The sequence below is a fragment of the Wolffia australiana genome, chromosome 11 (genome assembly GCF_029677425.1).
Source record: "Wolffia australiana isolate 7733 chromosome 11, ASM2967742v1".
Lineage (NCBI taxonomy): Eukaryota > Viridiplantae > Streptophyta > Magnoliopsida > Alismatales > Araceae > Wolffia > Wolffia australiana.
The window spans coordinates 14,068,634-14,138,315 of NC_135845.1; the positions used below are offsets into that span (position 1 = coordinate 14,068,634).

The 69,682-nt window shown below is 39.9% G+C and overlaps 6 protein-coding genes and 1 long non-coding RNA gene across 11 annotated transcripts; 4 read left to right on the top strand and 3 right to left on the bottom strand.

Moving 5' to 3' along the window:
- Positions 1-9,859: 9,859 nt before the first annotated feature.
- On the top strand, positions 9,860-11,922 carry LOC144709545 (uncharacterized). Its single transcript, XR_013583057.1, has 2 exons — positions 9,860-10,424; positions 11,634-11,922. It is a non-coding gene; the product is annotated as an uncharacterized LOC144709545 (long non-coding RNA).
- Positions 11,923-20,565: 8,643 nt separating this feature from the next.
- On the bottom strand, positions 20,566-23,828 carry PSAH2 (photosystem I subunit H2). Its single transcript, XM_078582726.1, has 3 exons — positions 23,641-23,828; positions 21,677-21,803; positions 20,566-20,912 (listed from the first exon to the last, which is right to left on the bottom strand). The coding sequence occupies exons 1-3, from the start codon at positions 23,769-23,771 to the stop codon at positions 20,733-20,735; spliced, it is 438 nt and encodes a 145-aa protein (XP_078438852.1). The 5' UTR covers positions 23,772-23,828; the 3' UTR covers positions 20,566-20,732.
- A 2,275-nt stretch (positions 23,829-26,103) lies between these two features.
- Positions 26,104-28,520, top strand: ADCL (D-aminoacid aminotransferase-like PLP-dependent enzymes superfamily protein). The gene is made up of 5 exons (XM_078582723.1): positions 26,104-26,290; positions 26,423-26,478; positions 26,787-26,959; positions 27,560-28,239; positions 28,344-28,520. Exons 1-5 carry the CDS (start codon positions 26,143-26,145, stop codon positions 28,439-28,441), a joined length of 1,155 nt encoding a protein of 384 aa, XP_078438849.1. The 5' UTR covers positions 26,104-26,142; the 3' UTR covers positions 28,442-28,520.
- On the bottom strand, positions 28,489-32,614 carry LOC144709242 (uncharacterized). Of its 2 annotated transcripts, none has more exons than XM_078582722.1 (7): positions 31,260-32,614; positions 29,763-29,852; positions 29,442-29,623; positions 29,245-29,365; positions 29,098-29,169; positions 28,889-28,988; positions 28,489-28,811 (listed from the first exon to the last, which is right to left on the bottom strand). In XM_078582722.1, the coding sequence occupies exons 1-7, from the start codon at positions 32,568-32,570 to the stop codon at positions 28,630-28,632; spliced, it is 2,058 nt and encodes a 685-aa protein (XP_078438848.1). In that variant the 5' UTR covers positions 32,571-32,614; the 3' UTR covers positions 28,489-28,629. The 2 variants fall into 2 exon arrangements, with proteins under 2 accessions (XP_078438848.1, XP_078438847.1); XM_078582721.1 differs by having other exon boundaries at positions 28,489-28,814.
- A 14-nt stretch (positions 32,615-32,628) lies between these two features.
- Positions 32,629-34,666, top strand: LOC144709244 (CURVATURE THYLAKOID protein). Of its 2 annotated transcripts, none has more exons than XM_078582725.1 (7): positions 32,629-32,887; positions 33,048-33,165; positions 33,709-33,800; positions 33,952-34,038; positions 34,184-34,246; positions 34,323-34,360; positions 34,480-34,666. In XM_078582725.1, exons 2-7 carry the CDS (start codon positions 33,048-33,050, stop codon positions 34,532-34,534), a joined length of 453 nt encoding a protein of 150 aa, XP_078438851.1. In that variant the 5' UTR covers positions 32,629-32,887; the 3' UTR covers positions 34,535-34,666. The 2 variants fall into 2 exon arrangements, with proteins under 2 accessions (XP_078438851.1, XP_078438850.1); XM_078582724.1 differs by having other exon boundaries at positions 32,639-32,956.
- Positions 34,667-46,406: 11,740 nt separating this feature from the next.
- LOC144709191 (uncharacterized) lies at positions 46,407-49,332 on the top strand. Of its 3 annotated transcripts, none has more exons than XM_078582638.1 (13): positions 46,407-46,620; positions 46,714-46,784; positions 46,850-46,930; positions 47,164-47,301; positions 47,392-47,478; positions 47,567-47,620; positions 47,739-47,829; positions 47,907-47,977; positions 48,072-48,141; positions 48,292-48,344; positions 48,445-48,569; positions 48,681-48,778; positions 49,091-49,332. In XM_078582638.1, the coding sequence occupies exons 1-12, from the start codon at positions 46,554-46,556 to the stop codon at positions 48,739-48,741; spliced, it is 969 nt and encodes a 322-aa protein (XP_078438764.1). In that variant the 5' UTR covers positions 46,407-46,553; the 3' UTR covers positions 48,742-48,778; positions 49,091-49,332. The 3 variants fall into 3 exon arrangements, with proteins under 3 accessions (XP_078438764.1, XP_078438763.1, XP_078438765.1); XM_078582637.1 differs by having other exon boundaries at positions 48,445-48,538; XM_078582639.1 differs by lacking the exon at positions 49,091-49,332 and having other exon boundaries at positions 48,445-48,603.
- A 457-nt stretch (positions 49,333-49,789) lies between these two features.
- Positions 49,790-57,106, bottom strand: AIM1 (Enoyl-CoA hydratase/isomerase family). The gene is made up of 18 exons (XM_078582636.1): positions 56,959-57,106; positions 56,490-56,561; positions 56,116-56,178; positions 55,971-56,027; positions 55,741-55,808; positions 55,558-55,639; positions 55,419-55,474; positions 54,705-55,007; positions 54,094-54,180; positions 53,747-53,921; positions 53,301-53,422; positions 52,339-52,502; positions 51,768-52,022; positions 51,362-51,483; positions 51,151-51,272; positions 50,430-50,578; positions 50,146-50,284; positions 49,790-50,037 (listed from the first exon to the last, which is right to left on the bottom strand). The coding sequence occupies exons 1-18, from the start codon at positions 57,050-57,052 to the stop codon at positions 49,987-49,989; spliced, it is 2,181 nt and encodes a 726-aa protein (XP_078438762.1). The 5' UTR covers positions 57,053-57,106; the 3' UTR covers positions 49,790-49,986.
- Between the last annotated feature and the right edge of the window lie 12,576 nt (positions 57,107-69,682).

The window sequence follows — 69,682 nt, forward strand, 5'->3', positions numbered from 1 at the left end:
AGGTTCACCCCTTGACGGTCAAAAACTACGGATGAAAACACGACGAAACACAACGAAAATGACACGAACTAAAACACGCGAGAGAAGGCGGTACGAACGGAACGATGGTGGGTGTTGACGTCGAGGGCGCGCGCGGTGCGGTTGATGCCGATGACGATAGTTGATGGCGTGCGCCATCATTAGTTATAGTCTACAACAACAGGGGTTGCTACTTAACCATGTCCTTGTGACACAATAAGGATAAGGCATGGTTTATCATCAAAAATCAAAAATTAAAAATGCCTATAGAGGGAGAGTTAAGGCTCCACCTTGTTGCATCAGAGCTATTTGTTGGAGGTCAACTTCTACAATCACAAATTGTCCTTTGTCCTCACAAGACCATCAACTCGCATTTTGTTTAGGAAAGGTGGATTTCACTCTAATATCAGAATTAATAATCATGATTCAAAATATACTTACGTGTACATTCCATGCTAGATGATTTATCCACTGGCTGGCAAAATTTTTGCAAGCATTCCATATTTTATCAAATCAAATTTAAAATATGTATTATAGTAGGAAAGGGTCATTGTTTCATCATGGACATGTCTTCACTGAGTCTGGTCTGAAATAGCGTGTCTCTATCCCCCCTTTCCTAGTATTCTTCTCTATTTAGCTTCGAGATTGTAATAAAAATTTAATCATAATTTCCTCATATTAAAATATTGTGCCATTCAGTTCAAAATAGAAAATGAAACATAAATAATTGTTAGATGGTGGAAATTTCAATCTATCCAAAGTAATTGATATGTATACATCAATAAAATATCACATTGAATTTCTTTAACTTTCACATAGTTTTGAGGGTGAATCATCTAAAAATCTCAGTCAATAGATTCGGAAATTATCCATAAATTCATGAGACATACTTTTGCATGACAAAATCTTAAAATAAGGGACAGTAAAAGAACCTAAAAAGGTGGTGAATATGTTCTTATATTAATATGGAATCACATTTCGTGTACTAATTGGTCCATAGTGTTTACTCTATTTTTGTATGAACTTTTCATCATTTAGCATGAATATTTTAGTGGTTGAATTAAAACACAAAAAGGCAAAAAAAAGATATATATTTTAATTTTTTGGCATGCAGTTTCTAGTTAAGCTAGTGCAGGCATGCACTCAAGTTAGCCTCCGGCTAGCATGCACAAGCACTGAAGCCAGCGGTATCCAGCCAATGCGAGCCTGCGCAAGCTGAGTGCGACGAACGGAGACAAGGGCCAAGTAGTGCTGGGTGGATGGACCGAAGTGGGCTTCATTTGCCCTCAGATGAGAGCCCATAATGATATGGGGCTTATGTGCATGTGTGATGGAATTTATTAATTCACTATGCATTATTGAGTTTGAGTGGACTTTATATAGCAACCAAATTATTTTATTTTCCGATATGGCATTGATAGGGGACCATCGCGACAACACCGACACGAGACGAACTCAACAACACCGAGCCACTCCTGCCGACGCTCGCGATCCCGACTTCAAGTATCCGGCATAAAGTCATTCGTAAGTTTTCCCTTATTATTTGATTGTAATTTTTAATTTCGTTGGAAAATCGGATTGGGCCGTTGTATTGGGCCTCGTCCGTTACTTTTTTCGTCGCTGTAACACTTGTTTAGAGGAGGATTTTGTCTCACGATGGTTTCCTCCTCTAGGAATGGCCATTTGGCACCCATCCTCCCTATATAAGGCGATGGCATGCCCAAGTGAGGCAGGATCTTCTGAAATTTGAAAATTGAATGTTCTTTCTTTCCTTCTTGTTTTAGAGAGAGATTAGATAGTTGTAGGTTTCAAGATTGTGGAGATCACGTTCCATGTCAACAACCGCTGGTCACGTTGAGATCCCTTCGTGTCACGCATCATCGCCGACTGGCCTCTCCGTGCTGTCTCTTGAAGATTCAACCTTCAAGATTCGCTTTTCTTGGTAGTATTCATCAAGAACCTCAAGAAAATCTCTGGTGGTCTCTTCTTGAGGAATCGCCACTATGGCAAGCCACACCGCCCCGCGTCCAGTGCCGCTCTGTGCAGTCCGCTGCCGCACCGTTCGTGCACCTACCACGCTCGCGTGCACACTGTCCCTTAAGCGCCACCTCCGCTGTGCCCCGCGACGCACTTGTGCACTGTGCCCTTCGTGCACCGCGCCCGTCGTCGACACGCCCTCCACGTGTTGCGCCGTAGCGCGCTGCACCCATCACACGCCTCACCCACCAAGAGATGCGCCAGCCACGCGCCGCAATGTAGTGCGCCTCGCCCACCGCGCACTGGGCTCGTTGCTCGCCGCACTCCTCTACGCGCAACACCTGCCATGTGCCGCACCCTCAACATGCCATCATTCAGGCGTGCTGCCCCAGCTGATCAATTCTGCCTTCGCTCTGCCACACGCCACGCCATCGTGCCCCGCGTCCGCTGAGCTTCATCTCGCACGCCAGCTTCACCTCGTTTCCCCTATTAATTCAGTATTATTACCTTTTGCAGAGCCGTGTACCGCTATCGTTTTCTCTGCCAATTAATTGAATTGTCAAATAGGATAGCCACCTTCTGTCGAGAGGTAGGAAAAATCATTGCGATAGAAGTCCCTGATAAAAAGGGTGTGTACTCCCACGGGCCGTAAAATGCCTCTCTGAGGGTCATCGTGAGTCTGTCTTGACCTTTTTTCCTCTTTGAGGAATTATTGTATTGTTCACCTTAGCCGGTCGCCCCTCCTATTGCTCAGTTAGAGTCACTTTAAACTTGCATATCTCATTAACAACATTATAGAATTCTTGTATCGATGTGACGTAATACGAGCAACTAATCCCGCCATCCCACGTATTACATCAGGCATTGTCTCCTTTAAGTTTTTTTTCAGCTCCTTGTGGGGTGGGCCAACAATACGAGATATGGATCAATGCCCAACAGGTTGCAACCTTAAGAAAAGAAGAGATAAAAAAGTGATGGGGCTTCTAGCCGACATGGCCCGAAGCCCACTTCATAACAGGTCCAGGTGTAAGTGAATATCTAATCTCGACCGTCCAATTTTCTAAAGGAAGACCACATGGTGTGATTTATATCAAATATTTCTTTCTGTTTCTATCTCTCCTGTAGACTCTAGATGAGGACAACGACTGCTGATGAGGATGATAGGGCGGCACGAAAAATCAATCAGAAGACCCATTGTTGACGGGATAAAGGAAACATGGAAAGTAAGGGATTATACCAGAAAGGAAAGGGGACCACGGTTGCGACTTCATTGCAGTCTTTAGATCCCATATTATGGATATCAGACAACCTGGGTAATTTTGCTCCATCCCTGGTCGTTATCTCTATTGGCTAGCTGGTGCAGACCAGGAATAAGCAAGCTCCTGATTGATCATGCAGCCATGAGAGAGCCATTGAACTTGATCCAGATGATCAAGGGTCGAGAGAGGACTTTATCGACCCTTTAAAACCCCATTTTCTACTTAAATTTGTTCACCTTTAGTTAGAGGAAAAAGGGCGATGGAGGGGACTCTTTCGGAAGTTCAAGAGAGCTAGAAGAGGGGACATGACAATTCTCAACCAGGCATATGGAAGACAAGAGAGTTTTAGTAGACTTCAGAATTGCACCATTTTGGAGGACAATAGAAGGGGAAGCACACCAAGGTTAGGGGGCAGTTCTCGACGCGCCCATCCCTGTTCTTTGAATCAAGATGATTTGTAGGTTCAAAACACCTCCCGAATTATTTCTGATTAAGTGTATATATACTTAAACAATCTCCTCATACTATCATTCTAATTCTTAGCCCTTTTCTCTCCATCCTTCCTCTTATATCATATTAAAAATAGAAATACACTTATTCATATATGACTCCCTACATCTTAATCCTCATCTAATTTTTGTATTTTTTTTAGATTGGCAAAATACACGGTGCCGGGTATGTCCAGTCTTGCGGTTGTGCCTGTAGACCAGTCTTGCGGTCTTGCGGTTGTGCCCTGGACACCACCAAGGGGGGATTTTATATATTTAGCTCTCCTATTTTACATATATTCTAAATTTGAATTAAATTAAATAATCATACTAAAGATATATTTTACTAATCATATTGATAACACCCTAATTTCGGTCTTTATTTCATGTTATTAGCATGATTTATGCATTTAAAAGGCTTAAATTTGGGTTGTTATCATATATTTACACAAAAATAATGCTTCCAAGTAATTTCTGATTTTTCCCTAATTTTCTGTTAATTATATGAATTTTTAAGGATTTATTGAAGCTCGAAATAATTATTTTTGGATGAAAATGGCACATTCAAAAGTTTATTTCGACATTTATCAACATGGGAATTAATCAGGGAATTTTCTAGAATTTTCTAGAATTTTTTACAAATTTTTAGGAATTTTCTGGGATTTATTTCAAGAAGAAATGCATTTATTCTATGAAAAAAGGGCATATTTATAAGAGAAAAAAATATATTTATGCAATTTCTAGACTTTTTGGGGCCTTTTTGCAACGTTTCGTTGCAAAAGACCTGAAAACAACTCTCGGTCGCCACGGCAGGCGTAAAGATCCTATTTAAAATCATTCAGGGTTTTATTGCAATTTTTAATATATATTTTTAATGTTTTAGGAGAAATCGGAGGAGAGAGAGTGCGCAAAGGCATATACGCAATTACTTTTGGGCGGCGTCAAAAGCAATTCCAGGCTTTTAAGGACTTTTCTGCAAAAGGAGGATTCAAAATGCGCCAGCCAATGAGAAGCGACACGTCATTGCGTGTTTAAAACGAAACTAATAAATAAATCAATTTTAAATCCAATGGATTAAATTGGTTTAAAATTGATTTATTAATAACTTTTGATCCTGAAGTCCGATTGAGATGATTTTTTATGGATTTGTTCGTCTTGATCCCCTCTTTCTATCTGTACGGTTAGATCATTCAGATCTAGCCTACAGTGATAGATAAATATTAAGTACTAAACGGGGGTAAAATGGTGATTTTTACCTATAACCTAAGTATAAAAGCTAAATTTCGAGAGGAGCTCATTCTGGATGGTGCTCTATCACAGCTGCAAGACAGGGAGGAGCTCTAGCTTGGATCAAGTTATCTGGTACTTTTTTTCCTTTATTGTATTTGAACTTTTATGCATTTTGAATGAATTAGGTTAAGTTGTTTGTTTCTTCATCTCTATTCTGATCTGAACTTCTAAATCGCTTGGCTTGAGCGGCATGTACAAGCCCTGATTAGGATTGAGAGGAGAAATTGAGGGATTTACCTTGGCATTCAATTGCATTCCAAAAGAAAACTCTAAAAAATTTAGTTTTAATTCTTAGGAGATTAAGATTTCCCTTTTTATTTCTGATTTAGCAAATTCTCAAAACCAACCAAAACTTAAATCAAAAATTTCTTCCAACCTCTCTAATTGAATTCTTTGATCCATCCAATTGGATCAATTAATTCAATCTAGAGCCACATTTCTTCTTTTCATCTCATCTCTTCTACCCCATTCTCTAAATTCTCACCTAATTAGGGTGACTTGATCCTCATTGAAGATCAAATTCACTCTAATTAGGATCTAAAACACCAAAAATAAAATCAAATTGAAATTCCTACTTGCCTCCCTTGGACGACACTCATACTTATCACTATACATATTAAGTAGAGTTTTATAAATTTTATTGCATAAGCCAAAAATTCACAACGACAAGGGCTAAAAATTTTGCGTAATTTTCACCCCTATTTTTGGCTTATCAATTGGCGCCGTTGCCGGGGAAGCAACGCTAAGGAAATTCAATTGGTAATCATTTGTATCAATTGAGTGCTTTAAAATTTTCAAAATTGATTTTGGTTTAATTTTCTCTAAAGTGCTTAGTATTCATCTAATTTTTATTATTGCACTACATTGTATTGCTTACAATAGACAATTTTTTTTTTTTTAAGCATATGAAGCAACCATGTCTCACTATGATGGAAAAAGTTCTTATTATTATGAGTTGCATCAAAATTATCACCATGATCATTGTCTTTATGAAAATTCACAATGTGAATATTTTCTTGATCTTGGAGATTCCTGGCATCATGATGAAAAAATTATTGTGGCATCAATCCTTATAATGTATGATTGTGACCATTCAAATGAGGCCTTCCCAATCTTTATGAGCATTCATATTATCCTAAATCTAGTGAGGTGGTGACCCTAAATTTTCTCGTCATAATAACCACAATCATGGCTTCCACACTCATGCCATATCCCTTTGGAATATCCACACTATGAGTGGGGCAATCACCATCTTTAGTACTTTCCTCTACAATTTCATTGCAAAATGCATCATCTTCATTTTCCAACGAGCATCATGTGTTTGTTAATGAGTTTGAAAGGATTCAACAGAAAATTTCTCAACTCGATGACTCCGAAGAGAGTGACCAGTTTATGATGAATTATTTTCTTGAATATGAGGATGTTTTCAAACATGAATGTCTTTCCAAAATGAGTCTACTTCATGATATGATTAGAGGTTTCCTACTAAAACAAATGATTTTCATGAAAGGAGAATACTTCTTAAGGATCTTACATATGGAGAAAGATATTTGTAAATTTTTGAAGGATTTATTAGCAGAAAGTGGTCCTCGAGGAAGATTATTTTCTCAGAAAAATGAAAATTATTAAGATGGAGATTTCTGAAATCTTGAATTTACATTTTTATGAAGAGGAAATATATGGGTATGAGGAATCACAATCAGATGCTTCTAAGTTAAATTTTCAGGATGACATGCGAGAAAAGATGGAAAGAGATGAGGAAGTTCAGTTTGCAAACACCCATCCTCATTTGGAAGAGTATCAACCTCCTATTCCATTTCCAGAAGCACTATGTACTGGAATTGTATGTAAACCCATATATAATAGGAATGGAGAAGAAATGAAAGAATTTTCAAGACATGATTCTTTTGGAAAATTGTGCAAGGATAATTTTGGGGAATCAAGGATCTCAATGGAAGAAGTGGATGAAATAATCTCTAACATCTACATGTTGTTTCTTGATGACAGAAATCATGTGAAGGAAAATAGCAATTTGAAGGCTTCCATGAGGATGGTATTGATGGATATAGAAATGGAAAAAGAACTTTGCAATACGCCAAATGAATTATTTAAATTTCAACCTAGGACAAGGATGAAAAATTTGTGATGAAGTTGAGGTTGAACCTTTCTTATGCAAAATTCTTTTTACAGATTGGCGTGATCATTTATTTGAATTGAAATGGCAATCTTCTAGTAACGTTTTCTTTGCATTTGATCTCTTAAATGTTTTACATTTGTGGACCAAAATTACAAGGAAACCTATTCTTAAATATAGGTATGTACACATGGGAATTGAGTTTCTCATACAAAGTCCTTTGAGTTTAGCTGTATGATGGGGGCGATCTTTAGTTCGATTTATTCTGCTTTTTCTAATGGGAACTGGGATCCTTTTCCAGTTCTCCTTTATGTTTTTTCCTATTTCTTTAGCTGTACCAAGTAGGTAGAACCCACATGAAGGAGGAATCAAGGGATGCAACCTTACCATAAGGGAGCGGTTTTGAAGATTTGTCCACAACCTGATCTTTTAGGACCCAAGTCCTCAACTTGAATTCTCTCTTCAATTTCTATGTTTAAAGACTTCAAATATTGTTTTTCATGTGCAACCTCTATCAGTTGTGTTGTTGTGTTTTTTATCAGGATGTTGACCACGTTGGAGCAATCATGATGTGCGATGCAACACAACTTATTTCAGATTTTATATCTATCATCTCATCGGGGAGCCACACGTCCATTCCCACTGTTTGCCATTCTCTCCCTCAATTTTTATTTTTATTATTTTCTTAGTTATGCATTGAGGACCATGCATGTTTTAGAAGGGGGGGGAGCTAGTTCATTTAAACTGGTCAACTATGACTTATACATTTAGTTTTGAGGAATATTATATGAATTGAACCTGCCTATAAAAATAATTAACATGCCTCTAGATGAATCAGAAATTTTCATCCAATGGTTTGGGAACATGTGTAGAGAAGTTAAGCTCCTAGAGCGGATCATGAGCATGATAGAGGTGGAACACGTGATTTTGAGCAATGTGGGTTCAATTTCAAATTGGGGAGAGTGTCTAGTAGGTGATTAGATGATGGAAAGTCAAGGGTAGAAGCTCTATGCTGCAAAGGGAGTGTGAGTGAACTGAGAGCCCCCATTCCATCAACTCTAATAGCCGATCCCACTTATGCATTTTGTCTCCCCATTAGCCTACTTTCATTCCAAAATAGTGAGCAGCCATTCTCCGAGTCCTATGCACGGAATCCACCACTTCATTCACCTTATTGTTCCACACGCTTCACGCCATATCCATCACAACTTGACTTCACCACCTTGCTTCCGCTACCGAGGATATGCTTATCTCCCAAGTACGTCTATCTCCCGTTCCACGGTATCACTCGATACTGCCTCTATGTATCTTTTCTGTCAATAATTCGCTCTGCATCATCTAAATCTCGTTCTTCTATCGCTTCTCCATAGACCAATGTGATTGTTATGACACTCATGCTAGTTGTGATAAAATATTTAAAAAACCATTCAAGTCATGGAAAGTGTTTCATTTGTTGTTATCCTCTTTGTTTGATATACAAAAAAAAAAAAAAAGAAGCGAAAAAAAAAGGAGTTTGAAAAAAAAAAGAAAAAAAAAAAAAGACAAGAGGAATGAGAAGAAGACAAAGAGAAAGGAGGGGTTTGACTTGCACCATTTCTGGTTTTGACTTTCAATTTAGGGCAAGATGGTCTTTATTCTCTATATCATCACATTGGTCTCATCTCTTCTATCTCCCTCACTTCCTCTAAAAATCTTGGGAGTAGGTTATCCAAGGTAGCACAGCACCCGTTGGACCATAAATCTCTCATTGTTCATGCTCACCCTAATTCTTTCACAAAGTCTCATTCTCCCCCATCACAACTCTATCATATATTATTCTCGTTGTGTTCAATATTCTGTGCTCAACAGGAGGAGGAAATGGCTTCTTCTATTCTTAGGAAAGAGAAAAGGCTAATGGAGAGGCAAGTACTAGGTGGCCGTCACCCCGGGAGAGAGTGATCTTGCTCGCTAGAGATGTGAGGCCAGCTGCACATGAGTGGAGAGAGTTTACCTGAGGGTATAGCGTTATACCTAGAAACAAGTACACTCCCTTCTCATCCACTTAGGCATCCAAGCCAAGGAGAGAAACCCCACATTCCTGAAAAGGTCGGAGCTCAAAATGTCATTTAGTGTTTTAGTTCGACATGATTGATACATAACACTTCCACACTTGTTGTCTAACTTACAGGATGAAAGAGATGATAATTCAGCAAAGTACATAGATGTTGCTAAAGGGACTAGCAATGTCTAAGTAGGGTATATGATAACACCTAATTTAGGTCTTTATTTCATGTTATTAGCATGATTTATGCATTTAAAAGGCTTAAATTTGGGTTGTTATCATATATTTACACAAAAATAATGCTTCCAAGTAATTTCTGATTTTTCCCTAATTTTCTGTTAATTATATGAATTTTTAAGGATTTATTGAAGCTCAAAATAATTATTTTTCGATGAAAATGGCACATTCAAAAGTTTATTTCGACATTTATCAACATGGGAATTAATCAGGGAATTTTCTAGAATTTTCTAGAATTTTTTACAAATTTTTAGGAATTTTCTGGGATTTATTTCAAGAAGAAATGCATTTATTCTATGAAAAAAGGGCATATTTATAAGAGAAAAAAATATATTTATGCAATTTCTAGACTTTTTGGGGCCTTTTTGCAACGTTTCGTTGCAAAGATACCCTGAAAAGCACTCTCGGTCGCCACGGCAGGCGTAAAGATCCTATTTAAAATCATTCAGGGTTTTATTGCAATTTTTAATATATATTTTTAATGTTTTAGGAGAAATCGGAGGAGAGAGAGTGCGCAAGGGGCATATACGCAATTACTTTTGGGCGGCGTCCAAAAGCAATTCCAGGCTTTTTAAGGACTTTTCTGCAAAAAGGAGGATTCAAAATGCGCCAGCCAATGAGAGAGCGACACGTCATTGCGTGTTTAAAAACGAAACTAATAAATAAATCAATTTTAAATCCAATGGATTAAATTGGTTTAAAATTGATTTATTAATAACTTTTGATCCTGAAGTCCGATTGAGATGATTTTTTTATGGATTTGTTCGTCTTGATCCCCTCTTTCTATCTGTACGGTTAGATCATTCAGATCTAGCCTACAGTGATAGATAAATATTAAGTACTAAACGGGGGTAAAATGGTGATTTTTACCCTATAACCTAAGTATAAAAGCTAAATTTCGAGAGGGGGAGCTCATTCTGGATGGTGCTCTATCACAGCTGCAAGACAGGGAGGAGCTCTAGCTTGGATCAAGTTATCTGGTACGCACTCTCCTTTATTCTATTTGAACTTTTATGCATTTTGAATGAATTAGGTTAAGTTGTTTGTTTCTTCATCTCTATTCTGATCTGAACTTCTAAATTGCTTGGCTTGCGGCATGTACAAGCCCTGATTAGGATTGAGAGGAGAAATTGAGGATTTACCTTGGCATTCAATTGCATTCCAAAAGAAAACTCTAAAAAATTTAGTTTTAATTCTTAGGAGATTAAGATTTCCCTTTTTATTTCTGATTTAGCAAATTCTCAAAACCAACCAAAACTTAAATCAAAAATTTCTTCCAACCTCTCTAATTGAATTCTTTGATCCATCCAATTGGATCAATTAATTCAATCTAGAGTCCACATTTCTTCTTTTCATCTCATCTCTTCTACCCCCCTCTCTAAATTCTCACCTAATTAGGGTGACTTGATCCTCATTGAAGATCAAATTCACTCTAATTAGGATCTAAAACACCAAAAATAAAATCAAATTGAAATTCCTACTTGCCTCCCTTGGACGACACTCATACTTATCACTATACATATTAAGTAGAGTTTTATAAATTTTATTGCATAAGCCAAAAATTCACAACGACAAGGGCTAAAAATTTTGCGTAATTTTCACCCCTATTTTTGGCTTATCACATATCATCTTTACTAATCTTTCTAGCTTTTTACTCTTACATTTTAATAAAAATTTGAGAATAGTTCTTCCACTACCTATCTTGATATTTCCTTACTGTTATAGAACTATAAGTAGACTTCATCACCCTATGTATTCACTACCTCTAATTTCTATTAAAAAAATAATCATTGTAAGAATATAAAATCATATCTTATAGATATCTTAGCTCTACCTTTCTTTAGTTCCTTATAACTCTACTCATTATTACATGTCATCCTACTTATTACCTATCTTCTCACCTTTCACTATATTCCTTATTATCACTTCATTCCTTCTTTTATTCTACTGTATAAAAAATTTCTCTTGTTATTTTTAGTATCGCCTTATTCTTCTTAATCCTTAAGCATTAGATCTAGTTCTAAAGGCAAGTCCTTGAGGAGACGACCTCACTCACGACTAGACATACCTGCGTGAGTCTTACAACTAAAAATTGTATTTGATAAGTTGAATTAAATGTCCAGAGACATTAAAATGAATCCCCTAATTTGTCTTCGTCAGAGACATTTAACATTTATTATTACTATTAGGTCTTATTTGGAGAAGGGACCCATGGTGCGTTGTGGCTTGTCAATCAAGAATGAAGACTATTAGAGATGTTAACAAAAGAAATCTTCATGGGATGGGACGGCAGTGACAAGGAGGAGGATACAGACATTTCTAAATTAAATCAACAGCCAAGATTCATCCAACTTCAAGGATTGATATCTCATATTTCATCAGGCTGATTGAACTGTAATTTTAAGGGTGACTTCATCTTTCTCTTTTGTACCTTCGATATGGTTGGGTCTATATGTTGAGCCACTGATCTTTCTAAAACAGAGTGAGGCTTTGATGACCCATCAAATGATCCTGGGTATCATGAGTGCTAAGAGAATATCAATAGAGAAGATGAAAGGCTTGTCTGCATCAGCAAGGTGCCATGGTCCTGGAGCAACGTAATGACCTACGCTAAGTTCTCGGGCCTTACATTGATTTGTCACCATCATAGTTCTAAGGCTATATCCATTTCCTTTGGTCTTACCATTCCATTTTACCATCATCACTACCGTTCATTCCATCATGTACTTCTAGAATTTCCATCTGACGTCATCTAAATCATAAATCCTAATTGACACATTTATTCATATCATCACGTCTTCCTCCTTCCCATCATCATGTCTTCTCTTTCTAATCCATCTTACTCCTCAATTCTTACTCCACCTATTCACCTGTTCTGTAATTTTATCAACATTCTTCTTATTTTTATTGAAGAATTATTACCACATTCTTGCCTCACCATTCTTTTCATTTCATTGTCTCATATTTGTACTCCTCCCATGTCATCCGTCTTGAATCATCATTTTAAGAGAATTAAAGTCCTAATTCTCATTCCATGTCTAGGTTATGAGTATTTTTCTAAAACCAGACACATCATTCTCTCATTCCCTCTCGATGTGTTTGTGTGTATGTTTTGATTGATCAGAATCAAATTCAATACAAACCAATCAAATCATTCCATAGAACAATATTTTATGTCAAGCTAGATATAGATTTAATATCGAGTTGATTTGAAATATTGAAATTGATCACAATTTATTTGAATTATCCAGATAAAACCGAGCAGTTCGATAAAAAATGAGAAGCCCCTCTCTCTTATTCATTCTCTCTTTGTGTTACTCATTATCTCTCTCGTTCTCTGTCTCTCTCTGTCAGTCTATCTATCTATCTATATATCTCTCTTTCTCTTTGCGTGTCTCTCTCTCGCTCCCCATCTCTCTCTTGCTCTCTGATAAGTCCAAATTTAACGAGTTTTATGTCGTTGTTTTGATTCAGACTTAGCCAACAATATTTATGAAAATTTCCACTTAAATACTCTATAATTAATATAGGGCAAGTAAGGGGTCGATCCACGGAGAGGCAGAAATTTAATTTCAGAATTCTTTCTCAAGCTTGGGATGAAGAAAATGATTTTAAACGTGAAAAATACTATATATTTTTTTAGATTAAGAGATGTTTCTAGATTTGTTGGTAATTTTCAGAATTCCCTATGTTTTTAATTAAGCCAAAGTACAAGGAGAAACACAAAATTCAAATTTCTAAACTAATTTTTCTATTTTATCTTAGCAAATTAAACAGAAATAAATATTTTTAGAATTTTCTGGGATTAATTCACATAAAAAACACAAGTATTAGCATTAAAATGAGAAATAGAGATTTTTTTTGAAATGTTTTAGGTGTTAAAATGACTTTAAATAGCTTATATTAATTTTCAAATTTTTAGGTGTTAAAATGACTTTAGATTTTTTTAAAATTTTTTTGGATTTTTTTAAAGTAGAAAACATTTTTTTCTGATTTTGTAATTAATTTTAAATATGAAAAATGTGAAATTTACCTACTCCGGCGATCGCCGGAGCGGCAGCGACGGAGCGGCGGCGGCGGAGCGGCGGCGGCGGCGGAGCGCGGCGGCGGCGGCGGCGGAGCGGCAGAATGGGCGGCGGGCCTGGATTGGCCCGTGAGGCTGGCCTCCTTAGTCGGTCAGCCCACTGGGTTAGCCCAATTTGGCTAAGTCAAGACTTAGCCAAATTGGGCTTAAGCTATTAGGCTTAACCCAATGGCAGGACTTAGCCAAATTTGGCTAAGTCCTGCACAGGACAACCACAGCCCCTGCGGTCTTGTCTGCGCTGCCTGGACCGGGCCGGCGAAGCGGCGTCTCTGCCGCACAGGCACTGCACGGCGCCGCACAGGCACTGCACGGCGCCGCACAGGCACTGCACGGCGCCGCACAGGCACTGCACGGCGCCGCACGGCACCGCACGATGGCGGCTAGAGGACAAAAAATAAGTGCTTTGAGAGGATAAGAAATGATATTTCAATGCAATTTTTTTGGGATTCGAAGTAGGGAATGCAGGAGGATCTAGAGAGATAAAGGGAGAAATTTTATAGTGAGAGAAAAATGTTTCTAGAGAGATAAAAGGTCGAAATAAGAGGATAGAGAGAGAAAATGAAGAGATAGAGAGAGAAAATGAAGAGATAGTGTAGAGAGAGTTTGAGAGGGAATTTGAAGGTGTAGATGAAAGAGATTTTTTTTGAAATTTTGTGGTGATGAACTGTGGATATGGATGGATGTCTAGAGAGATAAATAAAATATTCTAGAGAGAGAAAGGGCCGAAATGAGGAGATAGAGAGAGAAAATTAAGAGAGAGTGTAGAAGGAGTTTGAGATAGAATTTGGATGAGCAAATGAAGAAGATTTTTTATGAAATTTTTAGGGGAGTAACTATGGATATAGATGAAAGTCTAGTGAGAGAAAAAACCTATTTTAGAGAGATAAAGTGGAGAAAATTAGTGTTTAGAGTGAGAAAGTGATGGATTTTAAGGGTAAATGGATGTGAAATGATGGAGAGTGTATAAATCTAAGATCCTAAAGCCTCAATGCAAGTTTACTGAGCCCTCAATGCTTCCTCTCAAGTATGGATCCTTGTATTTTTTCAGGATCAGGCATTTTTCAATGCAAACAAGAGACGAGATTAAGAGAAAACTTCAATAAACTTACATTAAGCAGGTTGAACAACCTGGATTCTGAAAAATGCATTGTCCTGGCCAGCCACGTGCTGAAACACGTCAGAATGAGGGAAAATGAGGGAGAAAAAGTCTATTTATACATTGTGAGAATTACTAAAATACCCCTTTGGGCATTATCTATTCTCTTTTCTTGCCATTTTGCCTCTTTTTCTCCATGGTTGAGAGCTTTGCCTTGTAATTTCCAGTTTGTTTCTTTTGTAATGTGTTTGCAGGCCCAATATGTAGGTCAGGTTGTGGTCCAAGCCCCTCTGGTCTCTCCTTTAAAATCCCACAATTTTGTTTCATCATTTGCAGCCCATTTTGATAATCACTAAGCTCCCAAAATCCTCCAATTTTTCTCATAATGATATCTTCTAATTCCTGTAAATTTCTGCACATTTGGAACTATAAAATACTCGTCAGAAATAAAACTGATTGACTTCATAGAAGTCAATGAAGTTAGTGAAAAATAATCATAATGTGCAAAAGTTGGAATTATTAGCTAATCCATAAATATTTGGTTAATTCAAACAATAACATGATAAATTATAAATTAATAATACTAAAAACATCTAAAATGTATGCAAATATAGGTTCATTTATCATGTTATTACTCTCTCTCTCATTTCTGCCTTGCTCGCTTTCTCTCCTGTTCTCTCTCGCTTGTTATCTCTCTCTTGTTTTCTCTTGATCTCTCTCTCTTGTTCTCTCTCACTTGCTCACTTTCTCTCCTATTATCTCTTGCTTGCTCTCTCTCTCTCTCTTGTTCCCTCTCACTTTCTCTCTCTCTCTCTCTTGTTCTCTCTCACTTGCTCCCTCTCTATTTTTCTCTCTCACTTGCTTGCTATCTCTCTCTCGCTCTCTCTCTCTCTCTTGTATTCTCTGCATGTCCCCCTAGCCCTCACTTACTCTCATTCTCCCTCCTCCACTGATTCTCTATCTTTCTCTCTCTCTCTCTCTCTCTCAACCTCTGGCTCTCTCTCTCTCTCTCTCAACCCCATTCTCTCACTCCCTCTGGTTCTCTCTCTCCCTCTTAAGCCTTCTCTCTCTCTCTCTCTCTCTCTCTCTCTCTCTCTCTCTCTCTCTCTCTCTCTCTCTCTCTCTCTCTCTCTCTCTCTCTCTCTCTCTCTCTCTCTCTCTCTCTCTCTCTCTCTCTCTCTCTCTCTCTCTCTCTCTCTCTCTCTCTCTCTCTCTCTCTCTCTCTCTCTCTCTCTCTCTCTCTCTCTCTCTCTCTCTCTCTCTCTCTCTCTCTCTCTCTCTCTCTCTCTCTCTCTCTCTCTCTCTCTCTCTCTCTCTCTCTCTCTCTCTCTCTCTCTCTCTCTCTCTCTCTCTCTCTCTCTCTCTCTCTCTCTCTCTCTCTCTCTCTCTCTCTCTCTCTCTCTCTCTCTCTCTCTCTCTCTCTCTCTCTCTCTCTCTCTCTCTCTCTCTCTCTCTCTCTCTCTCTCTCTCTCTCTCTCTCTCTCTCTCTCTCTCTCTCTCTCTCTCTCTCTCTCTCTCTCTCTCTCTCTCTCTCTCTCTCTCTCTCTCTCTCTCTCTCTCTCTCTCTCTCTCTCTCTCTCTCTCTCGGCCTTCCTCTTGTTGAAGAACCAAGGGATGATCCTTGACTCAAATGACAACTTCAGGCTCAGAGCCTATCTGGGTCAAGTTAAGGCTTCAGATCCAGAGCCCAACTAGATCAAACAAGAAACAAAACAATGACAACCAATAGGGGAACACATAACAGATCAGCAAATAAATAAAGGCCAGGTACCCCATTTCCATTAGATAAGAAATAGAATAAAAATGAAATAAGAAACCTAGCAATCAGAGAGCACTTTATGAAGAGCCAAGAGATAATGAACACGCACCCCACTAAAAGAAGCATTAAAAACAGAAATGAAATAGTCATAAAAATGATAGAATGTTAAAAAGGCTAAAATAGCAATTTCCCGCTACATCTTAACGGGCAGCCGTTGCCCATTACAGCATAACAGTAGATGTTGCCCGTTGCGCCTTAACAGCACAGAGATCTACAAAACTGTGCCAATAAATTATAATTGTTTGTACCTTGTTGAACAAGTTTTTAATCTAAAATGCCTCTCTCTATTTGTCTATCTTTTTTATCTTTCTTCTTCCTGGTTTATATATCTTCTTCCTCTTCTTCTTATTTTCACACCTCTCACACTGTCATTCTCTCTCTCCCCCACTGGCTCTCTCTCACTTTCATCCTCTCTTCCCCTCTCACACACACTCTCTCTCCATATGGCTCTCTCTGGCTCTCTCTCTCTCATTCTCTCTCTCCCCCACTGGCTCTCTCTCACTTTCATCCTCTCTCCCCCTCTCTCCCTCCCTCTCCCCCTATGTCTCTCTCCGGCTCTCTCTCTCTCATTCTCTCTCTCCCCCACTGGCTCTCTCTCACTTTCATCCTCTCTTCCCCTCTCACACACACTCTCTCTCCATATGGCTCTCTCTGGCTCTCTCTCTCTCATTCTCTCTCTCCCCCACTGGCTCTCTCTCACTTTCATCCTCTCTTCCCCTCTCACACACACTCTCTCTCCATATGGCTCTCTCTGGCTCTCTCTCTCTCATTCTCTCTCCCCCTTTGGCTCTCTCTCCCCCTCTAGCTCTCTCTCTCCCATTGACTCTCTCTCATTCTCTCTTCCCCTCTGGCTCTCTCTATCATTCTCTCTCCCTCTGGCTCTCTCTCTATCTTCCTCTGGCTCTCTCTCATTCTCTCTCTCCTTCTAGCTCTCTCTCTCTCATTCTCTCTCCCCATCTAGCTCTCTCTCTCATTCTCTTTTTCCCCATCTAGCTCTTTCTCTCTCTCATTCTCTCTCCCCCTTTGGCTCTCTCTCTCATTCTCTTCTCCCTCTGGCTCTCTCTCTCTCTCACCCTCTCTCTCCCTTCGGCTCCCTCTCTCCTCCTCTCTCCCCCCAAGCTCTCTCTCTCATTCTCTCTGCCCCCACGCTCTCTCTCTCTCTCTCTCTCATTCTCTCTCCCTCTAGCTCTCTCTCTCATTCTCTCTCCCTCTAGCTCTCTCTCTCATTCTCTCTCCCTCTAGCTCTCTCTCTCATTCTCTCTCTTCCTCTGGCTCTCTCTCTCTCATTCTCTCTCCCTCTCTAGCTCTCTCTCTCTCTCTCTCTCTGTACCTTTGGCTCTCTCTCTGTCTCATTCTCTCTCTCCCTCTCGCTCTCTCTCACATTCTCTCCCTTCCTCTGGCTCTCTCTCTCTCATTCTCTCTCCCTCTCTAGCTCTCTCTCTCAATTTCTCTCTCTCTTGGCTCTCTCTCTAACTCTCATTCTCTGGCTCTCTCTCTCTAATTCTCTCTCCCCTCTGGCCCTCTCTCTCATTCTCTCTCCTCCTTTGGCTCTCTCTCATTCTCTCTCTCCTGCTGGCTCTCTCTCTCTTTCTCTCTCCCCCTCTATCTCTTTCTCATTATCTCTCTGCTACTGGCTCTCTCTCTCATTCTCTCTCCCCCTCTAGCTCTCTCTCTCATTCTTTCTCTCCCTCTGGTTCTCTCTCTCTCATTCTCTCTTCCCCTCTAGCTCTTTCTCTCTCTTTGGCTCTCTCTCTCTTATTCACTCCCTCCCTCTAGCTCTCTCTCTCATTCTCTCCCCCCCTCGCGCTCTCTCTCCCGCTGGTTCTCTCTCTAATTCTCTCTCCCTCTATGGCTCTCTCTCTCTTTCTCTCCTCCCCTTTGGCTTTCTCTCATTCTCTCTCTGCCTCTAGCTCTCTCTCTGTCTCATTCTCTCTCTCCCTCTAGCTCTCTCTCCCTCTGGCTCTCTCTCGTTCTCTCTCCCCTTTTGGATATCTCTCTCTCATTTTCTCCCCGTCTAGCTCTCTCTGTTATTCTCTCCCCTCTGGCTCTCTCTCTCTTACTCTCTCTCCCTCTCTGGCTCTCTCTCTCTCATTCTCTCTCCCCTCTAGCTCTCTCTTTCATTCTCTCTCACTGGCTCTCTCTCTTACTCTCTCTCCCTCTCTGGCTCTCTCTCTCTCATTCTCTCTCCCCCTTTGGCTCTCTCTCTCTCTCATTCTCTCTCCCCCTCTGGCTCTCTCTCTCTTATTCTCTCTCGCCTTCTGACTCTTTCTCTCATTCTCTTTTTCCCTCCCTCGGGTTCTTGTTGAGGAGTTTTATTTCATGTCACAACATGTCAGCACAAGCCTGCCAATAGGACTTCTTATAAGATTAGTCTAGAAAGAAATTGTCTCATATCTTATACTCTCTAGAGAGATCTAGTGGTTTGGATTAAATATAAGAAAAGATAAACATATAGGATTAAGCATGTTAGGAAAAGATAAACGATAGGATTAAATCTAGATTGGTAAAGATAGAAAGATAGTATTGAATCCACATAGGACCGTTATAATTGTTATAATGGCCATGATTAGTTTAGTGTACTAACATCTATATCGTTAAAAATATGTCCTATAAATACTAACACATGTACTGATTTTCACGTGTTCTTTCTCTCTTTCTCTCTCTCTCTCGTCCTCTCACTCTCTCAATCTCTCTTTCTCATGTATTTTACATATTTATTTTGTTTATTTGTTATTAATTTAAAAAATTGGATCAATCTAATCCAGATGGTCCTGTCCGAGTAAATCAGATAATATTATTCGATCCATACAAGGGACCAAAAAAATATGATTGCGGTCTGATCTAATCGGATCGAATGCGAATCTATCATGGGTCTGATTGAGGTTCAAACCCGATGCAAACAATCAGTTTGAATCCCCTATCCCTATGAACTGTTGTTAGGCCCCTAACTTGGCGACATCCTTGCCCAGAGACCTCCGTGATTATTGGGAGGGCGTGTTCGCGTGTGGACTCACAATTTGTAATGACTGAGTCCTATTTAGTGCGCTACAATACACTAAGGTTGGTGACGCCCAACCTAATCTTTTAGGCCATCGCCCCCCTACTGGTGATACACTTCGAATCGTGTGCGCGCCCGTTCGCGCTACAAGGGGACAAATCAGGCAAGGCCCACGCATGTTGGGCCCGCAGGCGTCAAGCACCAAGCCCGAGCACCACATGCGAGTGCCAAGGCCGCGTGCAGGCGCCAAGCGTTGCGCGCGAGCGCCCAGGCTGCGCACGAGTGCAGGATGTGCAGGCCGGGCAATAGTTTCGTGGTGCAGAACGCAGAGTTGTGCGGGGAGCCGCGCAGCAGCTGCGCGGGCATTGCGCGCATTACGTGTGCGGGGTGCGAGGGGGGAGGCATCCCGCCAGGAGACTAAGGCATTGGCGCACAGTGAGTGCCGAGGCGATATGGGCACGTGGTGCCCTCGCGGGTAGCTCTGGGCGTGCTACGCTCGGCTTGAGGTGCACAGTGTCGCGCAGCCTATGCGCAGTAGGTGTCAGCGCGGGTACTGGTGCATGTGTGACCGTCAAGGCAGGGGTGGCGTGTGTGATTGCCATGACTGCGGGCGCGCAGCGCTTGGCCGGGGGGCACATGTGTAGTGTCAGGGCTGGCGGGTGCGCGCGCGCGCAGAGTGGCAAGCCTTAGGGCGCAGGAGCAACACTATCAAAGCACGAGGCACCTCGTTACTTTGGTATCATCCCTCGACTTCCCCACGTAATGTTCATAACTACGATGTAACCTCTTATGATATTAATGCAATGACCCTATTCCTCAACGGGGTTGCGTCCCCTCCCTTTTCTCTAACCCCTTGTATGCAAAACTTAAGTTATTGCACGGGATTTCCATTGCGAGAGATCAAGGCTGCTGAGTGTTTTACTCCAAACACTGAGGCCGACACATATCAGATACGAGCATTTGTCCTAGCTCGATATTTGACAGCATGACAAAGAGAGGTAGAGGTTGAGAGAAAAAGTGTGTCTCTGCGCGCGCGTGTGTGTGTGTGTGTGAGAGAGAGAGAGAGAGAGAGAGTCAAGGAGAGAATAGTGAGAGTGTATAAGGAGAGAGAGAGAGGTATAATAAGAGAGAGAAAGAGGGCAGACCCATCTACCTTGAGGCAGAAAACCTCATTAAAAGTGGCGTTTAATTACAGAAAAGATGGCACCAAGGGGCGATTCATTAACCGATGGAAGAACAACATAGGAGGAAGCAAAGAAAGAAAGAAAGAAAGAAGTAAGACGAGTTGTTCTTAGATCTTATCGCGGGGGCCGAGCTTGGGGGGCAGCTGAGGGCCCTTCTTGATGGGCAGCAAGTCGCCAGACACCGTCGAGCTCAAGTAGGCAATGGTGAATCCTCCTCCCAATATCAAGAACTTCAGCAGCAGCCCTCTCTTCGTGAACGGCGCTGCAAACGTCTCGAAGAACTTGCTCTACAAATCACACCCACCAAAAAAAACCCGAATTTTCTTTACTCCACAATTGACTTCAATGGATGACTCTTGATTGGAAACTTTCGATTCAGATGTTAGGATGAACTGGGTTCGTCTCAAAAAAATTGCTCTGCAAATTCCCTCCCCCCCTAAAAAAACCCATTTTTCTATTCCACAATCGATTTGAACCAATGAATTTTGATACAAAACTTTCAATTCCAAGGTCAGGATAAACTAGGTTCCTCTCAAAAATTTGCTCCGTAAATTTTCCCCACAAAAAAACCCCAAATTTATTTATTCCACGATCGATTTAGGCAAATGAATTTTGATTGGAACTTGTCAATTCCGATGTCAGAATGGATAGGTTGGTCTCAAAAAAACTTGCCCTACACATTCCCTCCCCCAAAAGAAAAACCCATTTTTTTATCCCACAATCGATTTTAATGAACGAATTTTGATTCAAAATTTTCAAATCCGAGGTCAAGATGGATTGGATTCGTCTCAAAAAACTCATTCTGCACAGCCCCAAAAAACCCAGTTTTTTAGTCGACAATCGATTTTAACGAATGAAATTTGATTGAAAACTTTCAATTCCGACGTCCGGATAAATTGGGTTCGTCCCAAAAAACTCATCCTGCATTCCCCCCCCCCCCCAAAAAAACCCGAAAGTTTGATTTGACAATCGAAAAACGAAGAAATCGACGGATGAATTGAAATGAACTTCTTTTTGATACGGAGATGATGATGATGATGGCGGGATAAACCTGGAGAGGATTGTAGGGAGAAGGGGCGTCGGATCCGTATAAATCCCACTGGCCGGTGGAATTGGGGATGTCGTTCAGATCGAAGTAGACGCTCTTGTCGCCGTACTTGGCCACCACAGCTCCGTGTCTAGCAAAGAAAAGACATGCAAAATCAACTTAAATCGACAGCAGAGAAGCAAAACCAACAAAATCTGGAGTAGAGAAGCAAATTCAATGTCGAGGAAGCAGAATCGACAAACTCAAATGCAGTAGAATAAATGTCGGAGAGGCAAGATCAAATGCAGAAGAGTAAAAACATAAGCAACACCGAAGGCAGAATCAACAAAATATACTGAGGAGAAGTAGAATCAATGTCGAAAAAGCATAATTAACGGCCGAGAAGTAAGATAACTGGCAGAGAAGCAAACTCAAAGAAAATCAATTTGATTTCTGAATATTTTTTTTTTTGGGTTTAGGATTTCTGCTCACTTTATTTACTATATGCTTCACTGAAGTTTGAAGTGCAGAGATATATTTTGGTCGGTGGACAAACAAAATCAAAGTCATGAGAGCGGATTCAGAAGTCAAGAAGGAAGATCTAAGGTAAAGAAGAAAAATCAAGAAAAACAACGGTGGTGAAGCAAAATCAGAGTCATAGAAGCTGAATCAACGGCCTCGAAGCAAAATCAACAACAGCTGCGGCTGAGAAGCAAAATCAATTTTCATAAGAGTAGAATCAACGGCCTAGAAGTAAATCAATGGCAGAGAAGCAAAATCAACAATCAATGTTAAACGGGCAGAATCAACTGCCTGGAAGCAAGATCTTTGAAAGCGAAGCAAAATCACCAAAAAATACAGCGGAGAAGCAAAATCAATGTCATAAGAGCAAGATCTACGTTAGAGAAGAAAAATATACAAAAACTACGGCAGAGAAGCAAACTCAGTGTCATAAAGGCAGAATCAACAGCCGAGAAGCAAAATCTAAGGCACGGAAGAAAGTTCAACAAAAAAATACTCTGGAGAAGCAAAATCAATGTCCTAAGAGAAGAATCAACAGCCGCGAAGCAAGATCTAAGGCAGGGAAGAAAGTTAAACAAAAAATACACCGGGGAAGCAAAATCGATGTCATAAGAGAAGAATCAACAGCCGCGAAGCAAGATCTAAGGCAGGGAAGGAAGATCTAAGGCAGGGAAGAAAGTTAAACAAAAATACACCGGAGAAGCAAAAATACAGCAGAGAAGAAAGATCTAAGGCAGGGAAGAAAGTTAAACAAAAATACACCGGAGAAGCAAAATCGATGTCATAAGAGAAGAATCAACAGCCGCGAAGCAAGATCTAAGGCAGGGAAGAAAGTTAAACAAAAAATACACCGGGGAAGCAAAATCGATGTCATAAGAGAAGAATCAACAGCCGCGAAGCAAGATCTAAGGCAGGGAAGAAAGTTAAACAAAAAATACACCGGGGAAGCAAAATCGATGTCATAAGAGAAGAATCAACAGCCGCGAAGCAAGATCTAAGGCAGGGAAGAAAGTTAAACAAAAAATACACCGGGGAAGCAAAATCAATGTCATAAGAGAAGAATCAACAGCCGCGAAGCAAGATCTAAGGCAGTGAAGAAATTTCAACAAAAAAATACACCGGAGAAGCAAAATCAATGTCATAAGAGCAGAATCAACAGCCGAGAAGCAAAATCTAAGGCAGTGAAGCAAGTTAAACAAAAAACACACCGGAGTAGCAAAATCAATCTCACAAGAGAAGAATCAATAGCCGCGAAGCAAGATCTAAGGCAGTGAAGAAATTTCAAGAAAAAAATACACCGGAGAAGCAAAGTCAATGTCATAAGAGCAGAATCAACAGCCGAGAAGGAAGATCTAAGCCAGAGAAGCAAAATCAACAAAAAAAAAGCAAGACATCAACCAAAAAAATTCCAGAGAAGCAAAACTAACGGCCGATAACGCAGCAAAAGATCAGAAATCCGGAAATACCTAAGATTCGGGCGCGATACGCTGCGGCGACCGGGCTTCACAGCGAGCTTAGTGCCGCTGAGTGAGCTCCCGCCAAGGCCTTTGGCGTTAACTGGACGAACGATCGTTGTGGCGGTGGCGAGCGACGCCATGGCTACTGCGATCTCGAGCTTCTCCCTTACTCTCTTCCTATCTTCTTCTTCTTCTTCTTCCTCTCCTTTTCATATCGCCGTTGTCGTTTTGGAGGTTGCAGGAGTGCCACGTGGTGGTCGTGCTGCGGTTTGTCCACCTATCCGAATTGACCACGTACCCCTTTCATGATAGCCTTATCCATTCGCGATACTCTCGCCCTTCTCACGGGCAAATCTTTTTTCGGATTTCCATTAGTTTGTATTTTAGTGTTTTCCTAAATGGAACAATTTATAAATTCTTATTTTGAGAATTTTCACAAGCAAAAGAAAAATCTCCCGTTTCTCTAAAACAAAAAGTATTTAAAGCCAAAAAATGACCAGATGGAACATTTTACACATCACTTTTCCTTGTTTTGTTAGATAAACTCGGTTCACATTAGATGTAGCCATAAATCTGAAAGATTTATTGAAGTAAAACTTTAAGAATTAAATGAGTGACTTATAATTCAGATGTAATCCTCACAAGTAGATCTCAAATAATCAAACATGTGTATCAAGTAAAGAAAACTGGTTCACATTGCATTTGGAGATCAATCAGTATTTTTTTAAGTGAAACTTTAACAGTTTAATGTTTAGACTTTATTTAAGATGCAGTTCTCGCAAAATAGACCTCAAATACTCAAACTTGTGCATTAACTGTGATTTTTTTTCTTATTATATGCGGGGGATCAATCAAAAATATTTTTTCAGTGAACGTTTAACAATTTATTTTTTAACCTATAGTTAAGCTGTAATTACCACAAATTGACCTCTAATACTCGAACACATGTACTGATTAGAGAATTCTGGTTCACATTATATGCGAGGATCAATCCAATAAAATAATTGGAAGTGGAAATTTAAAATTGTAATGTTTAAGCTATATTTAAGAGGTAGTGCTCACAAATAGACCTCAATACTCAAATATGTGTATCAAGTATAGAAATCTGGTTCCCATTTTACGTGGGGATCAACCAATATTATTTAGAAATAAGACTAAACAAATTCATGACTTTTACTGTAATCAAGAGTCTCTCAAATAGACAACAACTACCCATACTTGGAAATAAAGTTTACTGGTTTTAATAACAAATAATGTTGTATGGGGCCAAACTAGGCCATGATTACAATTTGTACCGATACTCCAGATAAGGTGTGAAATCCCAAATTGTGCAGCTCTCCAAATATCTGCACTTATTCAACTCCATGCTTTTAAAATTATATATCAATAGAATATATTACTTTAAGTGAAAATATATTCAAAATAGACATAAAATATTATTTCAAGTAAATTAATGATGGGTAATATGTTCAATTGGGCTCAAGCCTCTTATAATTATCTATCAATGGAATATATAACTCGAAATGAATAAAAATGTTTGAAATAAATATAAAACATGCTTTCAAGTAAATTAGAGAATTGTAATATGGTCAACTGGACGCGAGCCTCGTAAAATTATCCATTAATGGAATATATCAGATGAAGTGAAAAAAAGATTGAAAGAAATATAAAATATACTTTCAAGTAAATTAAATAGGGGTAGTAAGATCAATCGGACTCAAGTTTCTTTAAAGCTATTTATTAATACAAAAGTGTTTGAAAGAAATATAAAATATACTTTCAAGTAAATTAAATACAGGTAATATGGCTAATTAGACTCTAGCCTCTTAAAATTATCTATTAATGGAATATATAACTCTGAAGTGAAAAAAATATTTTTTTGGAAATAAATATGAAAAGTTATCTATTAATGTTCGAAATATATAAAATATACTTTCAAGTAAATCAGAGAGGGGTGATATGGTCAATTGGACTCAAGCCACTTAAAACTATCTATTAATGAATTATATAACTCAAGGTGATTTTTTTTGGAAATAAATATGAAAAATACTTTCAAGTAATTTAAAGAGGGGTAATACGGCTAATTGGACTCAAGCCTCTTAAAACTATCTATTAATGGAATATATAACTCGAAGTGTAAAAAACTTTCAAAATAAAATATAAAAACATACTTTCAAGTAAATTAGAGAGGGGTGATATGGTCAATTGGACTCAAGCATATTAAAACTAGCTATTAATGGATTATATAACTCAAAGTGATTTTTTTTAAATATAAAACATAATATCAAATAAATTAAAGAGGGGTAATGTGGTCAATTCGACTCAAGCCTCTTATAGTAATCTATTGCTGGAATATCTTACTCCGAAGTGAAAAAAATGTGAAAAAATGTGAAATAATATTTCAAGTTAGAGAGGGGTAATATGGTCAATTGACGAGTTGTAACGGATTCTCAAAATACTTGAGCAGGCAGTTCAACAGTTCGATCTTCTTGAGAGCTCGCTTCTCCAGCCATGGCGATGGCTACCAGCTTGGGCGGAGAGCCTCTCGATCTCATGTCTAGGGCTTATTCTCGGAGTAATCCTTCCTTCGCCAGACGCGCAATTCGCTTAGCCCGCGGGACGATCGCTCTCAGAAGCTCAATCCGGATGAACAATCACGGTGAGTCCTTTTTGTGTAGGTTTGGTCTTTGAACTTGATCAGTGTTTTGATCGGAAGGTGTGGTTTCTCGGAACGTTTTAGAATATTCTCGACGATATTTTTACTGTTGATCTGATTAGTATGTATTTACAGGTGCAGCAGGAGAAGGCGGCGAGGGAATGGATATTCCTGTTTTATCATGCTCGGAGGTACATTCCTTGATATTTTTTTGGTGTTTGTTTGCTGGATCCGGATGCGAAGTCCCGAGGTTCAATCCGATGAATTCGATGTCAATACTCTATTTGGAACAATCAGATATTTATAAAAACCTCGTGTAGACTAGCTTCCTTTTGTTATTAAATCATCGTTCCTTAACTCTCTCGTTCAAATTCCGCCTATGACACCGGAATCGTTCTAATGTTGTTCGTTTTTTTTTCCTGTTCATCTAATATTTTCTACGAGAAAATCATCGGCGTAGTAATTCTGATTATGTTTCAATGTGGCGAGATCAAGAAAGGTCATAGAGAGGATGAGAGAAAATCAGGCGGCAGAAACTGGGCAATACCTTGCGATGTATTCAAGCATTACGGGAGGAATCACCACGGATCCAGCAGCAATGGTGATACCCTTGGACGACCACATGGTTCATAGAGGACATGGCGTTTTTGACACAGCAGCCATAGTCAACGGGTAAGCCTTGCTAAGATTTGATTTTATACTTGCAAATTTTGACCCGCTGAGCTTCAATTTTAGCTCAAAATTTGATCCCGCGTTCTCAATTTTCTTACCGTCATATCTGTTCAAACTTGAGACGAAGCTTAATAACTTATATTATTCAAAATTTAGCAAAAAACATGGAAGATGAACTCAGTAAAACCAGATAACTGGACTAACATGTGAATAGGATTTGATGCCTGGACTTTCATATTTAGCTTTTTCGCGCTAAAATTTAAAATCTGCATTCTCATTTTTCTTACTACTACACGTGTTTAAACTTGAGATTATGTCGAAGCTTCTCTCAAATAAAAAAAAAGAAAAAGAAAGATGAACTCTGAAAAGCGCAATTACACACCATGTACCCGTGTGAAGTGGATTGTCATGTGGATCGAAATTGCTGAACTGAACATTAATATTAGCATACTCATGCAAAAATTTAGATCCTGCATTCTTAATTTTCTTACCATCACATTTTTTATACTTCAGACCATGTTGAATCCCTTACATTATTCAAAATGAATTAGAAAAAACGGAAGATGAACTGACCTCTGGAAAAGCCAATGATCACTGCAGGTATCTGTATGAAGTGGACCAACATCTAGATCGGATATTAAGATCAGCATCCACGGCGAAAATCACTCCCCCTTTCGGGCGTGAAGCAATGAAGAACATCCTTATACAGACAGTAACAGTGTCCAAATGCCAGACAGGGTCCCTGCGTTACTGGCTCTCCGCCGGACCTGGCGACTTCAATTTGTCTCCTTCAGGCTGCCCCAGAACAGCCCTTTACGCTGTTGTGATCAAACAATACAATGATAATTCACAAAAAAGACGAGGCGTCAGAGTGGTAACCTCTTCCATCCCCATCAAACCCCCCCAGTTTGCAACCACCAAGAGCGTCAATTATCTTCCCAACGTCCTCTCGAAGATGGAGGCCGAAGAGAAAGACACATTTGCAGCTATCTGGCTGGATGATGAAGGGTTCATAGCTGAAGGCCCCAACATGAATGTTGGGTTTGTGACAGAGGAGAGGGAGTTTATTATGCCCAAATTTGATAAGATTTTAAGCGGTTGCACTGCTAGGAGAAGTCTTGTTCTTGCCAAAGAGCTTGTCAGAAAAGGATTGTTGGCAGGAATACAGGTCCGGGACATTAGAGTGGAGGAAGGGAAGAAGGCCTTGGAGATGATGCTCATCGGCAGTGGAGTTTTGATTAAACCGGTCTTGCAGTGGGATGAGGATGTTATTGGCGATGGTGGGCTACCTTAATTTTGTTTGATCTTGATCTTTGGACTTCACGGTTGATGAATTGTTGACTAAAGTTTGGTTTTTTTTCTTGTTTTTGGGGGTTTTTGGCAGGTAAAGAAGGGCCAGTAGCGCTGGCTCTCCTGGATCTGATTCTAGAGGACATGAGATCAGGCCCTCCAGAGGTACGCACCCCTGTTCCTTACACCTAGTGTTATTTCTCGACACTATTTTGTAAATTATCAGACTTAGAAAAGAGTTTTTATTTCAAGAAATTTGTTTTTGAATAAACCTCTTCATAGATTTTTACAAGGGAAAATATCCCATACCTACAAGAATGGCAGACATCAACATTACAGATTTACAATTAAACAAGATCGATCACCTGAGATGTCCAGGGTCAGATCTGGAAATCAATAACACAGCCGTGATTTTTCTCGGCGATCTCAAGGTCGAAGAGAACACCAGCCAGTGGTCTTCCACAGGATCGTCTTAGGATCTTTGGATGTTGATCTTCAGCATTTCCATGTCGGCTGCGGCCCACACCATTTTTAGGATTTTCCGGATTACCCTTTTCCTCGTCTTCTGATTCAAAAAAATTTTAGGAATCAGCAAGAATATATGAAGAATTATTCATGGATATTCATAGAAAGTAATACCTTTGACTCTGACATCCCTTGTGATGCATAGCCACACGGTTGGTGCGGCGGGATCATGTTCTTGGGAGATAGGAACATGCCAATGTCCTTTTTCTGATTCCTAGACACCATTAGGATAGAGAAATCTTCAACTTCCTCACATGATTTCATCTTTGAATCTTCAACAAAATCAAAATCATTCCAATTTAGACCAGACTAGGAGACTATACCTGAATAACAGTAGTATACGGAGGAGGCATGATGATTTCTGGGTTGCCATCGTCACGAAAAGTGAAGTGAACCTGCGGAGAAAGGCAAAAACTACTGAAATGACTAGAATACCCCTCTTGTGGTGGACTGACAAAAAATATATTTACCTGGTGCCGCTCCTTCCACTTTGGAAACACATCATTCCCTAGCAATTGAAAAGTATGGTCTCTCATTTCATCGTTGGTCACAATCAGGCATCTACACTTGATAGCTGCATATAACCAGTACCTGAATCGCACGTCAGAGCCAATGTAATCGATAATTAGACGTCTAAACATCGGGAAAACAGTCTCTGATAGCTCACCAGTCATCATTTGACCCGGTGGGCGTGGCGTATATTGCATCCAAGTCCCTGAGTTTCTCTATCAACTTTGTTGTTCTTGGATCTTTCACTTCTTTTTCATTGATGCGCCGGTTGTGGACGACGATGAGCGGCCATTTCTTTGAAGCAATCTTGTGCCTAATGGCATTACCGACGCGATTTACCTGGTGTCGGATAAATAGGAAAGATTTTAGGATATGTCTGACACGTTGGAACATCACATATGACATGATATCAACTGTCGCAAAGAACTGTGATATTTAGAGAGAAGCCCAGATGAATAGAAGAGTGTTGCTCAGGAACCTTGCTTAGTGAGAATGTCCTCCGGCTGTAAAGACCTACGTTTGCAGCATCAATAACAGCTTCAAATGGACCGTGATAATCCAGCCATTTCTGTCGACAAATTTTTTTTCTGAAGCTGTTAATTCTATATTCCTCATTTTAATGAAAAGATGTTAATCTGTGAAAGATAAGAGTATAATCGGAATTCGAAAAAATCAATCTGAGTGCAGTCTGTCCGTCTACCTTTCTATGTCTAACTAACTGGCTGTCTATCCATCTATCTATCTCTCTATCTATACATAGATCCACATAAATATAAATCTACATATCTCCACTCCAATCTATCTATATAACTACCTATATTACCAATCTATAGATATATATTATATATATATAACCTTCTATCTACCTTACTATTGGTTATCTATAAATCAATAAATCTAGAAATCTATCTATACACGCCTACCAATTTATCTATCTTCTTAAGTGTCTGTCTATCAATCTATCTTTTCTACCAACTCATCTGTCTGTTTATCTGTCTACCTCCACTTTCGTGATGCCCACAATCAGAGTGGAATTACAGCCCAAATCACTGAGAAGCGGCACAGGGTAATTTGAAGATGATCATGACAACAACAAGACCATGACGACGACGTTGACGATGAGGACTATGATGATGATGTCGATGATGGCAATGAGAAGAGATGCAGGAGAATCTGTAGTGGAAGATGATCATGATGATGACGATGATGATAAGCACAGGTGCCGTATAATCTGAAGTAGAATATGATCCGGACGATGAAAATGATGACGATGAATCTGAAGTAGAATGTGATCAGGACGATGCTGAGATTACAATGATGATGAGAATGATGACTATGATAAAGATGACGATGATGACAGTGATAATCTGAGGAGATGATTTTGATGATGATGTGACTATGACGACGAGGACGCCAATATTACAATGACGACATCAATGATGACGACTGTAATCTGAAGCTGAAGATGATCATGATGATGATGCAACTACGACGACGAGGATGTTGAGGACAATGAGGATGATGATGATGCTGATGACGCGACTACGACGCCGAGGATGACGAGGACGATGACATTGACGATGAGGATGAGGATGATGATGATGCGACTAGGACACCATGGACAATGAAGATGACGACAACGATGATGGTAATGATGATGATGATGACGACGATGGACAGAGGCATAATCTGAAGTGGAAGATGATCACGATGATGATGGCAACAATGATGATGAGGATAATGACAAAGACGACGATGGCGATGACAATGATGACAAAGACGAGTTGTGGATGACGATGATGACAATGAGAAGACGAGCATTATAATCTGAATAAGACGATGCCGACAACGAAGACAATGACCATGATGATAATCTGAAGCAGAAGATGATCATGATGATGACACAATTATGACGAAGACGACGACAATTCGATGACGACAATGAACTATGATGACGATGACGATGACGGTGAACCTGAAACTGCTGAATGGTAGAATTGGACTCGCGTTTCAGAGCAACGTCGGCCACGGACCGAGCAAAGCTCTCAGTCTCGACAGGGTCAAGATCCAGAGCCACCAGCCGCTCCCCACACCTGCCACAGACGCCATCTCCACCGACAAAAGCCCGATTCACGGCCCAATTCCCCCGACCAAGCCAGCCGAGCCCATGCCAGCCGCCTCCCCCACTCGCAACTGCCTTCTTCACTCTCTCCTCATCCCAATTCCTCTTCCCCATTCTACCAGCCACAGAGCTCTTAAACCATCTCTCAATTACCTCCCCAGTCTCCTCACTAACTCCTCCCTTTACTCCCCTTAACCTCTGCATCGCATAATACACCTTATCCTTGTCCTTAGTCTCTACAGCCACCTTTAACAGAGCCAAGAGCTCTTCTTCTTCTCCGTCAAAGGCCCCCTCCACAGTAAGGGAATTGCAGTGAGTCCACATCCTGGGATGGAGGATTTGGGGAGGAGAGAGAGATGGAGGGGCATGGGAGGAGAGAGAGATGGAGGGATGGTGTTGTTCTGGAGCTTGGAGAATGTTGGTGGTTGATGATGCCATGGAGGGTTTGATGTGGCGTCTGCTGGGGAAGCGCCGGGGATGGATGATTTGGGGAGGAGAGAGAGACGGAGGGGCATGGGAGGAGAGAGAGATGGAGGGATGGTGTTGTTCTGGAGCTTGGAGGATGATGGTGGTTGATGATGCCATGAAGGGTTTGATGTGGCGTCTGCTGGGGAAGCGCCGGGGATGCAGGATTTGGGGTGGAGAGAGAGATGAAGAGGCATGGGAGGAGAGAGAGATGGAGGGATGGTGGTGTTCTGGAGCTTTGAGCATGATGGTGGTTGATGATGCCATGGAGGGTTGTATGTGGCGTCTGCTGGGGAAGCGCCGGGGATGGAAGATTTGGGGTGGAGAGAGAGATGGAGGGGCATGGGAGGAGAGAGAGATGGAGGGATGGTATCGTTGTGGAGCTTTGGGCATGATGGTTGATGATGCCATGGAGGGTTTTATGTGGCATCTGCTGGGGAAGCGCCGGGGATGTAGGATTTGGGAAGGAGAGAGAGATGGAGGGGCATGGGTAGAGAGAGAGATGGAGGGATGGTGGTGTTCTGGAGTTTGGAGGATGATGGTTGATGATGCCATGGAGGGTTTTATGTGGCATCTGCTGGGGAAGCGCCGGGGATGGAGGATTTGGTGTGGAGAGAGAGATGGAGGGGTATGGGAGGAGAGAGAGATGGAGGGATGGTGTTGTTGTGGAGCGTTGAGCATGATGGTTGGTGATGCCATGGAGTTTGGCTTGGTTCAAGAACGGCCATGCCCGGTAGAGGAGAGAGACATACGACGGGAAGGGAGAGAGGGGATGGGTTGTAGTTGTACTGGATAGAAAAGGAGAAAAGACAGAAATACCCCCAGATGGGCTTTCTCATGTTTTAGGAAGATTATAGGGGTACATGTACAATTTAAATGGAAGCAGGGTATACGGGGGATTTAGTATAAAAACACGTGGCTGGTTAATTTTCTTCGATTTTGGCTATTTTCTTTTTTCTGTGGCCTTCAGCGCGCTGGATTGGTCCGACTGATCGCCTCTCCGCGGAGACGAGACGGTAGTGAAGAATCCGCAATTTCTCTCTACATTTTCGTATCAATTTACTGGTTTCGCCTCGCATTTCAAGGTCGAATTCGATCCTTGATTTTAGAAATTTAGTGTTGTTCTTCGCAGATTTCAGTTTTAATCTCGGGAAATTCTGGTAATTTGTGGCGCAGATGGCTTACGCTTCGGCTGTGGGGGTTCCTTCCTTGTTCCTCGGTGGTAGAAGAGTCGCGCCTGTTGATGTTCGTCAATTGTGTGGTTTCCCTCTGTCTGGAAGCCGAGCACCTCACGGTGAGCTGAGGAAATCTTTTTCTCCATCCTAAGCGTGTTCGTCGCTGGTGATATCTTGGACACAGTGCTCGATTAAATTTTACGTAATCATTTTTCTCTATATTTAAGTGACCGTTTATGGTCGTAATAGTGGTCTGTCTTGATTTTAGGCATTAATTGTTTATATTGTTACGGTATAATTTCTCGTTTCTCGATTAAATAAGATCACAGTTCAATCAACCGCTTCTGGAATATGATTTGGACTTTGATGCAATGATACGTGTAAATGTGGAGGACAATGTACCTTTCGAGCAAATTCACAATAATTAGACCAAAATGTTTCATTGCAATTATAAAAGTCACTAGCAAGGTTTTGATATTCCTGTCTTAGAGGCATTGTCTGTGATCGTTTCTCCATCTTTGATTGAGATTTTTTTATAAAATCATATTTACCCCGCCCGGTTCTTTGATTGACTGAACCGAACATTTCTAAAAAAAATCATAGATGGGATTGTTAATTGTCTGAATTAATGATTTCCTAACAATCCTTGTGGACTGTCTCAGGAAGAAAGATACATCAAGGGGTTGTGGCCATGGCTACTCGCGATGGCTCCGACTCATCTTCTGATAGCATCCTGGATGTCGTCCAAAATGCGGTAACTATTTTTTCTTTGTTTATTACATCTCTTTTATGGAAAGAATTGTCTCCTCTAAATCTGAGTCTGAATTGACTTCATAACATGAAGATTCATATCAGTTTTCTTTGTTATAAAGTTTGATTTAAGCCTGACCATATTTTTTTATCAGTGGTCCAACTCAGACGATCGATTAGCCATCATCGGCGTGGGATTTGCTTCAATTGCTGTGCTTTGGGCATCTTCCAATATCTTCACCGTAAGAACCTCAAGAATAACGCCCGAACCCGCTTATAATTGATGTCCATGTACTATTTATTCTCAGCGTTGTGATCTAATTTAGGTATACCATTAAGTCTACTTTCCAACATCCTGTGTTCTAATTAAGCCGATTCCCATTTCAGGCAATTGACACCCTTCCTGTTGTTCCCAGCGTCTTTGAGCTCATTGGGATTTTGTTCTCATGGGTAATTATTCAGTTATTTGATGTTAGATAATAAATAATTCACCTGATGACCCATCACTGATTTTGAAAATTTTCAGTGGTTCATTTATCGTTATCTCCTCTTCAAACCTGATCGGTAAGATTGGAATTATATCTTATAAATTATTCACTTATCATTTTTTCTGGGGATTTTCTTAACATAATGATTCCATGTGTTTGATTTTTTTTCCAATTCTTTTGTTTTAATGCGTTTAGCGAGGAGTTCTGGAAGAATCTGACGGCTTCAGTAACCGACATTCTTGGTCGTTGACTTGCTTTCAAGCTGTTAACTATTTTGTGTTATTTTGTAAAGTGAGTCTTTACTTCCTAAAATTACTTGCCCTTCATCAGACACGTGACTGAATTATTTCTGGTAAATACAAATATTATGCATTAATTACAATGATACATCTAAGAACTAGATATTATTTTCATGTCTGGCATGCGCTTTGTTTTGGTATGCTGTCTAGGCCTAGTCAGATAGTCAACATGAATATTAATAATGTTTTTTAAGATAAACCTGATTCCTTGTTGATAATTTAGCTTCTTCATTCTGCTATATAATATTGAAAAAAATAGAGAAACCAAGATTGTTTCACATTGAATGATTTCTTCTCCATCCATTGAAATAAAATATCTAGTTCTTCGAGGCATTTATGTATTTCTGAGAAACTTTATTTAAATTTTCAATATAAGAAATTACAACATCGTGTAAGAATGTGTGTTGACTAATAGAATCGGAAAGAATGTTTTCGCAGGCTTGTGAAATATGATGTTAATGGCTGAAATGATATCGAGATGAAAAAATGTTTCCTTAAGCAAATGAACCACTATTTTTGAAACAACTATGAAGGGTCTCTCTACTATGATAGTACTGCGGAAAAAAATAAAGCTACTTTGAAGATTAGTTTATGAAATTCTTGAAAAGATAAAAAATGTGAATTAAAGATTGCTAGTATCCACTAAAAAAGTGTAAATAGACTAGTTGTAAAATTCAAGTGAACATAATGAATCACACCATTATGGTTTGCGTTCATGAAATTCCCACTAATTTTGATGATCATAGCTCAACATCCCCAAATATTAATTCCATTAAGTGCATATAATTCATCTGATACACATTTATTAGACGACTTACACTTGTAAGATAATGAGGAATTTTTCGTTACCTCAGCAATGGCTTAGTTATTTGATTATTCTTGTTTTCTTTTTTCTGGATAAAGTTTAGGAGAGGGATGAATTAGGTATTTAAATTAAATGAACTGAAATCCAGATGAATCATGTTGAATCATTGAGAAGAGTGTTGTCATTTCAATTTATTCTGTGGTTCCTGAACTAAAATAAGAAAACCGGGACCCAATGGATGTGATATCTTATGAGGAATACTTCACATCAAAATGTTTGTCATTTTAAAATTTTCGCTTCAACTACATGATTTTTACGTTCCTCAAGTGGGCGTCTTCAAGCCATTCAAATGCTCGGCCTCTTAATGTATCAACATGATCTTAAAAGTGGAAGATCTCCTCTTCTTGTTGCTAATGGGATGCCAGAAAATCTGATTTCCTCTCCATCCAGTCTCTAATGGAAGCAATAATCACGTAATAGTAAGAGAATAAGAGGGGGGGGACTAAAACTGACTTGTACGGGTATTATAATAGTCCCCTGGAAAAATGTCACAATAGTCCCCACACTGGAAAATTTTTAATAAAAGTTCCCAAGCTCAAAGTATATCTACCAACATAAAAATAATTGTGCACGGAACAAATTTAATTTCATTCTGGTCAAGAAAGGTTACTAGTAGAGGAAATACAATGTGGTAGCTCACCTACTTAGCTCAAAGCAAGTTAAAACATGCAGATGTTTTAATGGCTAACACATGAATACAAGCTGAGAAAAGATGAGATGAAGTTGAGCGTAGGAAATGTCGAAAAGGTTGTCAGAATAACTATATGGATAGTGAAGCTCATGCTTCTCTGGGTAGATTAATTATCTTTAGAAGATTATTATTCTCCAAACGTAATCAAGAACATCATTTCTTTTTTGACACACTTGGATATTCCCTAACTACTGTGAACAATAGTTAATCCCTTTATTTGAGAAAAAAGTTGATATCTTTGTCATCCGAAATCGAGGGAAAAATATCCGTTGGATATTTAATACCATCTCCTAGTCTATATTTCTCATAAGAAGAGCAAGACTTTATGTCGACAAGGCTCATTTTTATGAGCTTAAAAAAAGGGAAAAGAAGATGCATACTTAATGTATTTGATTTTGAATTATATGAAAGTTGATAAGCATGCCTTATAGGTACAATACCCACGTCTCTGATTTTGAAAATGGAGAATGTGCCAACAAAATATTGAGGCCAATACATGTTGATGTATGCTATTTCAATCGGAAAGATAATTCAAAATTTGTGATCAGATCAAAGAGATACATACTTTAGTAAGGAGTTCACATAAGTTCAGGAATGATAAATGTTATCTTAGTTCAGCTGACCTTTCTTCCATACACCTCCAATGAACGTATCATAGAAGAGAGGTTGAAATGCACCTTCTTAGACATAACTTGATCCATAATAAGCAATCAAAATATGGTATTGTTGCTTTGGAAATTGGAATTGCATACCATAAATCATGGAAAATTTCCATTACTTTCTAATCCATAAGAGTCTTGAAAAAATAAAGAAACTCAACTTTAAGTATGTTAAAGTGTGGTCAGTCAAGCCCATAAGATGAGGCCTTACTTGGATAAGCTATGAGGTACTACTTATGTCGTCCTGAGGAACAAAAGGTGTTTCTTGTCGATGGTCAAACTTCTTGGACGACATTTATCTTCTATGAAAAGGCAGTGGGAGCAAAAAAAATCTTTGAACAAATTCTAGATCCCTAAGCATGATGGCCTCATCGGATGAGGACTTACATACCCTAAATTTATTCAAATACACAAAAACTTCATATGTTTAATGATTCAACAAAATGTCCGAGAAACTGTCCCAGAGGTGGCAATTGCTGAACTTTGAAGATGTCATCCTAAAATTATGAATGGGAAAGTTCGGGTGGATTCTGAAATTTGATCTATGTACATAATCTATTTTGGAACTTGATAGAGCTTCCTATTGGTATGTTACCTATTGAATGTAAGTGGGTCTTTAAACTAGGATCAGTCCCAAAAAAAAAGTTGACAACTTTAAGGCAAAGACAGATAGTTGAAAATGACAAAACCTTCTCACTAACTCCCATGATAAGTCAATCATAATCCTTCTCATCATTATAGCACACCATGATTAGGGAATCTGGGAAATGTATGCGAAGTCTGACCTCCGCAATGGAAACCTTGATGAGGAAGGCGTATATGACACAACCTAAAGGTTATACATCCAAGTGTGAAAGTTACAAAAGTCAAACTATGGACTGAAGAAGGTTTCTCTAAGTAGGAATATGAGTATTGTTAATATGATCAATCTGATGTCTTGATTGAGAATGAAGATGAGCATAATTACTTTCATAGTAGCTTATGTATAGGACATTCTACTCATTGGGAATGACGTGGGAATGTTATCCTCAACAAAAAAACTCTCAAAGATCTTCTCCATGAAGGGATTTGGGATAATTAACCTACATATTGGGAATATGGATCTTTAGAGATAGATTAAGGATGTTACTAAATCTCGACAAATCCATGTACATAGAAACCATCACCAAATGGAGTTTTGGGATGGAGAACTCCAAGAGAGGTTTCATGTTGATGAGAACTGCAGTTCAGATATCTAAGGAGCAATCACTGAATCCTCCTAAAGAGATAGAAAATATGAAAAGAATCCTATCTGCCTCGGTGATTGGATCCATGCTGAACACAATGCTATTTATATTTCCCAATGTGGCAATTGATCTAAGTGTCATGAGAAGATTTCAGACTAACCTAGGAGAGGAACATCAGATTACGTGAAAGGAATCCTTAAGTGCTGATCAAGGACTAACGACTGAATTTTGATTTGTGAAGAAACGGATTGGGGTTACACTGACTTTAGTTTACAGTCAGACCTGGAAGATTATAAATTTACATCTGTATTCATGTTCACATTGAATAGAGGCATAATGTCTTGTAAGAGTTCAAAGTCGAGTATCACTCCAAACTTGACTACAAAAGCAGAGTACATTAGTAGATGCCTCTAAGGAAGCATATGATTGAAGAAATTCATCATTGACCTTGGAGTTGTTTCCTAAAGGAGATGTCCTTATCTAAGAGTTCTGTCGATTGAATATGTACCGGAGTCCACAAAATAAGCCCCGAGCTCAATGTAAGGAACGTGTTTGTTCTCTCAAACTGGAATATGTTTGGAAATATATGTGGCCTTCAAGCCAATCACAAATGACATCTCATTTAATATTCATTATAATGAACTTGAAACACTTATAATTGAACCCCTGACTCTTATTATACCTATAATCATCTGCACTTACATGAACTTCTGTTAAAACCATTTATGTAGGTTCTTCTAGATTCAACACATAGTGAATCATATCACATAACCATTTTACAAATTTTAAGTAAAATATTTTTTTAAAATAATGCAAAATATTACTCACATTGAAACTTAAAATCATAACATGATATTCAGGCTTGGAAGAATTAAATAATGATCACTTCAACAATTTTCCTTGATTATTTATCAAAATTTTAATATAAATAATTATTTTACTTATCTTATGTTATCCAAATAAGAAACTGCTGCATGCCAGAATGGTTTGGGTTTTGGAACGCAGATCCCTAAAAATTAGGAGAAATGGATGAGTAAAAGTAACTAGATGGATGCAAATGTTTGTGTTTTGTGCTCTTTTAGGAGTATTTATATCCATTAAAAGTTTGGTATGTGTGGTAATCTTATCAATATTTTTCAGAATATATATTTATATGAATAACTTATAAATAATTAATCAATTATTAATTAAATTATCCATGTTCTCATTTATCGGATATGCTTCAAGTGATTATGAAATGAGGTAGGGTTTACCTTCTTGTAATTGAATTTGTGAAGTTTATTTAACCTTCATCTGATGCATCTCATCTCATGTATCATCACTTTTATCTTAGTTAATAGTCTCCAACTTAGATCCAAAAGACATCAAATAAATTTCAGTTTCTTTCTCCCCACTAATGAGCTTCATAAATTCCCGTATGTATTCAGTAGGATGTCTACTTTTGTTGCAATGCATTCAAGAATATGGAGGTCGACAGATGGGCTTGGATCAGCAACAAGTCAACCTTCCAAATCTTATGTTCTCGTGGTGGAGACATGTTAATTTTTTTATCAAGTCAGTGAAAATTATATTGAGTGTTTGATTTAAGTTGGCATAATAATTCTTATTATTTGCAAGGACCTGCATCATTTGGTGGCTTATTTGATGCTATACTACCGTTTGAGTATGTAGTGGGCTGGGTCTATATTTACTTTTAGTTCTTGGATTTATATGAGATAGTTGCAAGGGTTCAACAAGTTAGAGGATGGTATATGTTCCTTTTGGGCTGATATAAAAGGTTCTCTTAACTTTAGGCCAAAGTATTTTCCAGATGACTGATTTTATGGGCGTTGTTTACTGACATATATTATCTTTTGCTGTAGACTGGATAGCTTCTGGGAAAACTAATAAATTCAATAGATATAAAAATGAGGTCCAGAAGTAGGAGCCCATGTGATTATGATTACAATAATAATTATTCTTTTACATATCATTATGATTATGATGAAAAGTCATTAAAAATTGATGAAAAATATTGGAAAATAGTTTTGACCGGATCACAATAATTATGATGTTGATCATAGTTTCTTCTAATGATAAAAAATAAGATTGGGATCGTGATAATTATTTTAATATGGTGAGAAATTAGTTATACAAATTGAAAGTACTAAATAAATATCGTGGGAATTCTTTGTTGCCAAAGCATCTGGTTAATAGAATATTAGATATTACTAATAACAAAAATCAAGAATGAGTGATACATAATTATTGGAAACCCCCAATTCAAAGAAACATTATGTGTTTTAAAGAGCTTATGAGATTGTGGTGAAAAAACTTTTAACTTAATTTTAATGGTTGAAACCCAGATTGGTCAAGAGTTGTCACTATCGATTTTTTTTTAAAAATAACTGAATTAATGAAGACTAAGGCTTCTTTTGAAGATATACTGATTTATTTATTTCATCTCTGAATAATTAAAATGGGGATTTGAACCTTAAATAGGTAGATTCGATAAATTTGGATCACCTTTGAACAGCCATACAACATGATTATGAAGTATGTTTAAATCAAGATGAACTCAAAACATGAGCCCCATTGGGAGACAAATATTACATCCACAAGTTAGTACACTCAAAGAAAGAACACAACAGTAAACTACATAAATTATACATTTATGTATTAATTCAAGAATTAAAGATATGAGTAGTTTGATACAAATAATGCTATAGCAATACGTTGATAAAAAGGATAAGAGAAAGATCATATCAACCGTCACTAAGACAGATGAAGTGGGAGATTTAGAGAGTAAGATAAATGGATTAAGAATGAAAGATAGAGAGAGATGGAGAGAGAGTGAGAGATAGATGACAAGCGAGAGATAGAGAGAGATGGAGGGAGATATAGATAGATAGAGTGAGACATAGAGAGATATATATGGAAAGTGAGAGGTAGGGAGATATAGATTGAGAGAGTAAATATAGAGAGATATATGGAGAAGGAGAGGTAGAGAGATATAGATTGAGAGGTGAAATAAAGAGAGAGATAGATGGAGAGGGAAAGAGAGAGATCGATAGAGAGACCGAGAAATAGAGAGATAGACAGATAGACAGATAGAGAGTGTAAGTGATATAGAGAGAGATTAACAGTGAGTGAGATAGATAGATAGATATATAGAGTGAGAAATAGATATATATAAAGGGAGAGAGATAGATAGAGATAGAGAGTGCGAGAGAGATATGAAGAGTGAGAGAGATAGAGAGATATAAAGAGGGAGAGAGAGATAGAGAGATAGAAGAGATGGCATTAAAGGCACCATGTTTTCACCATTATTTGCGGTGGGCTCAGTTTCCTCGGCTCCCATCACGTCACATATGAGGACGTCTGATAGTGATATCAACTAACCCATATCATTACGTCACCCTCACCGTAGTCGCCCATCTCAATTTAGCTAAACGATAAGAGCCTGACACAATAAGAAACATGTAATATATATGAGAGAGATAGACTATATGATAAACGACTCATATCCATACATTACGTGACTAGAACATCAATTTTATAAAAAAACATATTTTTCTACTGTGCAGATGCACGCATTTTTTGACCACCTTCAGTATTTAAATTGTCTTTACCGCGATGATTATGATCCCGATCATGATGTCGATGATGATGATGATGATATGATGCTCTTCATCCCATCTCACATGTAGAACCTGCACTATTTTAGAACCCAACGTAAAATGAAATTTATTTGATAGAGAGGAAGAGATGTGGGCTGACCTGTAGGAAAATTGGAGAAATGTCAACTTTAAGATTGGCCACAGGATGTAATGCTGGAAGTATGAGAGAGAGAGATAAAGATATAGATAGAGTGAGTAGAGAGATAGATAAAGAGAGGTAGAGAGGGAGATAAAGCGAGGGGGGAGGGAGGGTGGCAGAGAGACAAAGAGAGGGAGGGGTGGAGCGAGTATATGATAGATGTTAATGCACTGACATGGGAATGTCGCCGCCTGTAGTTCAGCTCAAGACTTGCTCTGCCACATGCCGCCGCCACGCTGTATGATATATGTCGCCATCCCCTCCCGACTTCTGTTCTGCCACCAACTGGCCTTCCTCAACGTCTCATCATCTGACAACACCATGTTGTACGAACACTTTAGTTGTGTTGTCCCAAGATTGACTTCAACTAGCGTTAGAGGGCAACACGCTAACCCATATGCGCCATCATGTCGTTGGTCATGATGGCTCTCAGGCAGTTGCGTGTCGCCATAAATATGAGATACGCCTTGATCCTCTTATGGGCCTATAACTAGGATGTACATGGCGTTGTTGCAATATATGGGACTTTCTTCTCCTGTCCCCATTTCTTATACATCTTTTGTTGTTCCTTCTCTCGACACTCCCTCTTCAAACGATAGATACTGGGGGAGAGAGAAAGAGAGAGAGAAATAAAGGGAGAGAGAGGGGGGGGAGTGGGAGGGGGCAGGAGGGAGAGAGAGAAAATAGAGGGAAAGAGAGGGAGAGAGAGACAATAGAGGGAGAGGGAGAGGGAGAGGGAGAGGGAGTGAGAGGGAGAGAGAGAGGGAGAGGGAGAGAGAGAGAATAAGAGAAAGAGGGAGAGGGAGGGGAGGGAGAGAGAGAATAGAGGGAGTGTGATGGGAAAAGATCAACCACTTTTCCTCTCTCTCCTCTCTCTCTTCTTTGACTTTTCTCCCCCCTCTCTCTCTTTCTATGCGCTCTCTCATCCGCCTACAATTATTGACTATTCCACCTTTCTTTTTCTCTCTTCTCTCATAAATTCCAATTTGAATTTCTCATAGCCTCTCTCCCTCACCTTTCTCTACAACTTTCTCTATGTGAACCACCCTTTTCTATACCATTTTCTCTTTAACCACTGTTTCGAATTGACAGTTTATTTTCCTTGTAACTGCATCTTTCTTTCCCTTTAAAAGGACCACGAGCCTGCTTGTATTAACACTTTTTCTTGAGAATTATTGTGAAGTTGTTTGTGAGAAAAGAGTGATTCCTTGGTGATTTTTCTGGCAATAACGGCAACGGATCGTCAACGGAACGAATACGGTGGCTTCTCTTCTTCGGCATCGTCAACTCCTCTTGGGTTCCTCCTTTCTCTTTCTCCATACTTTGGCCTCTCCATCATTCTCCTATCAACTTATCCCCATCGTCCCTATCATTGAATACATTCCTTCATAGTAACCCACCATCTTCGCCTAGTTCAAATTGTATTCCTTCTTCTTCACTTCACCAATTCTCATGCCCTATCCCATCCAAGTCATCCAATTTCACACCACCTCTACCCTTCACTTTACCCATCAACATCCTGATGCAGGACGACTAAGGGAGACGGGATGATGACGAGGGGTGGAAGACGTGGAGCGGCTACGGGAGAGACGACTAGGGAGACGGGTATGACAACAACGGTGGAGGATGATAGACGGTTTTGGGTAGAGGAATAAAACGGGCCACAAATTCGCACATTCGAATTCGAAAACCTAAAAATGATGAAATGATGGTGATGCAGCCCCGTTCCTCGTCGAGGGCGGGAGTAGTGTCTTCAACCACCGCGACGACGCCGAAGCACCAAAACCAATACTCAAATTCACGTAGCGGAAAATCTCTCGAGAGGAAGAATTTTAGCGAAAGGACAGAGAAATTCAAATCAAATCTGACGACGGTGGAAGAATTCTCGTGGAACACTGGACGAATAACACTCGACATCAAAGAGCTCAGGCGTAAATCAGCAACGGAGTGTGTGAAGAGGTTGCGGGGAATTCTGATCGTAACGAGACTGGACGCTCCGGGCGTTGAATGGCCCACTGGACGTGAGGATCTGGACATTCTGGGCGTTGAGCGGCCCTAGCAAGGAGCGTGTGGAAGAGCGACGAATACGGATGATGGGGGGCAGAGGCAGTGGAGCGTGCACGGGTAGGATTGCGCGGGCGCCAGCGAGGCCGATGCGCGCAAGCGCCGGTGGGACTGGTGCACGTGGGCACTGGCGCGGCTGGCGCGCGTAGGCGGCCTGGCCGGGGTGACCGGCATTGGGCGCTGGTGTAGGTGGCTATGGTTGGCCCTGGGCGGGCGGCCTTGGGCTGTCCTGGGCGGGCGGCCTTGGGTGGCCCTGGGTGGACGGCCTTGGGCTGTCCGGGGCGGGCAGCCTAGGACGACTTTGGGCGGCCTTGGGCTGTCCTGGGCGGGCGGCCTTGGGCTGCCCTCGGTGGGCGGCCTTGGGCTGTCTTGGGCGGGTAGCCTTGGGCAGCCTTGGGCGGGCGGCCTTGGGTTGTCCTAGGCGGGCAACCTTGGACGGCCTTGGGCGGGCTGCCTAGGGCTGTCCCGCGTTGGCATCCTTGGGCGGCCCTGGGCTGGCGGCCTTGGGCTGTCCTGGGTGGGCAGCCTTGGACGGCCTTGGGCGGGCGGCCTTGGGTGGCTGGCGGCAACGGAGCGCCCTTGGGTGGGCGACCGACGCCACGTGGCTAAACCCTAGGGCTGACGGACCAAGAAGAAGAGAGGGAAGGAGAGAGAGAGAGAGAGAGAGAGAGAGAGAGAGAGAGAGAGAGAGAGAGAGAGAGAGAGAGAGAGAGAGAGAGAGAGAGAGAGAGAGAGAGAGAGAGAGAGAGAGAGAGAGGGAGAGAGAGAGAGAGAGAGGGAGAGAGAGAGAGAGAGAGAGAGAGAGAGAGAGAGAGAGGGAGAGAGAGAGAGAGAGAGAGAGAGAGAGAGAGAGAGAGAGAGAGAGAGAGAGAGAGAGAGAGAGAGAGAGAGAGAACGAAGGAGGAAGAAGGAAGAGTGGGGAGGAGGCCGACAACGACGACGACCGCGGCGGCAGCGTATTGGGAGGAGACGGGATAGTGGAGGCTGGGCAGTCTTCCAAGAAGAGTTAAAACAAACTCAATTCTTGAATAATGACTGCCTAACTGTTTCTTGAAACATTGGCCTATACATATAGGCCTTGGAGGAAAGAGAAAATACAGTTAAAAGAAATAAAATAAAGACGAGCGATGTGTCAGGACGCGTGAAGGAGCGTTCGTGGGTGGAGACGTGCCTGATGCTGGCGTGTTGATTTGATCCGGTGAGGTGTCTGATGCCGACGTGTTGACTTGATCAGATGACGATGGCGGCATGTCTTCGACGGTCGTGTTGACTTTCGATGACGGTGGTGACGCGTCCGGTGTCGATGCGTTGACGTCGTCGCCACCACATCCTCTTGTGCCGGTCAAATCACATGCTTCCACTTATCCGTTTTCCCACAGCTTTCCCTATCTTCATTCGCATCCGCTTGTGGAGCTGCAGATCAACATGAATCAAGGCCATTTAACATCAAGATATTCAAGCTATTGGCTCCCATGTCTGAGGTACGTTGAGACACCTTAACTTTTGAGATAATTATGATTCATGATTATGATTAATTTTCTTCAGTTATAGCTACCTTAGAACTTCCGGTGTTAAACTTTAGGCGACCATTTCATATATCATATTTCCATTAGTTAGTACATCAAAGAATTACCAAAGTTTTTTGTTGAATCCCTGCTCCATTTACAGAGTCCTTTTTTCTATAGGATTAAACCAAATTCAGTTCACCCTCAAGGAACACATAATTACATAATTAACAATATATTTGCATTAGTTTATTAAATTCACGAATCCATTTTAGTATCCCCATCATATAAAGAAATAGAGGGAGCGAGAGAGAGGGAGCGGGAGGGAGAGAGAGAGAGAGAGAGAGAGAGTAGAGGGAGAGGGAGAAGGAGGAAGAGAGAGAGAGAAAGAGAGATGGAGAGAGGGAGCGAGAGAGGGAGCGAGAGAGGGAGAGGGAGAGGGAGAGAAAGAGAGGAAGAGAGAGAAATAGAGAGGAAGAGTGAGGGAGAGAGAGAGAGAATGAGAGAGGATAGAGGGAGAGAGAGAGAAAAGAGGGAGGGAGAGACAGAGAGAGGGAGAGGGAGAGAGAGAGAATGAGAGAGGATAGAGGGAGAGAGAGGGAGAGGGAGCGAGAGAGAGAGGGAGAGAGAGAGAGAGAGAAAAGAGGGAGGGAGAGAGAGGGAGGGAGAGAGAGGGAGGGAGAGAGAGGGAGGGGAAGGAGGCATATATTGAGGTATAGAGAGGGGGGAGAGAGAAAGTGAGGGATGTATATATAGGTATAAAGAAGTGAGAGAGAGAAAGAGAGGGATAGAGAGAGATTTATAGAGAGCGACTGAGTGAGATATGAACAGAGATTTATGGAGAGATGACGGGTGACAGAAATAGTTAGGGAGGAATAGAGAGAGACAAGATATATTAATAAGAGAGAGAGAAAGAGAGGAAGAGAGATAAATTATTGCCTATAAGAATCAGATCCACGTCGTAGGCGACGGCAACTTTAAGACAGACCTGTTGTTTTGTCTGTGGGCTGCGTACGCTTTCTTGATTTCTTCGACGCGCTTGCTACATGCGGTGGGCACGCGGCGACGCCGTCGGCCGCTCATACCATTCAATCTCGTACCCATTAATTTACACCCATCTTCAACCTACATACTTCCGCTCAACAGAAGCCTTCATCTGGCCATGGATTCATCCAAGCTCCGCGCCGGCTTCCTCCGAGTTCTTCTCAGCCGTCGCCGCCCAATCAAAGGTCACCCACGAAGAACACGCTTTCGCCTTCAATTTTCCTTCTTTTTCTGTTTCCATTGCTCGAGAAAGATAAACGATCATGATTGAGCTGCAGGGAAACTTGCGGTGCTCAAGGCGGAGCCTGTCAAAGAGCCCAACTATCAGAGGCCTCCCTCAAGCCGCGAGGTCGAGTTCATGTAGAAAAGAAGTGGTTTTATTCAATATTCAGCGTCTTTTATATCTCTTTCCAGGAAATGGAGTCTTGCCCGAGGGAGTTTATCGAGGATTTCTATCAAAGGCTCGAGGAAGAAAATCTCACTTTGATCACCGAGGTGTGTTCTTTCTCTTTCGTGCACAAACGCGCAGAACAAAGTAGAGAGAAACGAGATACGTTCTTCAGATTAGTTTTTTCCGCTAATCGAAGGAGAAACGGGAAAAAACACATTAATGTTGTGACAGAAATCATCGATAATCAAAGGAGAAAGGAAACGGAAAAAAACCCATTACTTCCGTGAGAAATAATTGTTTGAAGGGAATTTTTTTTTTTAAATCATGATCTTGACAGGAAGGAGAGCAGGGGAAATTACCAGTCTTGATCTTAAGCTTGAGGCCTAAGGAAGGAGAGCAAAAGATGAAGAGACCAGCTGTCGTTCTTCTCCACTCTTCCTACTACGCCAAAGAATGGGTCCGACCTTTGCTCGAGGTAGTCTTTTTTTTTAAAAAAAAATTATCTTTCGTATTTTTGAGATTATTTTCTCTGACTGTTGCCTGAATCGTTGATTTTTCTTTCAAGGCATACGCATCCCGTGGATATGTTGCAGTCGCCATTGATTCTCGCTACCATGGTGAAAGAGCTAACAGTGAAACCGCATATATTGATGTACAGAGCCGTTTATAGCCATTCATCCCATGTATTAATTTTTTAATTTTTTCATTAAACAAATCTTTGGTTTGATCTTTGGACGCAGGCTTTGATATCCGCGTGGAAACATGGCAACACCATGCCTTTCTTATACGATTCGGTAGATGGTTTGCCTCTATTTTCTGTGTTGGGCTGCAAATTATGATATTTTCAGCTTGAAAGAAGTGGAGAAAAGAACAAGTTAAATTAGATAAATTAGAATTTTCGTTGGATTTTAGGTCTGGGATTTGATAAAACTGGGAGATTATCTGTCTCAAAGGGAGGACATCGATACTGATAGAATTGGAATCACTGGGGAGTCAATGGGTGGTGAGTTGATCTTGGATTTTTTCCAAAAAAAAAGAGAAAAAAATGTTGATTTTTTCCATATTAATGAATAAATTTAGGTATTCAAGCGTGGCTGGCTGCTGCAATAGACACCCGGTTTTCTGTGGTTGTTCCTATAATTGGCGTCCAAGTAGGTCCTTGCGTTACTTCACATTTTCTCCTAATTTTTTATTTTTTAAATGTAAGATCAATTTAATTATAAGTTAGTGAATTTTTCGGATTAGGGTTTTCGATGGGCGCTGGAGAACGACAAGTGGCAAGGTAGAGTTGACAGTATCAGGCCTCTTTTCTTAGGTACCATGTCAACTTTCCATTGGATTTCTCCTTATTTGATTATAAATTAATCAGTTATTAAATACAAATTTCAGTGTACATTTTTTATGTTATAAATTGATATCTTTTTGTGACGATCTGTCTGTTTTTTCCTTGTTTATCCTCAAACAGAAGCTTCCAAGGACATGGGTAAAACTGAGATCGACAAAGAAGTGGTGGAGAAGGTCAGCTTCCCCGTTGACTTTGACAAGTCAAAGTCAAAATCAAAGTCAACTATGAAAATTCTAATAGTATATTCATATAATTGGGCAATTATAAAAACAGGTGTGGGACAGGATAGCACCTGGTTTGACATCAGAATTTGATTCGCCGATGTTGATTCCCGCCATTGCCAGGCGCCCTCTGCTCATCCTAAGTGGTTGGATCTCCACCAAAATTTCTTGCAAAAAGGATTGAATTATCTTGGATTTTCTCATTGTTTGGGTATTTTGAATAATGATTTTTCCTTAATTTTATTTTATAGCAGTTAATTAGTTTTAATGTGTATGTGGAATGCACAGGGGTAGAGGATTTTCGTTGCCCACTTGCAGGCCTGAGCCTTGCAGTTTCAAGAGCAACTGAGGTTTACAGAAAGGCTGGTTATCCTGAAAATTTCATGGTAATTATTCCAATTTTACTCAATCCGATATTACTATTATTTGTCAAAATTATTTATAATAAATACAATAAAAGGCCACTTTCATGATTAAATAGATGGACATAATTTTTTATCATAAATATTCGGATCAATTTTCCGTTCAAGAATATCCAAAACCCTGAGAATATAATTCTGGATGTCTGAAAATTACTGAAGAAATTCAAGGAAAGCAGAAAACTGCTGGTGAATTTAATAAAATCTGTGAGACAATTATTTTCATATTTTCATGCCAGGTTTTTTAATTGTTTTTCTCATCTTGATTTTTGCCGTCAGTTCATAGCAGAGGAAGGGATAGAGCATCATATGACATCATCAATGGTGAAGGCCGCAAGCGATTGGTTTGACAGATTTCTTTGACCAAAAACTCATCCAGAATATGAGAAGAGAGATAGATAGATAGATAGATAGATAGATAGATAGACAGACGGATAGACAGAGAGAGAGATGAATAATTGTTTGGAATTATGATGACATAATAAATTGGGAATGATATAGAAGAGTTGATGAAATAATAACTCACCAATCAATTAGAGAGAGACGAGCAATGGTTTGGAATTTTTGATGACATAGTAACTCATTTATAGAGTGGGAGGACGAGTGATAATTTTGAATTATTAATGACAAAATTACTCATCATAAATTGGGAACAGAGAGAGATGGGTAATGGTTTGGAATTATTGATGACATAATAACTCAATCATAGAGTGGGAAGAGAGAGACATAGAGAAAAAAGAGTAACCGTAGTCTGCCAACAAAAAAATAGGAAAAAACGATGAATTGTTTCGAATAATTGATGACATAATAACTCATCCATAAATTGGAAAGTGATAACTCACTCGTTATTCATAACATAATAACTCGCCCATCAATCAGGAAGAGAGATAGATGCAGAGAGACTAGCAATAGTTTATAATTATTGATAACACAATAACTAACTCATCAATTAGAAAGAGATAGATGGAGAGAGGGAAGTTATGGTTTCGAATTATTAATGACAGATTAATTACTCGTCTGTAAAAATTGTTTCCCCAGACAAGTTTCTTGTCATATCATTTATTCCACTGCCCATATATCAAGCATTAAAAAAAAATTAGAAACGGGCCATCGAGATTTACCAAGATACCTTTTTAGGAATATTTGACTGATCACAGATATTTCCCTTTCTCTCTCTAGAGCCGGGCCTTGGAAACTTGTTGAGAAGAAGATGGAGAAATCATGCTCTGCGAGAACAAGCAAAAAAATCAAGTTAAATTTGCTTTAATTAGATTAAAGTAGGATTATAATGACTGGGACAACTTAAACTTGCAAAATATAGAACAGAGAATTACCAGCGGCATCCCTTTACTTGCTCGTTCTTTCAGGTACTGAGAAGGTTGGAACAAGTTGCCATAGATTTCTGCCCACTTACATAGACGGGAATAAATGTATTCCGAACCTACCGAATCGGCCCAAAATACGAGGCCGCCCCTGCATAAGATAGCATTAACGCGGTCAGTCTTACACATTTTTTAAAGGGTTTGTTTTAAATTTTACGGATTTAGGAAAATAAGATCACAATTATAGTAATAAAAAATAATTCCGCGTAATAAGAAAAATAGGAAGGGGCGCTGACCGGTACTTAGGGAAGCCCATCCCGAGGACAGACGCGATGTCGAGATCAGACGCTCGGACAACCATGCCTTCGTCCATCACCCGACACGCCTCGTTCACCACCGGAAAGAATATCATTTCCAGTATATCTTGATCGGTGATGCTTATGGGCTGCATGATATACATTACTAGTTAAAATGGTCATATAATATATCCCCCAAAATTGCACCATCTTGATCTATTTCTCTCTCTCTCTCTCTCTCTGCCTATCTCTATATGTATTATCTCAATCTTCATGTCCATCTTTATTTCTATCTCCATGCATCGCTCGGTAGGACCATATTTATCTCTATCACTATCTCTAGCTCCATCTCTATGTCAATTTCACTATTCATCACCATATTTATCTTTATCTCCATCTCTTGCACCCATTGGTACCTCCATCTACATCTAAATCACCATCTTTCTCACTCTCATCTTTGTCCATATCTTCATCACAATATTCACCACCGTATTTTTCTCCATCTCTAACTCTATCTATATCAACGTTTTCTTCATCTAAATATCCATCTTTATCTGTATCAATATCTTTATCTATGCCATCATTTCTGTACCAGCACACCTTCCATCTCAAATCTGTTTCTCTTCTTCCTCTGCCTCTAGTTTTGTTCTGCCCTTCCTTTTGGTAATTTGTTCTGTGATTTGATATATTTCTTTCTCACTCTCATTAAGAAGATGCTTACCTTCCCACCGGGCATGATGTTGGTACGCCGAATTGACTCCTCAATAACACTCCGCACGCTTGGGTCTGGCCTCGGTCTGCTGCCCTTATCATATATATAATACCCCTTTCCGTTTGCTTTTCCTGTGAGATTAAACGCCAATCTTTTCAATGATATATTTGAATGAACAGTACGAAAGATAAAGAAGAAAAAATTAATACTATTTTCCCACCGTTGCGGCCACTCTCTACCATCAATTCCACTAGTTTAGATTCGAAAGTCCGCCCTTTAAATGCAGATGCAAACTCTTTTTTTACAGCCAATGCCACCCCATATCCAGCCAGATCCTGCAGCCTGAAATAGTAAAAATAGTTATTTTAAAATCAAAATTATTATTAAAAATAATTATTATTAAAATCAAAATTTTTGTAACCTAATTACAATAGTTATTTTAAAATATAAAAATAATTAATATTTTTATATTCTTTCAAAATGAATAAAAAAATATTTGAATCCAGATAATGAAGTCAGAAACTTTATTTTACTTCGGAACAAAAAATTAAAATGACAAATATTTTTAAAAAATGTTTTATAGAAATGAACCATAAATGGCAGAAGCTTAGATCAACTAGACTCACTGGAAGGGCCCCATGGGCATGCCGAAGCTGCTAACCACGCGGTCAACTCTAAAAATATCAACTCCCAAATGTGCCAAGAGATGCGAGGCTTGAGTGTATGGGAAGAAGGTTCGATTAACAGCAAATCCAGTGCAGTTGCCGACTACCACAGGAACTTTCTTGATCATCTTGCCGACTGTCATTAAATCAAGTATCACTTGCGGAGAAGTCTTCTCTGTCCGAACAATTTCAAGGAGCGGCATCACATGGGCGGGGCTGAAAGATGAATTAAAGTTGGTAATTTGTAAGGGTTTAGGGTTGATCAAAGTTAAATATTACGGTTTGATGAAAGAATTTTCATGCTTTAGATTTAGAATTGCAGGGTCACCCTCAGAGTTTAGGCTGCAATGGATCCATTATATATTAATAACTTAAGGAATAAAAAACAAAATATCTTTTCATGAATGCTGAAAATGGAAAAAGCAAAAGTACTAGAAATATAATTTATAGAAAAAGAATTTCTTGATTCAGCCAGAAGATGGGGGCCAATGTTAGCATGATGCAGAGACACTGAGATGAAAGGGGAAGTCACCTGAAAAAATGTGCCCCAATAATGCGATCTTGAGATTTTGTCCTCGCCCCCACCAAATTTAAGTCTATGGTAGATGTATTTGACGCCAAAATGCAGTGAGGAGGGCAGGCTTTCTCAATTTCACTAAATATTAGCTGCTTGAGAGGTAGCTTCTCAATTACTGCCTGATGAAGGAACGTCCAGTCAGAACCACAAAAAATGCCGGAACTGGATGAAATCTCCAACTACACTGAAGGGTGAAGACAGAAGATAGGCAGATGATGATTCATCCATCATCGTCATTTTCATCGTCATCAATCTTAGGTTGGAGTTGAATGACAAGACTATGTAAAGAAGGTAAGGATATGATGAAAAGGCAACGGCGACTTTGTTACTGAATGATTTGCATGTCTGAAGAATTTGTCACTGGATGATTTGGACATTTGACGCCAATGATGTTGATTCATCATCTTCCACTTGTGATCTTCATTGTAGATGCCCAACCCTCACTTCAAAAGGGTGGTGAGGAAACTCAGGCCTTCAGCTAGGATAGCCAGTGCTCCATTAATTTGAGGTATTCACTTCAAAAAGGTAATGAGGAAGAGCTTCTGAATGTATTCATGTTGTCATCCCCGTCGTTGTTTTATCCTTGTGTGGTCCAAATGATGAGGACAATGATGAATTGTCATTGTCATAGTCATCATCATGCTGGACACGAATAGAGAGTGGAGAAAGAAAGAGTCATGCTTACGGAAAAATTACATAAATTAGACTCATTATCCCATAATGGTTGTCGCTAGGAAGAGGATGACAACGATGAGTTGTCAGCCTTATCCATGGACATGGCCAAGTGACAAGGAGAAAGGTAACTCACCATCATGATTCTCATCATCATCATAATGGATGCCATATCCTAGTGTGTGTGACAGAGAGAGAGAGAGAAATAAAAAGTGGTTTTTTGAAAAGGCTGGCACGAAAATGACCTCTATGACCATGTCGACGTTCTTGAACTCTGAATAGTCCAAGACACCCTGGAGAAGTGACAAGGCTTTGTTCATTTTATCCCCAGTCATAGCCCCTTTCTTAACGAGTCCTTCAAAGTTCCCTGTTGGAAACAGAATCGCAAAAAAGATGAATGGAAAACATATCAAAGGAGAAAAAATTGTTAAACTTCATTTATAATCCCATCGGGAGCAGTAGAGAGAGAGATAGTGAAAACATGAGAGAATTCATTAGAGAGATCCAGGATGTAACATCCTAGGTCGATGGAATGAAGAAACACCAACTAAGGATTCACTACTATTATATACGAACATTAAACCCTAAGACAAATTAAGCCTGGGCTCTGATAACACAGAAAAATATTGAATCCCCATGGCGCAAAACTCAAAAACTCATTTTTACTGCAGACAGATTATAGACTACTCACCTGACACAAACTTCAGTGCTTTTTGTAAATACACAGGATCGACTTCCTTGAGCACTACAGATATGTTGCTTCGAATAAGAGCAGTTGCTATGCCAGAGCCCATCAGACCTCCTCCAATCACGGCTACCTTCTTTACTTGCCTCGGGTTAAGTCCAATATCGGTGACGCCAGTCAACTGGAAAAAATATCACGGAAAATGAACACATTAGTTCGCATGTTCAACTGACGATCAACTTTTTCTAAAGTTTAAGGTTTTAAGAAATGGATTTAAGGTTTTAAAAGCACATACATGCTCAGAAAACTAGAGGGATCCACTTGTGAGTTTAAAAATCGACTGATTATTGTACCTTTGAGGTCGTACGTTGCGCAAAAAATATGTGAACGAGGCCTTTGGAAGTGCTTGAGAGCACAAGTTCTTTGAATATTTTTGCTTCCTGAAATCATAAAATTGCCTTATTAGAAAGTAAAAAACAATACAAATAGAGGACTCCGTGCAGAAATGTCCATGGAATTAGCGTAATACCCAACTAAAGCAACGGGAATAAGAAAGGCACAAATTAAATGTTGAAAGCCACTTTCCCATTTTACCATATGTTTTCTCAAGACTAAGCCAAAGTATACTACAATATAAAAAATTTTCCAGGAACAAGTTCATAGAGACCAGGGATAGGTCTCCATCAAGATGATCCTGGAGGGGTAGATATAGAGAGATGGAGAAAAAAGATAACATGCTAACAATGATACAGCATGGGATTGGTGCTTGTCCTCCCGCCAAGATCTCTCCGCCAATTCAATGAACACTTTGTAGAGAACGGACAATATCTCTCCAGGGGGGGACGACAAATATTTAAAGGAAACTAGGGGAGGACTACAAATACTCAAAGGGAACTACGCTCAAACCAAATTATAAAAATTCACCGAGTAAAGGTTGGAGATCATATTATAAGTTAATGCATACCTTCAAAACACCAGCATATCCACCAGAAACGATGCCCTCTTCAATTGCATCAAGGCAAGCTTGATGTTGGGGCATGTTAGAAGAGATCCTCTTTGCCTGTTGCCTGGCAGCTTTGATTATCTCTCGTGCTTCAGCGAGGGAACCAATCTTATCCGTACGTCGAAGGGAACTCATCCACGGTTTGCGGTGCATTGCCATGTCCAGGGCCCACTGCCGAGAAACTGGTAACAATTCCTTGGGGCTTACTAAAACATCAATCAGACCTAGCTGGTTCCCTTCCTTGGCAGATATTGGTTTTGAAAGCTGTGACACCGTAAGTCAACTATCATGAATACTTTGTCATCATCATCATTATTAAAGGAGGCGGGTGATGATGACTTAGTCACTGGCATCATCATTCTCCCGTATCATCATCGTCATCATAAAATGTAAAGAATTGTATCCAATTATTACTATAGATAGTTTTCAGGACTAAAATAAAAAGGGAAAGTCATTGTCAGAAGTCAATAAGAATTGATTGTAATAGCATTATCACATTACACATATTTTGAGAACATTTTGAGTAAAAAAGGTTCTAAAAAAAAACGACACAAAAACAATTTATTTGGTTGGGACGATTTTTTATGATTAAATTTGAATATTTCGATGATGACAAAAATCATGATTTCAATGGAAAAATAATTTTAAAATCATACTAGATAATCAAAAACTCACGAGCATCATTTCAATGGACTTCGACAGACCAATTAGTCTTGGAAGTCGTTGAGTACCTAAAACACGAGAAGTTAAAAGTTTTCTGTCAGGGAAGTTCAGTAGGGAACCTGATCATGTACACTTTGCGAAAATGGATTACCTCCAAAACCAGGAATCACACCGAGTGTCAACTCTGGCAACCCAAGCTGCGCTTCTGGGGTGGAAATCCGCGCATGGCAGCCCTGAAAGATATTGTTTTGGCATTCAAATAGTCATGAAATAACATTATCCCAAATAAAAAATTAATTCAGAGTCTGAACAGCGTTTTGTTATGTAAACAAACCATAGTCAGTTCCAAGCCACCCCCGAGTGCAAGACCTTGAATCGCAGCGACAGAGGGCTTCTTACCATCTGGTTGTTGGGCAGGACAATTTTTTCAATAAATTACATGAACAATCAAGAGACGCAGAAAATAAAATTTCCCTCCAGAAGGAAAAAGAAATGAGAGAGTGATAGTACAGAAATGAGGGGGCAATATAGAGAATGAAAAGTGTGCGTGAGAGAGAGAGATACCTTCCATTATGTTAACCAAGAGATCGACTGAAACATCTGGCAGAATCGTATTGTCACCTGGCAATAGAAGGAAACAAGTGAATGTGCAACGCCGTTGGTAAAATATCAGAGTAACCTTAGAGTCCTCTGATCAGGGTTTGCATACCCGTTCGGTGAACCTCCTCAAAAACGTTGATGTCAAAGCCACCAGAAAATTTTCCACGAGCCCCTTAAAAAATGTAATCGAGATCCATAAGGTGAGAAGAGACAGCACAAAGCTTATATTGAGAGAAGCTAAAATCCGAGATTATCAAAACCAGAAAAGACTTGGCATTCATCGTTAATATCAATAATTTTCTCAATTCAAAGTCTACACAGTTAGTTGGCACAGAAGAAAAGATTGAAACTTCTGAAATCGAAGATTGCTTGATGGAATGTTTAAGAAGTTCCTCTTTCGTCAGGAATTCTAAAAATAAGGAATAGAAAACATAAACATTATCCAGAAGAATTATCCGTAGAGAGAGTAAAAGAGAGCCGCACCAGTGAGTACAATAGCTTTCACGTCATCCCTCCGCATAGCTTCCTCGTAAGCCGTCTTAATCCCGGCAATGACTGCGTAAAATCAAAATTTCACGATCACATGAAATATGACATTTATCGACGAAATTCGACCATGCAATAACTAGAGAGCTCGCCTCAGGAAAGAATCAAAATCATCGGAATAAAATACAACTCACATAACATCATCTGAAAAATAAAGACGATAAAAAATCGCCAAAGCGATCATGAATAAACAAGCCGCCGAAGAAAATACACTTCTCTCAAACAAAAAAAATTCGAAAATCGAAAAAACCTCGACTACGATCAAATTCGATCAGAAGAACAGATTCCTGCCTTTCATTCAAGAAAACTGTATCCGAACATCAGAATATCCTAACATCCGCCGCTATTTCGACATCAATTTCCGCGGAAACGAAGCATACATGAATCAAACAAAACAGAAAGTTACCAGCAGGTGCCAGCGCGTTTACGGGAGGATTCGAAATGGTTATCACGGCGACTCCATCGCTCCCAACCTCCATCTCCACTCCGATCTTCGTCATCGATTCGTTCACGATCTTCGATTCGAGATCGACAGATTGAATATCAGAGATTTTGATGCTTTATATATAGTCTCGGCGCTTTGAAAATCGAGGAAGAAAACGGGGAGAAAATCTCAGCCGTAGAGTGGATATTCGACGGCTGCGATCGGATAACGACAAATAACACCGCAACGGTTGCCGTTTCGTGCAGTCTCATCCCAGCTCGAAGAGGTTAATAGCTTCGAGGAAGTATGGCGGGAAGATCGTTTATTAGCCGACGATTCGGTGGACCCGGGGTACACCGTTCATACAAGCTATTACTATTATTTATCAATATAAAGTCCTTAAACTGAAATTCAATAAATGGTTTTTTTCTCTATTGAAGCTAGAATTGACCAAGAAGAGATGCTTCTCTTTTAACTTATTTCTCAAGAACAAAGGAATATTTTATTTTTTAGACCTACCCAACGTTCGTGTTGGTAGACTGATCCAGACGTGCCTTGGAAGCTGCCTGGGTGGTGATTTATATTTGTAAAGGTTTAACGTTTGCAAGAGTTTGTTCGCATGGAGTGAGCATGCAGATCCCAATTACACATGGATCCCACTTTCATATGCCCACAATACAAAGTAAAGAGACACAATAGTGAGACTTCGACAGGTTGGCTATAAGTCCACGGTTGTCAGCAGCAAGTTCTTATCCCTCCCTTGCTTTCCTATAATCTCAAATTTCTTACATTTTTCATTCTTTTGAATGATCCATTAAAGGTGTGTACATTGAGTCATTATAAATGGGCATTTAAAATTATCACATGGTTGGAAGGATATTTAATTATCACATAGATGTTAGATGTTGTTGGAAAAGATACTCTACTCGAGAACTATTTGGTTCTACATATTTATGTAGTTGGAGTTCTTAGCCACTTTATGTAAGAACCTCATTAGGACCATTGGGAGGGAACCCTTTAGTTTTTGCATGTATCACATGATCTTCTATCAAGAGCCTCATCTTTGAGCATCATGGATATCTTTATATACAATCATACTCTAACTCTAGGTATGCCAGGGACAAATTATATCATAAATTATCATGAAACACTAGCTACTACATTTATGTTGGTGAGATTCATGTCACATGGTGTTGGAGAAATAAATTGGTGTCCTATTGCTCAAGTGCTGAAGCATAATATAGACCCACGGGTGAGATTACATTCAATATGGTTTAGTTGTATTCTTGATTCGAGATGTTGGCCGTGATCTCGTTGATACACGTGCTCTTTGGAAAATGGGCAGATATCATTATTACAAAAGTCCTACCTTTCATGCGAGTGTAAACCATATTGAGATCTATTTTTATTATGTTTTTGATTAGATATTACACGGCTTCATACCTATTACAAGGCATTTTTACTTAGAACCTCTATGGAGCATCTCCAATGATGTATTACATGACAAGTCAGGAATGTGCAACCTATATCCTCTAAGATTAAGGAGAGTGTTAGACGATGCACAATAGGCCCGTCTCTCTCTCGGTCTACAAAAGACCATGTAACCTCCCTTTATCCTTTACACAAATAGTTTCTCATTGATTCATACTTACGAAGTAAAGTTAGAACTCACTTTATCATACCAGGCCCAAGGCACATTCATTAGGCCATATTGGATCTTACACAACTCCAAGATCATTTGGTCTCTATGCATCTTTGAAGCCCAGAGGTTGCTTCAGATAAAAAAAATTCTTTTTTTCTTTATTTAGCATGCCACTCTTCACATCCATTTGGAAGAGTTTAAAAATACTCACTCACTAATATTAATAATATCCTATTGGTGTCAAGTCTCTCTACATGCCATACATGTCTTTATTATTCTTTTCTAAAATAGGTTACAGTGTGCAACAAGCCACAAGTGATGTAATTGGCTAATTTATCCATTTTCATTTATTTATTTCTTACAATCAACTTGATGCCTGTGTCATTCGTGTATTTAGATCTTATCACTATCTCCCAGACCATGCTCCTTTCAAATTGGGCCTATTCATCATGGATGGTGTTTACCAGACTAGGTCTGCTTGAGCCTTATCCACTTTCTTAGTTTTGACTTGAGATGTGAAGGCACATGCATAATATCCCTAGAAGTGAACTCCACCAACAGGGCTACTAATGCATATTAATTTTCTATAATATATATTCATAATCTACTACTTCATCAAGAATGCTAATTGTCAATCTTATTACCTCCTAATCTTATTACTGTCAATCTTATCCTCTTCATTATTATCCTTTTATAAGATAATCTATCAATATATCATTAATCCTCCATAAATTTCACAATATAACATGAATCAATTCCTCAATTTTCTGGGGGCCTTATTATACACTCAACAATCTCTCCATATCTCCAAATAGCCGACTTAAATACTCTCATGAATTGATGAATTAAATTTCCCTATGATATTTTGTAAATTTGTGTTGGATGCAAAACCTATATCTAAATGGCTGAAAGTAACTCATCATGGGGTTCTTCCCTTTTATAAGCTCACACAGAGCTCCTCCATGTGTGGTTTAATGAGAAACATGTTCTGAGTGTAGAAAGTCAGGTTCATTGCCTCAACCAAGAAGATTTATTAACTGGTGACCTATTCAACTGTTCAACATTCCTGTCTTGTCTGTGAATTCTTAATGCCAAGAACAAACATATGTTTCAATGTTCCTCACTGAAATGGGAGAACAAATTGTTTTCCAATTATGTCCTGCTATCAATTTTGATCATCTTAATATTTCATTCAAACTTATTATGAATTATTTTGAAAAGTTTCCCAAATTTTTAAGGGCTGTATTCCTATACACTAGGAACCACACCTAAGTATTTTCAATTCTTCATCAATGATGACTAGAGATTATACCTTTACACCCACACTCATTGAGCCGTTTGGACCAAAAAAGTAAATGTGGACTAGTTCATGTGATCTCCTAGTAGAGACTTGAAGCTTAGAGGAAAAGTTTTCCTCCACTTGCATGCTCTTAAGACACATCGATCTGGTAGTATCCGTGTATCAAACTTGATAAGTAGTCCTCAAACTTGGTCCTTGCTGATCAGATTTCTCAGCTCATAACAACCAATGTGGTTGAGTTGTCTAATCCACAGGTCAATTACACTTTCACTATCTAATACTATGAAGCACACACTATATCTACTTTTTTATAGATGTCTATGATATATATATGGTATACAAAATAGTAAATCTCTGTAAGAGGAATTAAGGGCATTGAACGTGCCCTGAGTGAATTCATTTTTTTGTTTGATATGAAAAAAACCTCTGATGCTGATTGAATTGAGATGAACCTCTTCCGTGTATTGGATATTTGTATCAAAGTACCATGGATTAGACTTATCTCTCCCATACTCAGGATAGTCTTCTCTTGTTGTCTCCAAACATGACTTCCCTTCCTTTTGTGTCCCTCATGCTAGTTAGCCATGAAGGGCCACTAATCATGTGACATGAGCAACCACTGTCAAAGTATCACATCTTCTTTGACTGGTGTAGGAAGTGGATGTCATAGAGTTTATGTGATGCAAATAAAACTCTAAGCCGAACTTACTAGGTCATATGAATTTAGGAGATGTTTAGGGACATGATGACATTCCATTAAAAAGGTCCTGAGATGGTCATATCCATAATACTTACAAAGTACATAGTGATGTCTAGGCACATGTGAGTAATCAGATCTGTATGGCCTAACATGCCAAGGACTATTCAGATGGAGGCATGGACTCACATGGACAAGAATCATATCTCTGCACCCTAGGATAAGTCCATTAATTTCCATAAATGTTCCACAATCTCCCCAATATTCTCTCTTGAGCTCTGATCTTCCAGATCTTGGACTCCAACCATACATGTGAATTCATCCTTTTCTTCTTGGGACATATGATTGCGTTAAGGTCTTGATATTCTTATGTAGAGTTGCATTTCATACAAGCACATCCTTCAATTCAAAGTTGTAGCTGCCTCCTTTGTTTGCCTTGCCCTTGCTTGAGGGGTCAAAACCTAACAATTCATTGATACAGGAGTATCATCAATGTCTTAAAATCAGTTAAGGATGTTCGAGCTATCAGCGTACCTATATTACTTCATCCCTCACATGTCCTTATCATTATTTTCTATCCTATGGGAAGCCCTAAGTGTTTCTAGGTATTTTTTTAACCTAGAAACTGTATAAGTCTCCTACAAGAACTTACTATTTCCTCATTCTAACTCATGTATCCTGGGGTTTATCTCATTTTCACTATCTGCCATTCTAGCGGATGGTCATATGTAAAATCATTTTTTTTGTGCTTGTATAATTCCAAAAAAATACTATTCGTGTTGTTTTGACATAATTTTCTGAAAAAATTAGAATTCAGTATATTTATTTTACATATTTAAGCTGGGTTGAATAGTTAATTCATTTCAGTATTGGTATCCAAAGTGAATATATGTGCATTGAGTATCAGATTTATGAGAGAAGTTATGTCTGGTGGACTTTTAATATTTGAATAAAAATATAGACCATGTTTCTCTACATGAGATACAAATTGATGAATTAAGACCCCGCGGACCAGATCGTCAAAGGCCAGAAATCTTCATATGGGTCAAGATAGTCATTCTAAACTTAATGCAATGCATGTATATCTTTCATAATTCAATCCATTTGAAGTTATGCACACTATCATGCATGAATGGTTAGATGAATCATGTTTATTAATGGTTGACCGGGCTCAATCCATTCTTAATATTCGTAAAATATTTATCACTTAAGCTTCATTATGACTGTATCATTTCACCCAGGTTTAAATTCATTTTATTTTTTAATCTGATTTATCTCAAAATATGTAATCCACCATTACTAGCAGAATTTATCCATTCATTTTGTCTGTGAGATCTTACTTTCCTTTTGATTTCCTACATATCCTTCTAGATCTTCTTTCTTGTATCATGCTCTAATAGTAGAAAGATCATACACGCCTCTAGAGTGAAATATTATTCATCATTATTTTCTTGGAAACCTTATCATTTTATTTAAAATACCTAATCCAAAAAACCTCAAAGCATGAATTCTGATATGTTGAAGAAAATGTTGACGATCATTCTTATGTTTTTTATCCGTTCTTTTTCACGAAACATCCTATCTGAAAAATATTTCTGGCTATAATGACATATATGGCTGTGGAAAAAAGCATGAGAAAAATTCATGTGATTTGGAAGGAGCCCTGATTGTTGTCATACAATTTAATGTTGATTTTGATTTTCAAAATGTATCATTATTTTTTCATAAATTAAATTTGGTATTTAAAGTGTGTTGAATCATACATTTGATTTTGGAAGAGACACAATTTTTTCATGATGTTGCTGTGAAAATATAGCCCATATTGAATATCTAATATCCTGTTTTAATGTTCTAGTTCTCCTTAACTTTCAATTATGTGGTATCCATGTTGTATCATTTCCATTTATTTTTTGTCGTATAACTGTTGGAAATATCATCAGTATTTATATGAAAATAGTTTCTGAGCTGACTTCCATTGATATATAATTCTTAAGGAAAATCGTTTTTACAAATCATGCCTCATAATAGCCACAATGTGAAGGTTGGGCACAGATAAACCAGAAATCCAGGTTAAAAGGTTGTTAAAGGCCTATAATTTAGGCAACAATTTGACTTTATAAAATTTTACATAAGCTTAAAGTAATGAGAAACCAAATATTTTGTGAAATATATCATTATTTTTAAACTTATCTTAGGAATTAAATAAAGAGAAATAATTTGAACTGATATAAAATGACCATAGAATATCTACTCTGATTTGAATAAGTTACTTGACTGTTATGTATTTTTTGTTAATTTTATTATAAATTTTTTCGAATTAAAAGAAGCATAAATAAATTTTAAATGACCTTTTCAGGTGCTTGATGGAACTGGTGCGGGCAAGTTGGGATGATGTCAGTGGTGCCTGAATGGGGTAGATTCATTGGCAAGCATCTGGGCAAAGGGGTTATCCTTCATGAATTCAGCATTTGGTCAAGTTTTAGAACAACTGATTTGAAGTATGAAAATTTTGGATAATTTTTTGGTGGTGCAGGAATTATGAGTGGCGGTTGGAAGCATTGGCAGTTGTGGCTAGCTCCGGTAAGCAGCGACAACATGGAATGGAGCATTATAAACATCACTTTTAGACCTAGTTGGTGGCACTCGAAGTTGTCAAATCTAGGCAATCCAATGGAAAAATAATCTGACAAAAATCTGAAATAAATAATGATTAGAAAAGGAAAGATCATGATAAAATTGGTGTCATATCCCAATTCATTTTGATTAAATCTCTATAACTCGCTCCCTTACTATTTTGACAATAATGGAACTAATTGAATGGACGAAGAATTCGGCTAACAATAGTTGGGAGCATATGCAGGGAAATAAGCTAAAATGGTGAGATTGTTTAAGGTATAAGTGGTCCAATGATCCTAGCCCTTTGATTTATCAATTGAATTTGGACAAAAAATGGTGTTACTTTTGCTACTTGAGGATTTTTTTACCTTGGTTTGATCCGTTGCAAATCTTTTCATCATGCTATCTAGTGGAAATTTTATTTATTAAAAAAATCAATACAAATTAAAACCAAACATACCAGAGATCACTCAAAACTCTTTGTCACTTTCTCAATGGATTGACCAATACTTTTCTCCAAGAACATTGGCAAATTTTGAAGTCTTTCTTCCACACTATTGTAGAAAAAAAAGGATCAAATATGTACAATGCCCTCTGCCAACTAAAAAAGGTTAGGAGCATAAATCCAAGATGACATACAAAGTTAGAGGAGATGAGTGTAAATTCAAATGCCCTAACTCTCCAAGCATTTGGATTTAAGCCTAGGGTTTGAAGGGCTAGGATTACTTGGCTTCCAGCCCAGATTTGTTTAGCTTGATTCCCATATTGGAAAAAGGACTTTTCAAATTCAACTTATGGCTATGACCCATTGTTTATTGTTATCAATAATTGTTTGATTTCATCAATAATTTATTAATCAACTTAATTCACCATAAGAGAGGAGCTGATATATAATTTTATATATAATATCACTATAGAAGTGACATCATCATTATGATCATAACACTTTTTTATGATCCATACAGATACACTTACTTTTTACACATTTATCACGTGGGTACATTATTGGTATCAAATATTTTGTCATCAAGGAACTACTCTCAAGAAGAGGTCAATCTATGATAACAAAGCAACTATTTGATTAATATAATATGATTTGATGTTTATTTGTATTGAAAAAATTTAAAATATTTTTTACCATGTTCAAAACTATTATATATATATATATTTAAAATAGAATTCAAAATTTTCTTTATTCGTTATATTTGATGGAATTTTCCTAATCACATATATAAGTAATTTTTTTGATTCAAAATATTGTTTTTCAATTTTATGATGTTATATTCAAAGAGAAATGAATTTTTCTGTCAGACTAGTTTTTTATGAATTGATTGATTTTTATATTTTAAATAGTTTAATAGATTTTTAAAATCGATTGCCCTAGAGCATGTCTTCATTCAATTATCACAATTAAACATTATGAAAAGGTTCCATTATTGTATTTAAAATATAGATGATAAATTATTTTTGAATGTGATGCAACACGTACCGCCGGGATCGACGGCGCGCGTTGCAACACAGGGCGGAGACGAACGCCGTGGATGTCAATATGTAATGCGAGAATGCACGTTTATAAAAATAATAAGATCTACAGCGATAACCGAAGTGGGGCGGCACCCTGGAAGAATTCCTGTATGTGTCACGTACGTTCCGACTCCCAATGACCCAATAGATCAAACGAAGGATGCCGTGGGAGCGGGTATCCTCGATCCGACTATCTATTCCCGAGATGGTGGCGGACAGGATAGCGAGTGGAGATACTACCCCAAAACCCAAGGTACGTGAAACAACAAAGGCGGGGTTTGGAGGTAGAGCACGTGAGAAATTATTGCAGGAAGTAAGTGCGCGCAAGAAGGGTTAGCGTCGTGACCTGCGAACTAGAGTCCGGTAGTCGCGGTGGTCGAAGCCGTGTCCCAATTGGCGGGGCTGTCCGGGGTGGCGAAACGGGAGTTGGGCGGGTGGTTGTTCAGGCGGGTCCAGGCGGCTAAAGCCGGAAAGCGATGTCGTCCGGTTCGGCTTGGGGCTTCGGGTAGGGCGCACGGTCTAGGGTCGGAGCAGGGATGCGGCCCTCGCGGAAGGCGGTCGGCGTCAGGTCGGGTTACCGGTGGTGCTCGACGGGGTCGAGCAGGCGAGTGGGGGCGGTCAGCCTGGGTGGCACTCGGTGGCGTCGGGCCGCGAACCGCGTTGGCCGGGACCCGGCACGTGCTCGTGGGGGTCAGACCGGAGCCAAGCCGGGTCACTGGAGACGAGCGGGTCGATGGCCCCTGAGAGGGCGGGCGCTCGGGAGTCTGCCACTGATTGGCGGCGGCGGGCTCTGGAGCGGTCGTCCTCTAGTGAGTAGCGACGATCAGGGCTGGTACAAGGTGCAAGGGAGCGCCTACGGAGTCGGGCAGCGACGGCGGCGGCGACGGGCAGCAGCGGCGGCAGCCCGCGGAAGCCCTAACGCCTCCCCTCTTGTCCCGTTTCTGATCTTGACAAAAATGCCCCTCAAATGATGATCTTTTTACCTACCAGTGCCACAACTTAAATCCGGGTCACACTGAGTCGACTCAGTGGTGACCCGGCGTTACGAGAGGCTAAGTCGCGCTTTGTTGACTTAGCGCCTGAGTCTGCCGGTCGCGCTCGGTCAACTCAGCGGCGGACCCGGTCGATCGTTTCACCTCCCCCGCGCCTAGGTCTTCCAACGGTAGCAGCGAATGAGGTGGGCGGAGAGGGCGGGAGAAGAAGTCCGGCGCTCCGGGCTATCTACTCCAACGATGCTCTGTGACGCTAACGAACGAAGGAGGAATCATCGGAAGAGCTGACTGGTGGCGGCGTCACGAAGGACAGGGGCCTGCAAGATGGCAGGGTGCGGAAGCGATGGGTCTTTCTCCTCCAGCAAAACGGGGACGAGAGCAGAATCTGGGAAATCTTATGAAACCATAGCAAACTTTCAAATCAAACTTCACTCTTTTTTTCTTCAACAAAATATCATCTCTATTCGGTAGTCTCTTCCCCTTATATAGGGGGGAGAAAGGGGAGGGTTACCATAAGGATAACCCTGTAATTTAAGGGGAAGTTGTGGCCCAAAGAAAAGGCAGATCCCCCAAAACAGGTCTGAGAAATACCAGGAGGGGCCCAAAAGCGACGGGGCCCTCCCAAGACACACACACACGTCTAGGGGGAATTAAAATTCATAAAAGAAAGAACTCGCCGGGAGGACCACGTCAGGCTGTATACTTGAATGCAGGGTCCTTCTCATCGGCCCGGGCTTCGCGAAATGGTCGCTGGCGTGTCGTTGTGGGTTGACCTTGTGCTTCGGCTTGCGGATGGTCCCCCATCAGAATGCATAGGAGAGGTGAACGACCGAAAAAAAAACATGAATTTAAATTTCCGTCAATGAGATTTGAAAGAGAGACACATAACAGCTTTAAAAATGCATTGACGCTTCTACAATTAATGCCATTCAAATCAGTGAATTCACTCACTTACATGTCATCATGTGTGTTGGCAAATAATTATATTATTATTATTTCTAAATAATTATAGAGATTCAAATAAATCTTGTCGGTGGACGTCATCGGAGACGTCATCCGGTAGGGTATCGAGATGATGCTCTGATACCAAGATAATGACGGACGTCGTCGATTACATAGTCCAACAGATAATTCCCTAAGGGGGATGTGACTACGAGATGCGATGAATCCTAGGTGGATGCACGTGTAGGCCCTAACTCGTGGGGATTCGCCGAGCTCCAAGCTCTGGGATGGGCGACCGGTGATGGTGACGGTGACCTTATGACCCTTGTCGGAGTGACGATGACTACAACATCAAATGGAATATTTTTGTTGGCGCTTGCACGTAACGGACGAGCTCGACCCGTACCTAAAAAATCACTCGACTCGTAGTTTTCAAGATATAAACTCTAACCTAATAATAACCCAAGCGCGGTAGAGTGCAGTAAAAAATATACTGGAAGACGTAATATAGTTGACGGTCAGAGTCTTCATTAGTGAGTGAGCGGTATGAGCAGATGCAGTGGAGAGGAGCCAGAGACGCCACAGCGTAGCTCGACAGACGGCGGAGGCACGTGCCGAAGCGTGACGCTGGAGGATGAGGGCGAGGCGGATGGAGGAGCAGCAGGAGAACTCCGAGCGTGGTGTGGGCGCAAGCACGAGTGGCACACAAGCTCGATATTTGTTGGCGTCATGGTGCAAGGGCGCGCGCGCCAGTAGAGGTGATGCTAGACACAACAGCAATGACACACGCTCAGCGGGTGGTGGCACGTGGGGTACGGCTCGGTGCACCTGAGCAGAGGTCACAGGTGATTCACGTCGGCGCCGATGAGCGTCGAGTAGGCACATTAACGGCTGGTGTCGAGGAGCACGTTGGAGATGGCGCATGTGATAGCGTCAGCACGTAGGTTGCAGTTCACTGTAAAGCTGGCAAATGGCACCGTCGGCACAATGAGCTGGGCTGCAGCAGCTGGCGATGACAGGTACAGCGATAGTGGATGCAACGGTCACCGTTGGCAACACCGTGGTCAGCAGGCATGAGATCGGGTCAAACAAAGTGGCAGCGTCCAGTCAATAGGCGAAGGTTGCGTTGGTCTATGGTTCACCGGGAGGAACCCACGACGACTAGAGGCTTCGCACAGCATAGATGGACCAGTTGCGGCAACATGGTCAGCGCATCGATAGAGCACGACAAGCATCGCATCAGTCTGTGATGCGCCGTGAAGAAGCCAACAGAGTGCCCTGGTAATGGTGATTGCACGAGGCTGTAGACACGGAGCCGGTCAAGGCCGCGTGCAGATTATCTAGGCAAATGGTTTTGCGCAATCGAGCGCCAACGTGCGGGGTGGCAGACAAGCGTCGACCCTTCCTCCAAAGGCCAACCGATGGCTCACGCGGGCACTGGCACAACCTCCAGCTCACGAGGAGAGTGGACGACGCCTATGCACGAGAAGCGGACCAGTGGAGGACGGTGGCGTTCCTCCTTCTCTTCTTCCCTCTGTTGTCTTCCTCCCTCTTCCTTCTTCCTCTTTGTGTGAGATCTGGACTATTATAACTGCCAAACTGAAAAATGCCAGATCTGAACTGTTTTGGTGCCATCATGGTCTTATATAGCGCCATGATGGGCCCTTACAAGAGGGTCCATTGTAGGGTCCATTAAGGGGCCCTTATACATGGGGTCCCTTTACAACAAAAACAAAGAAGCTAATGAACATAAAAACAGGCCACACGGCACACGACAAACACAACACAACCAACCAACACGACGAAAATGAAAACACAAGCATGTTAAAATGAGGAATAAACGAGCACGAGCCGGCAAGAAATTCAAATCAGTTGATGGCGCGATTGTGCTTTTCACCGAGGGTGTTAAACCCTGATGTATTCACCATCGCCTTGGCGTGCCAGTCGTACGAGAGGTGAACCGGCAGGGGTCGAGGATGATGATGATGATGACTTCTAAGACGTATCCGAAGGAGCGGGCTAGCACCCTCCATCAAATCTCTAAAGATAAGGATATTTTTACATCTCTCCTCCAAAATGGGAAATTAGGTCGTATCTTTTGCTACAAACATCTGATCGAGCTAATTTTTATTCCATTGAATTTTGAAGGTTAGAATCTATAGGAAACAACTCCAATCTCGCCTCAAACGGAGCAGTATAGCTCAATCTAGAGGGGATTAAAATTTTACGATGAGTTTTTACTTTTTATTTTTATTTTCAAAAATCTCTTGATCTTGAACCTCTATATACGTCAAACTTGATCTCAAATTGTATGTCTCGACGAGCTGAATCAAAAGGTACCAATTTCTTCCTTAATCAATCACCCAGTTTTTTTACAATTATTTCCATGTTTTAAATCTGCATTTTCGTCAAAAATTCTGTGGCCCGTAATCTGATGCGGGCCGTTGAATTAGTTGGTCCAGCAGGGTGTCACCGCCTTTCTGGATGAACCAATGCATTGTTCTTCTAACGTGTTGCCCACGTCAGAAGAACAACACATGTCCCCACTAGCCGTAAGATCCGTCCAAGCCGTCCGATCTGACAGTCTGGATGAATTGGATGGCGGATCTATTTCAAAAACAAAAAAAATAAAAAAACACAAAAAAACAAACCCACTTGTTAAGCCTCCAACAACAAATAATGTTGTCGGGAGCGAGGCCTCTCACCCCCCAATATGGACCGTTCCTTGCAACACATGTCGCAAAGGCAATCATCCAAATGATGGACCCAGTGTACATCGCTCCCCTATTCGAATGAAGAGTCATTGATCTAAGTTGGGGGGTGTTTGATGACTCTCAAATATGTCATCAAATAATTAAACTTTTTAGTTTTCATTCATCAAAATTATAATGTTAATTCATGCTAATATCATCCATATGCATCATTTTATGAAATCACTAACCCCACTTGATCCTTTGAATCAAGTGGAATATATTTAACATTTTATGGTTAGT

Coding starts and splice junctions, on each gene's coding strand:
- PSAH2 (XM_078582726.1), bottom strand. CDS start 23,771: ATGGCGTCGCTCGCCACCGCCACAACGATCGTTCGTCCAGTTAACGCC. Junction 21,804..23,640: donor GTATCGCGCCCGAATCTTAG/GTATTTCCGGAT, acceptor TTTCTTTGCTAG/ACACGGAGCTGTGGTGGCCA. Junction 20,913..21,676: donor CTCCCTACAATCCTCTCCAG/GTTTATCCCGCC, acceptor TGTGATTTGTAG/AGCAAGTTCTTCGAGACGTT.
- ADCL (XM_078582723.1), top strand. CDS start 26,143: ATGGCGATGGCTACCAGCTTGGGCGGAGAGCCTCTCGATCTCATGTCT. Junction 26,960..27,559: donor ACAGCAGCCATAGTCAACGG/GTAAGCCTTGCT, acceptor TGATCACTGCAG/GTATCTGTATGAAGTGGACC. Junction 28,240..28,343: donor TGAGGATGTTATTGGCGATG/GTGGGCTACCTT, acceptor GGTTTTTGGCAG/GTAAAGAAGGGCCAGTAGCG.
- LOC144709242 (XM_078582721.1), bottom strand. CDS start 32,570: ATGGCATCACCAACCATCATGCTCAACGCTCCACAACAACACCATCCC. Junction 29,170..29,244: donor AGTGGAAGGAGCGGCACCAG/GTAAATATATTT, acceptor CTTTCTCCGCAG/GTTCACTTCACTTTTCGTGA. Junction 28,815..28,888: donor AAGGGATGTCAGAGTCAAAG/GTATTACTTTCT, acceptor TTTTTGAATCAG/AAGACGAGGAAAAGGGTAAT.
- LOC144709244 (XM_078582725.1), top strand. CDS start 33,048: ATGGCTTACGCTTCGGCTGTGGGGGTTCCTTCCTTGTTCCTCGGTGGT. Junction 33,166..33,708: donor TGGAAGCCGAGCACCTCACG/GTGAGCTGAGGA, acceptor GGACTGTCTCAG/GAAGAAAGATACATCAAGGG. Junction 34,247..34,322: donor TTGGGATTTTGTTCTCATGG/GTAATTATTCAG, acceptor GAAAATTTTCAG/TGGTTCATTTATCGTTATCT.
- LOC144709191 (XM_078582637.1), top strand. CDS start 46,554: ATGGATTCATCCAAGCTCCGCGCCGGCTTCCTCCGAGTTCTTCTCAGC. Junction 46,785..46,849: donor GGCCTCCCTCAAGCCGCGAG/GTCGAGTTCATG, acceptor ATCTCTTTCCAG/GAAATGGAGTCTTGCCCGAG. Junction 47,479..47,566: donor GTGAAACCGCATATATTGAT/GTACAGAGCCGT, acceptor CTTTGGACGCAG/GCTTTGATATCCGCGTGGAA.
- AIM1 (XM_078582636.1), bottom strand. CDS start 57,052: ATGACGAAGATCGGAGTGGAGATGGAGGTTGGGAGCGATGGAGTCGCC. Junction 55,809..55,970: donor CTTGGTTAACATAATGGAAG/GTATCTCTCTCT, acceptor CCCAACAACCAG/ATGGTAAGAAGCCCTCTGTC. Junction 51,273..51,361: donor GGTAGAGAGTGGCCGCAACG/GTGGGAAAATAG, acceptor TTAATCTCACAG/GAAAAGCAAACGGAAAGGGG.